General features: G+C 36.3%; 1 protein-coding gene across 1 annotated transcript; it reads right to left on the bottom strand.

The window, feature by feature from the left end:
- Window positions 1-16,209: 16,209 nt before the first annotated feature.
- On the bottom strand, window positions 16,210-29,899 carry CCDC179 (coiled-coil domain containing 179). The gene is made up of 4 exons (XM_023191547.3): window positions 29,804-29,899; window positions 28,861-28,905; window positions 27,338-27,442; window positions 16,210-16,799 (listed from the first exon to the last, which is right to left on the bottom strand). The coding sequence occupies exons 1-4, from the start codon at window positions 29,846-29,848 to the stop codon at window positions 16,788-16,790; spliced, it is 207 nt and encodes a 68-aa protein (XP_023047315.1). The 5' UTR covers window positions 29,849-29,899; the 3' UTR covers window positions 16,210-16,787.
- Between the last annotated feature and the right edge of the window lie 35,927 nt (window positions 29,900-65,826).

Genomic DNA, 65,826 nt, shown 5'->3' with positions numbered 1-65,826 from the left:
CTCAGCCTCCCGAGTAGCTGGGACTACAGGCGCCCGCCACCTCGCCCAGCTAGTTTTTTTTTTTTTTTTGTATTTTTTAGTAGAGACGGGGTTTCACCGTGTTAGCCAGGATAGTCTCGATCTCCTGACCTCGTGATCCGCCCGTCTCGGCCTCCCAAAGTGCTGGGATTACAGGCTTGAGCCACTGCGCCCGGCCTAGTTGTTGTTAATCTCTTACTGAACCTAATTTATAAATTAAACTTTACCATAGATATCATGTATACAAAAAAACAGTGCAGATACAGTCACTGACCAAGATGGCCTAATGTTTCCCACTGCCTGACTAACCTTTAGACAGGGTTCTTCCTGATTGTTGGCCTCTGACTTCCCTATTTTTAGACCATTCACTTTAAAAAGACTTGCAAAGTGTACATTTTCTCTGCTCCTTTAAGATGTAAATCTTCTGGCCTCTTATCAATTCTACAATGCAGAAGGATCGTTCTCAAAAACCTAGGTGCCATCTCTTTGAAATGCAATAATTAAGAAAGGTAGAACCTTTTCTTATCTCCTAATCTCTGTGGAAGAGTAGGAGCCTGACTTCCCTAAGCACCAATCAGCGAACACAGATGGTCTAACCCTATTGACCAACATACACTACTTTTCCACTTAGGGACCTCTGTGCTTAAAATCTCTCCTGCTTTTTTTTTCAGTGGCATTGAGCCCTCTTTCTATGCCCTATTACAATGGTCTTAAATAAAGTCTTTTGTTCCTGTTTAACTCTGTCAGGTGCAAATTGTCTTTGATATTAGAGTTTTTGACAATTATATGTGCTCTTGTAAACACCATAAGAAGGTATACAACATTTCCTTTACTCTTTAAGGTTACCCTGTGCCACTTTCCAAACAACCACCGGTTGACCTCTAGCCCACGACAAATATTGGTTTGTTTTCTGTCTCTATTAATTAACTACACATTTTCTAAAATTTCATAGAAATGGAAATATATCATAAGTGCTGCTTTTATCTGGCTCTGCTCCTTCTACATAAAGTTTCTGAAATTCATCAGTGTTATTGTGTGTCTGTTTCTTAATATTACATTGTTATAAGTATGCTACATTTAAAAAGTTAATTTACCAGGGGGCACAGTGGCTCTTGCCTGTAGTATCAGCTACTCGGGAGGATGAAGAGGTAGGATCACTCGAGCCCAGGAGGTTGAGACCAGCCTGGGCAACGTGGGGAGACCCCATCTCTACAAAAAATACAAAAAATAGCTGAGTACGGTGGTTTGTGCCTGTAGTCCCAGTGACTGGGGAGGCTGAGGTGGGAGAAACACATGAACCCAAGGAAGTCGAGGTTGGAGTGAACCGTGATCACACCACTGCACTCCAGCCTGGGCAACAGAGTGGGACCCCATCTCAAAACAAACAAACAAACAATAACAACAACCCCCCAAAACGCCCCAAAAGTCAATTTACCTATTCATGGAGGTATGGGCTCCTTTGAGCCTTTTCAGGACATTATGAACAAAGCTCCATGAATATTTGTGTGCAGTTATTTGTGTGAAGTTTTTTTTGTCTTGACTACCTAAAAATGGAATAACTGATTTATATTTTACATGTATGGAAATGAGGACTAAACTCTGACTTTTTTATCTTGCCCAAATCCCTATCTAAGGGGTCTGGGGAGTCATGCCCTACAAATCATAAATTCTCATCAGATGGATTTTATTTAACCCTATATATCATGATTTACTTTCCAACATAACTCTGGCATAACATTAGAAGACAAAGAAAAAAATCAAAATATGTTACTCGAAAACATGTTTCTTTGCCATATTTTGAAATGACCCTCCAAAGCTTTTCTTTGTGGGGGAAAATGTGCAGCTGTAAAGAATCTCTATTAACATAGCTAGATATTTTTCTTCCAGACCCTCCCAATCTTAAAGAGATTAACTAAGATCTGAATAGGAAACATTGGCCACCTGTTGTCTCTAAGGGCAGCCACTATAAGGCTTCAAAAGAACTTTGGTCTCCACAGTCTTTATCTTAACCTGAACATTCCCTTTCTATCTATCACAGGTCTTCAGACAAACTCAACCAATTGTCAACCAGAAAATGTTTAAATTTACCTATAGCCCGGAAGCTCTTGCTTTGAGCTGTTCTTCCTTTCTGGACCAAACCAATGTATTTCTTTCTTTCTTTTTTTTTTTTTTTGAGACGGAGTCTCGCTCTGTCGCCCGGGCTGGAGTGCAGTGGCCGGATCTCAGCTCACTGCAAGCTCCGCCTCCCGGGTTTAGGCCATTCTCCTGCCTCAGCCTCCGGAGTAGCTGGGACTACGGGCGCCCGCCACCTCGCCCGGCTAGTTTTTTTGTATTTTTTAGTAGAGAAGGGGTTTCACCGTGTTAGCCAGGATGGTCTGGATCTCCTGATCTCGTGATCCGCCCGTCTCGGCCTCCCAAAGTGCTGGGATCACAGGCTTGAGCCACCGCGCCCGGCCCAAACCAATGTATTTCTTAAATGTATTTGATTGATGTCTCATACCTCTCTAAAATGTATAAAAGCAAGCTGCGCCCGAACAACCTTGGGTTTTCAGGACTTCCCAAAGGCTGTGTCACGGGCCATGGTCACTCATATTTGGCTCAGAATAAATCTCTTCAAATAATTTACAGAGTTCGACTCTTTTTGTCGACAATAATATGGCGCCCAAACACATGGGGCCTCAGAGAAGACTCTGGATCCCGAAGGTGTATCCCAAAAGCAGAGCTAAGGTACCAGCTGGAGCCCACTGAAGCCTCAGCAAGTTTGAGCTTCTCCTCCTGTGGAACTGGTAAGTCCTCCTGAGCCTCGGCCCTCCTGTTTTGGTTGATAGTCCTTGATTTATTCTGAGCTGTTTTATTCTCCTAGGAATTTGTTGCTTTAGGATCCCAATTCGAGTTCAGACATGCATTTCTAAAGGGTCTCCTCAATTGCTTTTCTCTTAGAATTAATCTCAATTTGGCTTGTCTATGCATGTTTGAGTGAGGAACCGAACTGTCGTTTTCATCCACGGCTCATCAGTTCCTCCTTTAAAAAAAAAAAAAAGTAGGAAATAAATTAACTAAAAATATGGAAATAAACAAGGAGAATGACCCCCTTTTGAGCACTCTGTAGGTTTTGTGGCAACTCTACTTTCCAGAGTTTATGTAAAATAGAAGTAATATGGTCTTTGTGCACATTATTCTTTAAGGGAAAAGAGCCCCTAAGGTCGACCTGCAAACTATAGAGTTCTTAAGTTCTCTTTCTCTATTTTCTGCCTGCTTTAAATCTGGTGGACTGAGATAAAAAAAAAAAAAAAAAGAACCCACTGTTTGGATCTATGGATCTAACCGTTTTTTTTGCAAACTGGCGAATTTATATTCATCTCATGGCCAAAGTACTAAAGTAAATCTATAGGATCTTTGTGTGTGTATGTGTATGTATGTATATATGTGTGTATGTATTTGAAGGCCTTTATAAATTCTATAATTTTATGTTTAATTGGCAGATGAATTCATTTTAATTTTCCTTTAGCGTACCAAACCTTTTCTTTCTGTACCTTATTGTGTAAATTTTGCTATCTGATTGTCACCTGAGTTGTTTCCTTTAATATGCAAATTTAGGTCTTTTTAACTGAAAACTACTTAGGTGGTGCAACATGCTATCAAGAATTTGAAAGTCTAAAATTGAGAAAAAATTGAAAAGGAAGTCTTTATGAATCTATAAATGTACCTCTATCGGCATGCCTAGATATGTCCATGTATTTATGTCATGCATACAGTGTTTCACTACTAAAATATAGATAAAATAGGTAAAAGTGCTTAATTCAGAGGGTTAAAAAAAGAGTAGTAAAATGTTTTTTCGAGTTCGCATGACTTAAGTAAAATCTTTAATAAATAAGGTGGCTTTAAAACTATTGGTAAAATAATATCAGCAGTGTTAGCATTTTGTTTGCATTTATTGATCAAGTAGTTTCATGTTTACTCCTGCAGAATACTATCAGATTTGCCATAAGGGTTATAAACTATAAAACCCAGTCCAAGAAAGAATGATCTTTGCTTGTATATGCTTATAAAATATTGTTGGCTGAAAGAAAACAGCTGAATCCTGAGTTTTTGGTATAAATACCCTTAAAATTAGTAAGTTTTATTTAAGTAAATACCTGAAATTAAGTTATAAAAATGGTTAATAGGCAAATAACTTTAAATACTGGCCATCACAGTTTTTATAAATAATCTAGGTAAACTATTAATCAGATAAGTGTAATGGAATAAATACTTATGAACAAACGTGTCATAATTTAGGATCTAAGGTTATTTGATATTAACTATCTGGGTAATTTCCAAATTAAAAAATATAAAAAAAACTTTTTTAATGTTCTTATTAAAGGTAAAATATCTTCATCTAATTCAAAGCTTATTTAAGGGTTATGTATGAAACAAGGTAAAGGAATCAGGAAATAAGAGATATAAAGAAAGTTAAAGATTCATGAGGTATTTTTGGTAAAGGAGGTAAAAAGGAAAGTAATTTTATATAAGAAAGAATCTTGTGTGGTGAACTTTTGCCCTAAAATAATACAACTGGATTGTTCAAGAAAGAGAGATATTTAGGGCAAAACAGAAAGTCTAACTACTGTAAATGGTCTGTGTAAGTCGTAATATGGTTAGTAAAAAGAATTTTTAAGGGGTTGTATAATTCAGTTGGCTATAATTAAAAAGAAGCTATAATAACATTTCTAGAGATGAGTCTTTAATATTTAAAAATGCACTAATACAAAACTAAATGATTGATTAAAACAATATTTTATTACAAATGTTGACTTATTTTTAATGCAGGAAATTTTTAAGTTTTTTAATTCTATAATCTCCTCTTTAATATTCTTCAGATTGATATCTTAAAAGTGCCACTCTTTCTCTTTTGAAAAGGCCTAAAATGATGGCTCTTTCCTTCACCTTTTGTTGGTTCCTGTAACTTTTACTAATTATCTAAAGTAAGGGAAATAATTTTTTTTTGAAAACCGGCAAATAAAGTAACTTTTGAACATGACTTTTATTTTGCATGCCTGTTATATTCCTATATTTATATTTGTCATGTGAAAGTGATATTTCACCACCAAGTTACATAAAAGAGCTCTGATGGAGTAACTTAAAAAATGTAAGTGCTTATCAAATTGGTAGAAGCTAGCTCAGATGCCTTTTAATTCACATAATGTTGATAATCTTTGGTAAAATGACTTCGGTGAGTTTAATCTCAAAACTCTTCAGTAATTTAAAAATCTTAAAGTCGTGTTTAAACCCTCAGTTTTTCCCCACTGGAAATTTGGGTTACTAAAAAGTTAAAGTAGTAGAAGCATAAAGTATGCTTTCGTTAAAATTTTATAAACACAAGGATGTCAGTTTTCAAAAAATCTTAAGTTTTTTTGGTTAAGAAACTAAGAGTTGCTTTATAAAAAAAGGAAAACATACAGATAAAACTAAATAAGTTAAAAAAAAAACAAAACAGAGCAACAAAACTGTGAGCCCTGTGGTTACCAAGAAAATGGTCGATATGGGGAAAGGATAAAACCAAGTAACTGTTTAAAACCAAAGGGTGTAGTGTAAAGCAATTGTTCCATTTTGTAGATTGGTATCATTCAGCTTCTTCAAAAAAATCTTTACTATAGTGGATTGCAAAAATAAACACTCTAAGGACAAAAGTATTAATTTTAAATGCTATAGAATTTAAGAGTTTGTTTGGATTAATGTAAAACCCACAGCTCTTTACTGAACAATCACTGAGTATATGTGTTCCAAATGCACGGGGGGGTTATTCCTAAGAAAGCAGTCAGCCTAGTGGGCCAGATAATGCCATTGTAAGGTTTGTTTGCACCGAGAATGGGATTGCCCCACTCTCCCTATAAAATACCAAATGAAGTACCGCAGATGAAGCAGGTAATATGCTTCATATGCAAGCCATGTTGGACTAGCTTTATGATAACTGGGATATCCTCTTGCCAAATGTGCCTATTACCTAGGTCATGGTAAATTTGGGGGTTAAGGGGACCCCTTTTACACGGGTGCCCCTGTGACAGAATGACAGGACTGTTTAAGAAGGCTTATCAAATCTGCTGTCCCTCGTAGGTCTTATAGATGTAACTCCCTGCTAGGAAACCAAACCCTTTTCACCAGAAAAAGTAAAATGGTCTGAGGGTAAAAAAGGGTTCCTGAGACCTGAACGTAAAACATGCAGTTTAATAGAATTATAAATTTTAAGATGTTTAAACAAGCTTTATATAAGGTAGTTGTAACCCCCTTTTACTGAAAAGTCTGATGAAAATGGGTACCATATCTACCTGGGGGATGCTTTCCCTTTTCTAGTACTGTACAAACTGAAGACATATAGATCAGCTCTTTAGGAAATGTTATTTAAACATTTACTAAATTTATTTATTTAAAAATGTTATTTAAACACACTAAATAGGAACTAGTAAAAGCCCACAAATATAGGGTAACGCTTTCCTCTGCTGCATAGCCCTTTATGTGGAGCTTTTATCGGGGCTGATGGAAAAAACTGTGAGTACCTTTCACTGACGATGACCGAACTAGGGAATTTCTACTTGATAGGGCATTTACTGCCTTGCTATGAAATAATAACTGAAGCTACCCCTATGATAATGGAAATAATGTTTCCCCAAAGAGTTCCATGATAAAATAAAAATGGCTTACACAAAATCTTGCTACCTAATAAGCAGAGAGCGTCTTTTCTAGGACTAATTGTGAGGAGCTGCTACATTCTACATTGCCTAATAGTTCTCAGGAGCTGTTTGTTTTGTAAATGGCATTTCCAAGGCAAACAAACACTTGTTTTAAAAGCTGTGGCTCTGGTTAAAAAAAAGGTCAAAAAATATTTTAAGTTTTTTGGATAAAGTTTTTTTTTTTTTTTTTTTTAAGCAAATTTACCTTTCTGAGTCCTCCAAAATTCAGATTGAATGTTATGACAATGTAGTTGTCTGCATAAGTTCAATTACAGATTTTTTTTTTTTCCAAACAATTGGAGACATTGGTTATTTTACCAAGACTGAAACTAAAGTATCCTATTTTTAGGTAAACTTTCAGCAAAACCAACTCAAAAGGAGTCTATATGGCCAATCAATTCTTGCTGCATATTATGCAGCTATTCAGGCAAGCATAATAAGCTTAAAACTTACCTCGCACGCACATTGGCCTTGCTATAATTTTTTGTTTAATAAAAAGGGCAGCTAAAAAATGTTTCAAGGGTAAGGCATGACACTTAATACTAAAAGTTTTTGAGAACAGATTAGATCATTATTTCTTGGCTACAAGAATCCTCTAGAAAGCACCAAGTTATAATTTTTCTTCATATTTTTAGTTGGTGCCCTAATGTAATAGGTTCCTTTTTCTATTCTGATATATGAATTACTCTTATAATTGTCAAACTATAAATGTTAATTATCTCTCCTTGTTTTACATCCAAGGAAACCAAAATCATGGTATTTTGAAAACCAGAGGTATGAATCTCCCTCGTTTGGTATCCCACTGGGCCTGGACCTGTTTCACTGCTAATATTCTGCTGCCAAAACTATACAAGCTGCCTGGACTATTGGAGAAAAGGTGGGTGCATAAGATTGTAAGGGCCAGCTTTCAGCGAAAAAATTAGGTTAAGGTCAAATCCTCCAAATCAGGAAGGCGGTATAAAAATGCCTAAACAGCTGGTAAAACAAGTTTAGTTGCCTTCTAAGCTATTATGTGTCACTTTTGCATCCACCCCAACCATTTACTATAGAATTAAAGGAAATTCTTTACTAACAGGATAAAAATATCTTGTAACAAAGCCTCCTGGGTATAACACTACCAATCATCTATCTATCTACCTATCTATCTATCTATCTATCTATCTATCTATCTATCTATCTATCTATTGATCGATCGATCGATGTATCTATATTTCTCAGAACAATGCTTATGTTTGGTATATAAGGCTAACTGCTATAAGTCTGTAACAAAAACCAAGCTCACAGTAGCTCAACACATGGAAGTTAAAAATAAGTCTGTCTTGTAACTTTTTTTTGTTTTGTTTTGTTGTTGGCTTTTTTACTTAAAATAATAATTTTAAGAAGTAACAAATGTCTGTCCACATCCATTCCTATGTGGTTTAGAACAATTAATTAACTATTTGTCTTTTGACTGTTAAGGCCCTTGGCCATAGGGAATTCCACCAAGGGACAAGAAAGAAAAAAAAAAAAAACCACACTGTAGAATTATATGACTTCTCTGGTGACAAACCTTTTCTCTCCCAAATACAAGTATACGGTGCAATACAAAAGTGGTAGGAAAAATAGATTTGTCTATGGTTAACAAGTTTATAACAATTTAGACACTGAGGACCAGGCATTCCTTGCATTTGATTTATACCCTTCCCAGGATGTTATACCCATGGAGATATATTGGCCAGAAGAGAGACTATTTATTGGATTATGATTTAATGTTCATAAAATCTTCAAATAAGATTTATCATAAGGTTCAAATGACCCTGGATAAGGAGGGTAAACACATTGTGAGTCTGATCAAAGAATATGATGATGCATGCAGTGACGTTTTTGGCTGCTTAGGTTGTTTACTGTCCTCTGACTCTACCTATAACATTTTTGGATGCCTACTTTCACTATCTTATGATATTTTATGTTATGAAGTCAGCTCCTTTCCTTAAACCTCATGTATCATCATCCTCTACTACCTTTAAACTTTTCTTTCACAGCTACCTCACCTCTCTTAGCTTTCTTAGAATTGATGAGTTAGGACCTTGCTTTGGATAGGCTTTGGTGTAAAGGAATATTGTGGCTTGTTTGACCTTCTATCCAGACCACTAAAACCTTTTCTGTATCAGCAATAAGACTGATTCACTTTCTTATCATTTGCGTCTTCACTGAAGTAGCACTTTTAATTTCCTTTAAAACATTTGCATTCACAACTTGGCTTACTCTTTGGTGTAAGAGGCATAGCGTTTGACCTTTGTAATCTTTCACAATGCCTTCCTCACTAAGATTAATAATTTTTAAAATTTTTGATTTAAAATGAGAGACATGTAGCCTTTTATTTCATGTGAGTACTCAGAAACCATTGTAGGGATATTAACTGGCCTAATTTCAATATTGTTTTGTCTCAGTTAATAGGAAGATTGTGAAAAGTGGGAGTGAGATTGAGGAATGACTGTTCAGTAGGGCAGTCAATACATACATTTATTGATTAAATTCATTATCTCATATGGGTGTGGTTCATGGCACCTGAAAACATTTATAACAGTATTATGAAAGGTCATTGATTGCAGGTCACCATAACTAATATAATAATAATGAAAAAGTTTGAAATATTGTGAGAATTATCAAAATGTGACACAGAGACAAGAGGTGAGCACATGCTCTTGGGAAAATGGTGTTGATAGACTTGCTTGATGCAAGATTCCCACAGACCTTCAATATGTAACAAAAACAATATCTGCCAGGCACAATAAAGTGAAGCACAATAAATGAGGTATACCTGTATGAACAATTATAGGTTAAAAATAAAAGGACGGAATAATACTGTGCAAACATAAATCTTTAAAAATGTGAAATGGCTATATTAACAGAACATATATTAGTCCAGAATGAGTCGTATTATCAGGTATACAGATGAACACTTACAATAAAAAGGTCAATTTATCACAAAGGCATAATAATCATAAATATATACACCCAATAACAAAGCAAAATATATCCAGCAAAATCTTCCAGAACTCAAAGAGCAAATAGACAGATTTACATTATAGTTGGAAAATAAACATTCCTCTCATAAGCTGACATGACGAAAAGAAAATAAAAATACAGAAGACTTAACATTATCATAAAATTTGACCTAATTGACATTTGTAAAATATTTCAGTCAATGTCAACAGAACACATATTCTCTCAAGCGCACCTTGCAACACAAAAACAGACTGTCTACTGAGCCATAAAGTAAGTTCTAGTAAATTTCACAAGATTAAAGTTATACAGAATATGTTCTTTGACCAAAATGAAATTAATTAAATTAATCAATCACACAGATATATCTGGAAAGTTGCTAACATTTGGAAATTAAACAAGGATGTGAATAATACATGGGTCAAAGAAGAACTCGCAATGGACATTAGAAAATACTTTGTAATGAATAAAAAGTCAGTATAAAATGCACTTTATATTTGTGAATACAGCTAAAATGTGCTTAAAAGAACACGTATAGCTCTTCTCTATGAGAAAAAACGATATAAAATTGAACTTGTGTTATGTATTATGAAAATAGGAAAAGAAGAGTAAATTAAGCCAAGTTAAGTAGAAGGAAGGAACTATGAAAATATGACTAGAAATAATGAACTAGAAACAACAGAAGAAATAAATGAAACTCTAAATTTGATATATATGTATTTTGTGTATATATACATATATATTTATATATATATATTGTGTGTGTGTGTGTATGTGTATATATATACATATATATATTTTTTTGAGATGGAGTTTCACTCTGTCACCAGGCTACAGTGCAGTGGCACAATCTCAGTTCACTGCAACCTCTGACTCCCTGGTTCAAGCGATTCTCCTGCCTCAGCCTTCCGAGTAGCTGGGATTACAGGCACGTGCCACCATGCCCAGGTAATTTTTGTATTTTTAGTAGAGACGAAGTTTCACCATGTTGGCCAGGATGGTCTCCATCTCCTGACCTCGTGATCTGCCTGCCTCGACCTCCCAAAGTGCTGGGATTATAGGCGTGAGTCAACATGCCCAGCTTTAAATTATATTTTTAAAGATCAATACAATTAATAAAGTCTAGATGGAGTGATCAAAAAGAAAAGAAAAGACACAAATAACCATTAGCAGAAATGTTGGAACTGATCAAAATTGAAAATCAGAACACATATATATTTGAAATATATATATTTACATATATAATTTGAAATGTATATATTATTTATATATATAGATGAATTTATAATTAAAAATCTTTCTATAAGCAATTCTCCAGTCCCAGATGGGTACACTGGTGTTTTCTACCAAACATTTAAGAAATCAAACCGATCTCATACAAATATTTTCAGGAAACAGAGGCAGAAGGAATATGCCCCAATTCATCTTATGAAGCAGTTTTAAGATGTACCTGGGATTTTGTTTAATCAGGTATGGTAAGACATACAGACATGAAAATGTTTGTCATGAAGGAAAATGTTTTTATTATAGTCACATCACAGTCGCCAAGAACTAGTAGACATGTCATGCTGTTAAGGGCCACTGAGGGAAGCACAGAGACAAAATGAGCAGGCAGAGAGAGGACTGGAGGGTGACTATTGGGGTTCTACTGGGAAAAAAATAATCAGAGAAGAAAAGTAACCAAGTTAAACAAGTTGAGTGTTAAATAGTTTGAATAACTTGTATAATTTCAGTGAGGTCTCAGCTATAGGTTGGCCCCTAGTTGTTAGTCCCTGATCCTGAGGTGACTAGACTGGAGGGACAGTGTCCCAGATTGCAGGAGCTTGATAAAAGGAGGTAGGTGAGAGTGTGGACTCAGGATTGGTTGAATATAAAAGCTTACTCACAAGCAAATTGTTTACTGCCTCTAAGAAGTAACCCTGTAAAAGGTAATCCCTCCCCAACTCTACAAAGTCCTGGGTGACACAGAATCAAGAATATGGAAAATACATATTTTGCACATGTATCAAAATACCACTCCATATTCTATAAATATGTATGATTATGTGTCAACTAGAAATAAAAGGAAAAACCAAAAAATACTGGCCCTACCCGTACTTCAGCTTTCTCACTTCCAATAAGACTCAAGTAGTTGCAGCTGCTGGTATGGTAACTCATGTTCTGTCCACCTGTAAGGCTGAGATCTATGAGACAGTAATGGACAGAGCCACGTCAGTGTCTGCAGGGCACATCATGGAGTCCAGTCCATTTCCATGGACAAGCTCCCCAGTCTGGAAGGACACCTCCTCCGAGGACGTCAGTACAAAAGACATCAGCCATGATTCATGGGCAGCCAGAGAGGAATTCATATCTTACCACTTTCTTTCTTAGCATTTAAGGTGGCCCCTCCCCTGCTGCTTTCTTTTCTCTTTTCAATGTTTTTGAGCAATTTTATGACAAGGTAATTTGAGCAGGTTTGTTCTTTGTTTTGCTTAGTGTTCTCTGCAGCATTTTGGATCTGTGGGTTTCATTTTCATCAAATTTGGAAATGTTTTAGAAATGTTATATGTTTTGGCTATGTCTTCACCCAAATCTCATCTTGAACTGTAGCTCCTATAATTCCCACGTGTCGTGGATGGAATCTGGTGGGAGATAATTGAGTTAAGGGGGCAAGTCTTTCCCATGCTGTTCTCATGGTAGTGAATAAGTCTCAGGAGATCTGACGGTTTTACAAATGGGAGTTCCCCTGCGCAAGCTATCTCTTGCCTGCAACCATGTAAGAAGTCCCTTTGTAGGACCAGGCGTGGTGGCTTATGCTTGTCACCCCAGCACTTTGGGAGGCCGAGGCAGGCAGATTACTTGAGGTCAGGTGTTTGAGACCAGTCTTGCCAATATGGTAAAACCCTGTCTGTACTTAAAAAAAAAAAAAAAAAAATACAAAAATTAGGCAGGTGTGGTGGCACACACCCGTAGTCCCAGCTACTTGGGAGGCTGAGGCACGAGAATTACTTGAACCCAGAAGGCAGATTGCAGTTAGCCGAGATGGTGACATTGTACTCCATCCTGGGCAATGCAGCGAGACTGTCTCAAAAAAGAAAAAAAGAAGTTCCTTTTATTTTCCTTCATCTCTGCCATGATTGTGAGGCCTTTCCAGCCATGTGAAACTGTGAGTCCATTAAACCTCTTTTCCCTATAAATTACCCAATCTCAGGTATGTCTTTATTAGCAATGTGAGAACAGACTAATACAGTAAATTGGTACTGGCTGAGTGGAGTACTGCTGTACAAGTACCTGAAAATGTAAAAGTGACTTTGGATCTAGATAACAGGCAGAAGTTGGAACAGTTTGGAGGGCTCAGAAGAAGACAGGAAGATGTGGGAAGTTTGGAACTTCCTAGAGACTTGTGGAATGGCTTTGACCAAAATGCTGATGTTGATGTGGACAATAAGGTCTAGGCTGAGGTGGTCTCAGATGGAAATGAGGAACTTGTTGAGAACTAGAGTAAAGCTCACTCTTGCTATGCAGAGAGACTTGTGGCATTGTGCCCCTGCCCTAGAGATCTGTGGAAATTTGAATTTGAGAGAGATGATTTAGAATATTGAGTAGAAGAAATTTCTAAGTAACAAAACATTCAAGAAGAAGTGGAGGATAAGAGTTTGGAAAATTTGCAGCCTGACAATGAGATAGAAAAGAAAATACCATTTTCTGAGGGGAAATTCAAGCCAGCTGAATAAATTTATGTAAATAATGAGGAGCCAAATGTTAATTGCCGAAACAGTGGGAAACATGTCTGCAGGATATGTTAGAGGTCTTCACAGCAGCCCTACCTATCACAAGACAGGAGGCCTAGGAGGAAAAAATGGTTTTGTGGGCCAGGTCCAGGGCCTTGCTGCTTCGTGCAGTCTCAGGAGTTGGTGCTTCGTGTTCCAGATATGGCTTAAAGGGGCCAACATAGAGTTCAAGTCATTGCTTCAGGGAGTGCAAGTCCCAAGCCTTGGTGGGTTTACATGTGGTTTTGGGCCTGTGGGTTCACAGAAGTCAAGAATTCAGGTTTGGGAACCTCTGCCTAGATTTCAGAAAATGTTTGGAAATGCCTGGAGGTCCAGGCAGAGGGGTGCTGCAGGGATGGAACCCTCATGGAGAACCTCTGCTAGGGCAGTGAGGAAGGGAAATGTGGGGTGCAAGCACCCACAGAGTCCCCACTGGGGTACTACCTAGTGGAGCTGTTAGAAGAGGGCCACCATCCTGCAGGCCCCAGAATGGTAGATCCATCGACAGCTTTCACCATGTGCCTGAAAAAGCTGCAGACTTTTTCTCATGAATGCCAGCTAATGAAAGCAGCCAATAGGGGGCTGTACCCTGCAAAGCCACAGGGGTGGAGCTGCCTAAGACCATCGGAACCTACTGCTTGCATCAGCATGACCTGGATGTGAGACATGGAGTCAATGAAGATCATTTTGGAGCTTTAAGATTTGACATCTGCTCTGGATTTCAGACTTACATCGAACCTTTAGCCTCTTGTTTTGTCCAATTTCTTCTATTTTTGGCATGGGTGTACTTTCCCAATGCCTATACCCTCATTGTATCTAGAAACAAACTAAATTGCTTTTGATTTTACAGGCTTCTAGGCAGAAGGGATTTTGTCTAAGATGGAACTTTGGACTGTGGACTTTTAAGTTAATAGTGAAATGAGTTAAGACTTTGGGGGACTGTTAGGAAGGTATAGTTGGTTTTGAAATGTGAGGACATAAGATTTGGGAGGGACCGGGGGAGAATGATATAGTTTGTGACCCCACCCAAATCTCATCTTGAATTGTAGCTCCTGTAATTCCCACATGTTATGGGAGGGACCCAGTGAGAGATAATTGAACCTTGGAGGCGGGTCTTTCCTGTGCTGTTCTCAGTGTAGTGAATAAGTCTCATGAGACCTGATGGTTTTATAGATGGGAGTTCCTCTGCACAAGCTCTCCCTTGCCTGCCACCATGTTAGAAGTCCCTTTACTCTTTCTTCATCTTCCACCATGATTGTGAGGCCTCCCCAGCCATGTGGAACTGTGAGTCCATTAAACCTCTTTTCTTTATAAATTACCCATACTTGGCTATATCTTTATTAGCAGTGTGAGAACAGACTAACACAAAATGGTTTTGAAATTCTCATCCCAACTCATTCTGACATACTCAGTTATTTATATGTTAGACCAGTTGATATAGTCTCACAAGTCAGTGAAGAACTAGTCATTTTCCCACTCTTTTTTTATCTTTGCTTCAGTTTGGATTTTTCTTGCTATATTTATTATATCTTCAATTTTTGTGACTTCTTTATTTGTATTTAATATAGTGTTAATTTAATTTAGTGAATTTTTGAATTTTTGGTATTTTTAAAAGTCACATTTACTTCTTTTTTAAATATTTCATTCCTCTCTTTTGGTTCATTTTTTTTTAATTACTGAGCATAGTTAACGTACTTGTAATATTTGTTTAAATTAATTTTTTCTAATTCTATCTTTTTCATTTCTATTTCTGTTTCTATTGATTTTATCTTCCCCCAATCATGTGTTTTGTTTTCCTGCTTTTTGGCATGCCTAGAAATTTATTATTGTATACTAGACATCGTGTATGTTAAATACCTGGATTTTGTAGTGTTTGTGCCGGTGGGCAGTTACTTGCAGATAAGTCTGATGTTTTTCAAACAAGTTTTTAAGCATCCTTAGGCTAGGCCTAGAGTCATCTTTATGTTACAGGTAATTTACCACTACTACTAATACATGACTCTTGTGGTCTCTCTACTAAATGCCCTGTTTGAACAACAAGGACTCTCCATCCTCACTGGCCAAAATTCAAACATCTACCTCTGGAGGTGTGAATGCTGAGGATTGTTTAGCTTATCACTAACCAGTTCTTTACTACCTGGCATTGTGGAGAACAGAAAGAATAAAATGATGTGACCTTTTTCAGTTTCATTCTGTGCACATGCAGCTTACCAATGAGCAAAGACTCAACATGAGCAATATGCACATCTGCAAAGTTCTTCTTACTGTGGAACCCTTCCCTACAACTTCCAGCTTCTTCAGACTCCCTGAATTTTTATTTCTGTTCATCAACTCACCTTCAACTCAGGATTACTACTGTGCTCTACTTATAATCCTTTTCCCTGGACGATGATCTGGAATGCTCCTCCAGGCAGTAAATGGATAATTATAGATTCCTCTCGTTTATTTCTCTTGTCTCAGAAATCACAGTCCTTCTCACTTTTGTTCCATTTCTGGGAAACCATTGTTTTCAGTATTTTGTCCTATTTTCTAGTTGCTTATTTTAGAAGCATAATTACAGTACTTTCATCATTTCCAATAGTAGAATTCTCTGTACCTCACTTTAAATTGCATTTTAGAGATTGCAAGTCGGTTACCAAATATAATGTTCATGTGAATCCAATAGTCCGTAATCTTTTAATTTATAAAATAATTGTGATAATTCAATCTACATATTATAAATTACTTAAGTACTATAATTAAGAAAGAATTTTAGAGAGACAGAGATAATTATCATTTATTTCATAAATAAAAGTAAAATTTTAATTCAATATTCAAATTTTACTGTAAATGGGAATTTTAATTACACTATGGCTTATCTGCAATAGCAACACATAATATAGGAGTTAGTTACAATAAATGTTTAAAGTATTTAAACATTTTGTTTAAACGTACGCCATTATAAATATACATCAGAGGAAATCTGGTGTTCTATTACTAAAACATACTTCTAAACATCTAAATATGTCATAAAACATTTGCAAAAATTTAAACATGATAACAATATTTTTCAAAAGCCTACCTACACATATCATTATCATTTGTTGAAAAGCAGCAAATTTCAAGTTTACCACAGGGAAAAAAAAAACATGTTAGTGAGATATGGTATTTAATACAATTCTAGAGCATGTAGCTTGGATATTATGTACTTGTACTGCGTTTATTTTCCTGAAATGGTGGAGTATTACATTTGTTTTTCAGATGATCAATTCATGACATGTCACTTGATGTTGACAATCCACACATTTTGATCTGGAGCATGGTTTCCTTCAAATAGACTCCTGCTTTCTCAAGATGACCACTAGACAAGATTTAAAATACACAAAGAATAAGGAATGTAATTAAAATTTATATAAGGAAAGATTATATATATTATAAATGATTTGGAAATGGTCTCAGGAAAAAAGTATTTCATACAAGAAGTATTGTAAAAAATTATCCTTAATAGCTAGGAATTAAGCTTCTATCACATTCAGATAGAAGCCAGATACAAAAAACATTAACATCAAATAAATCATATCTGAAGATGGATATGATATAGAACAATCCTCTGTAATTCATACAACAAATACTGCAAGCAGAAAGAATTTGTAGAAACCGAGGATATCAGTTATGAGAAAGGTCAAAGTCATTTCTATACATGATAGATGTGATAGAGATGTTAATATAAAGCTTTTATTTTCCAAATCTTATGTTCTGTGAGTCACTAATGCAGCATATCTTAGGCATCTGTTGAGTGTGTTTATGTTTTAAAATGACCCAGAATAAAGTCAGCAACAGGGACAAATAAAAGACAAGAAAAATGAAAAAATTGTCTACATCAGTATTGGCAGAAGTTTAACCTTAAAATAATATTTAAGGATAATTTTAACATTCATAAGTACTTAACAATATAATTTTTAAAAGGTTTTATTATGTAAACATTGTCCGGGCGTGGTGGCTTACACCTGTAATCCCCACACTTTGGGAGGCTGAGACAGGTAGATTACTTGAGGTCAGGAGTTTGAGACCAGCCCGGCCAACATGGTGAAATCCCATCTCCACTAAAAATACAAAAATTAGCTGGGCATGATGGCACACGCCTGTAATCCCAGCTACTCGGGAGGCTGAGGCAGGAGAATTGCTTGAGCCCGGGAGGTGGAAGTTGTAGTGAGCAGAGGTTGTACCACTGCATTCCAGCCTGGCCAACAGAGCAAGACTTTGTCTCAAAAGAAAAAAAAAAAAAAAAAAAAGAAGTTTAGCAGATAAAAATAAAAACAAAAATATTTTTTCAAACTTCTTTTAACAACTGTGTTCTAACTTCATCACAAATCCTCTGTTCTACTGGGAGGCACAACTTATTTGCCAAATAAAGTACTTATTTTTAGGAATTCAGGCCTTTATTTTGTCCCAAAACATTTAAATTGTACAAAAACTATTATCACATTTTTTCTTAAAGATTGATTTAAGCAGAAAAAAAATGAGAAGAGGGCAATAGTAGGGATACTGCTTATAACAAAGCAAACTGAAAAATGTATAAGATGAAAAGATAAAATGAGAAGAATCAACAAAGATTAAAGCAGTGTTACTCTGCAGTATGGTTTCTGGTGTGTCATATTCATAATCACTTTGAGGCAAGATAAATCGAGAAATTGAGAGTAAACATTTATATTCATTTGTAACAATTTGATACTATGATGACATTATGAGTGATTGTATATGTTAAAAATTATCAATCCACAATGATTTGAAAATTAAAATGAAATGAAGCAAAGCAAAATTAAACTGTTTTTGACCACATTTGAGAAGCACTGAATGCCTGAGCTTAAATAGGAGATACTATACATCTTGGTCAATATATAGAAGAAAAACTAGAATAGGGTTTTCACAGTAACTTCTTGTTATTACCATTCTGTGAAAAGTGAAGAGAAGCCTTTTAGCATAGTGTGTATTTTGGACCTTTGAGCTCCTCAGTGTTCTTTCTTGGAAGGAAGGTGTACTTTCTCTTTTATGAGTTGTCAGAGCTTTTATAAATGCCCAATACCATCAGTAAAAAGTATCTGGATGTTCTGAAGACAATTCCAGAATTTTTGTATTAATAGAGATGAAAACATAAGTACCAGAGTGAACTTAGGATTTTCATATTTAATATATCTTATTTCGTATATTCTTATTTGTTTGTGAAACATTTCAGTTGTCTCTGAAATCTCACATGAGTTGGTGGGATGGATGGTATAGAACAGTTTTGTGGATATTTCTTTAAAAAGCATCTGGCACTTCAAGAAAAAAAGAGAGAGCTTTCTTTCAGTTTATAGCAACTTATTTCAATTTTTGGGGGGGAACAGGTGGTTTTGGTTATATTCATAAGTTTTTTAGTGGTGATTTCTGAGATTTTGCTGTACTCATCCACAGACCCATATACACGATATTGATTTATATAAAGACTATACATTGGGTATAGTCTTTTAGCCCTCACTTTCCTCCCTTCCTTCCCCATGTGTCCCTAAAGTCCATTATATCATTCTTATGCCTTCATGACCTCATGGCTTAGCTCCCACTTGCAGGTGAGAAAGAGGCAGCTACGTTGTCTGGGGTAAATACCCAGGGTTCACTGTCTCGTGCCAAGAAAATTTAGGACACGGACACACATGAGGAATTTAGGAGTGGAGGTTTAATAAGAGGAAGAAAGAGACCGGAAAATAGCTCTCTCTCTCTAGTGAGAGAAAGGAGATTCCTGAGAGGAAAGACTGGCCGGTGGTAGAAGCCACAGATTTTATAGTCAGGTTTGAGGAGGCATCTGATTTACATAGGGCTCACAGATTGGTTCAATCAGGTATGATGTTTACACAGCATACAGGGAAGGCTGGCTACCTCACCCTAATCTTATTATGTAGATGAATTTTCCCCTTGGCCATTGACATCTTCTCTGCTTCTTACTATACATGTAGCTGGCAGAGAAGGGAAGATGGAGCTATCATTTTGAATATGATTGGCACAATGGCCAGCATCTATGTCTGCAGCTCGATTTTATAGCCTGCCCTTTGTTAGAAGGAAAATGATTTGGGGCTGCTTTTCATTAAAAGGAAAACCTTAACAAGGACTTCCATACCCTCACTATCTGCCTAAGTAATTTCTTCTTAACTACTATATCAAGAATACATAATATTTTATTTTCCATTCCTGAATTTCTTCACTTAGAATAATGGTCTGCAACTTCATCCAGGTTGCTGCAAATGCCATTATTTTGTTCCATTTTATGGCTGTTCCATTTTATCTATATACCAGATTTTCTTTATCCACTGGTTGTTTGATGTGCATTTAGGCTTGTTCCACAGTTTTGCAATTGCAAACTGCACTTCTATAAACATGCCTGTGTAAGTGCCTTTTTGATATAAAGACTTATTTTCCTCTGGGTAGATACCCAGTAGTGGGATTTCCGGATCAAATGGTAGTTCTAATTTTAGTTAAAAACGAGAGCTTTTGAAATTAAAAACCTTAGATGGTTTGTTAAGGGCCAAGTCATGGAAGAAAAAAAGATTGATGATACTAGATATTGAAATGACAAAGGGATAGAAAGAGTGACCAATAACTGTGTGTAAATGAATCAAGAGGTACTTGGTTCAGAAATGGTGGCAATTGTCTTGCACTATAGAAAGGTAGATTCAGGAATAATTCTCTTTTCTTTCCCATATCTCAAATTATTATACTTTATACTAAGAGATAACTTGGAAGATGAAAATATACATTGCATAGGCATATTTTAATGCTTAAAAGAGAGACACAGATTATGGGGTTGGGATTATAAACACTGGTATATCAGCAAGGAAAGAGATTTGTTGATATTTAAGGCAAAACACTAACTGTGTATAGTTGATGGTCCTGGGTTTCTGTATGGCAATGTGTAAGTTCCATTCATTATGCAAAAACAAATGGAAAACAAAGCCAATGGGTTGAACTTTTACTCATAGTATGCATTTTCTCCAAAATCTCAGAGAGGAGGAAATTACAGAAAGAGAATCCTCACAGTCTAAAAAAGGAAGGAAAGTACTTTCTTCCATGCTAATGGTACCTCTATTCTTTTCAGGGGAGCAAGGAAGTCAGTTTAATTTTTCACGTCTCTAAATTTATTTGCAGCTAGGGGTGGCCAGTAAACCAATTTTGATCAAAGAGATTTAAGTGGAGCTTTCATAAAGAGCTTGTTCCTTCCATCCTTACAATAAGAAAAAGGCAGAACAAACTGAAAAGCAATCAATCTTGTTATATTCAGCAGAGAAGTGAGGCCACAGGGCAAACTACTGCCCTGAAAACCAGAGAGACAGACAAGTGGATGTGGAGAATCAGAGCTTGCCAGGAACAGAAGCCTTCTGCTAAGGCCAATACCAGTGGGAACATGTCAACTTTATTTGATGAATGGCTGGAGGTTCAGTATGCATGAGCTTAAATTCAAAGCTCTGGATGTAGAGAGGACAGTCTTAAGGAAGCTTCCATAGTTTCCTAAATTTTACCTCCAGGAGCCTCACTAGATCTCACTGTAAAGATCAGAGAACAATCTTTTTTTGCTTCTAGTAGTGAAAGGGGAAAAGTAATCATTTAAAAATACCTCAGAGCTCTCCGTTCTCTTTACCAGAGCATGCTCTCAAGAGAAAATGTTTTAGCAGATCCTAAATAAATTGGGTTTTACCAAATTCTAAGTGACTTAGGGGAAAGGAAATACACAACTCCTGTTCCCTATAGCTTTCCTATCTCACCTAATGGAGAGAATAGCAAAGAAGAAGTTGTGAAATTTACATCCGAGGGATAGGAAACTGCTCTTGCAGTGAAAAATTATGACAGTAAAGACTTCTGATCTAACCAACTCCATCTTGCCTTTCACCTCCCAACTGCCCTTGGTTATTCCAGGGCATGGACAAAGCTAACTATAGGAGAAATTTAGTTTACAGTTTTTTTTTTTTTTTTTTTTTTTGAGGCGGAGTCTCGCTCTGTCGCCCGGACTGGAGTGCAGTGGCCGGATCTCAGCTCACTGCAAGCTCCGCCTCCCGGGTTTATGCCATTCTCCTGCCTCAGCCTCCGGAGTAGCTGGGACTACAGGCGCCCGCCACCTCGCCCGGCTAGTTTTTGTATTTTTAGTAGAGACGGGGTTTCACCGTGTTAGCCAGGATGGTCTCGATCTCCTGACCTCGTGATCCGCCCGTCTCGGCCTCCCAAAGTGCTGGGATTACAGGCTTGAGCCACCGCGCCCGGCCTACAGTTTCATAATAGCCCTTCCCCAAAACTAAACCACCTTTGTAAAACTAATGAAAGGCCACAAGGTTAGGAGGATGAGAGTGGCCTGAATTCTGCTAAGATGCAGGCATAGTCAAATGATTACCAGCCAGTATTCTGGAAGTCACAAGATTTGCAACTTCCCCTATTCACTATTGTAGAAACTAGGATTGACCTTTTGACATGTCTTTTTAGGCTTTTGCATTTCTGATGACTAGGCAGCCTGATATGGACCCAAGCCTCTTAGCTCAACTAGTCTTGTGGTCCCCACCCAGAAGTGGACTCATCTCATGAGGGGGCATTTTCTGTATCCCTGTGATTTCATTCCCAACCAGCCAACCAACAGCCCGTTCCCATAGGCCCCTGCCCATAAAACTATCCTTGAAAAAGCTTAGCCTCCAAATTTTCAGAGAGGCTGATTTGAGTAATAGTAAAGCTCTAGTTTCCTGTTTAGCTGGTTCCATGTGTATTAAACTCTTTCTCTATTGCAATTGCCCTGTCTTGATAATTGACTCTATCTGGGTAGTTTGCAAAATGAGCCCATTGGGCAGTTATAGATACAGACTCACTTAAAGACTGAATCCTAATCATAAGCTATGGAACTCTTCTTCACCTACAACTTACCAACACATCAATTAGTCTTCTATATATATCAGAGGATTCCAGCTTAAAAAAATTACAAGCTTCAGATATTATTTAAGAAAGAGTCCCTAGCAAGACCAAAAATAAGGAGGAAGACAAAACTGAATCAGGGGAAATTTTACCCTCTGATATCACAGCTGCAAGTAAACAGAAAATGCAGCCTAAATATTAGTCAGATAAGCATAAAACCTGCACTACAGGCTTATCTTTCTTAGTTTCTGTTACCCAATACATCATGTCCAACTTTCAATAAAAAATGATGGGACACACTAAAGGGCAGAAACAATCTGAAGTGAAAAAGTAAGCATCAGTCAGATCCAGACTCAGATAATAGCAGATATTTTAGAATTATCAGACTAGGAACTTACAATAATTATGACAAAAATGCTAAGTTCTAATAGAAAAGTGGACATGATGCAAGAAAAGATGGGCAATATAAGGCAAAGTGGAAAATCCAAGAAGAAATCAAACTAACACTAAAAGTCTAAAATATTTTAATGGAGATGAAGCATGACATTGATAGGCTCATTAATAGGCTGAACTCAGAGGAAAAAAAATAATTAGCTTAAAGATATGTAAATAGAAACTTTCCAAACTAACAGTAAAGAGAAAAAAGTATAAAAAAAGGAATACATTATTAAAAAACTGAGCAAAAATTACAAAAAGTATAAATATACATAATTGGAGAAAAAGAAGGAAGAAGGAGAGGAAGAGGAAGAAGAAGAAACAAGAAGGAAGAAGAAAGGAAGGAAGAGAAGGAGGAGAAACAATAAATATTGACATAAAAATAGATGAGCATCTTCTAAAGTTCATGATAGACAACAAACCACAGATCCAGAACATTCATAAGACACAAAGCGGGATAAACACCAGATAAATGTCTACATCTAGAGACATATGATATTTAAACTGCAAAAATGTCAGACAAAAATGAAATCTTGAAAGAAGCTGGGGAAAAGTGGTAGGATAACTTACATAAATAGGAACATGAATAACAATTACATAGGATTTCTTTACAGAAATCATGCAAGTAATAAGACAATGGAGTAAGATATTTAAAGTGTTCAAAGAAAAAGAGCAGAAACCCAGGATTCCGTATCATGTGCAAGTATCCTTCCAAAGTGAAAAAGAACTAAAGACTTCCTCTGACAAACAAAAATGGAAGGAATATTTGTTACTAGTAGACTTGCCCACACAGAGATAGTTAAGAAATTTTCAGAGAAAAGGAAAATGTTGTAAGTCAGAAACTTGGACGTACATAAAGAAAGGAAGAGCATTAGAAATGAAATTTAAAAAAGAAGGTAAAATAAAATATTTTATCTGTCTTATTCTAACTGATCTAAGCAATAATTTGTTCAAAATAATAATTGCAACAATGTATGTGTTTTTTATATTTTATGGAGAAGTAAATGACAATAATGTTATGAAGAATAAGAAAAGGGGAATGGGAATACTGTGTCATAAGGTAGCTGCATTACCCATAAAGTAGTATAGTGTTATCTGAAAGTGAACTTGAATAAATTATAAATGTATAGTTCAAATACAAAGGAAGCTACAGAAAAAGTTAAAAAATAAAATAAAACAAGTATAATTGATATGCTAAGACAGGAGAGAATATTGAATAATATAAATTGCTCAAAACTAGAGAATGCAGAAGAAGAATGGAAAAATAAAAGACATAAATGAAAGAAAAAACATCCACAACTAAAAGACAGTAACAGATAAGGCACATACTAACTCAACTATATCAATAATCACTTCAGATGTCAATGATCTTAAAGACAAACACTCAGGGTAAATAAAAATACAATACACAACTGTATGTTGTTTACAAGAAACTCACTTTAAGTATAAGGGCAGATAGAGTCAAAGGGATGGAGAAAGATATACCTTGCTAACAATAATCAAAAGAAAGCTGAAGTAGCATTATTAATTTCGGACAAACCAGACTTCAGAGCAAGAAAATTATCGATAAAGAGGGGCATTACATAGTAATAACGAGGTAAAATTACATAGTAATCCTTAATGTGTTTGTGCCTAACAACAGAACGTCAAAATATGTGAGGCAAAAACTGATAAAAGTGCATGAATAAATAAACAAATCTGCTATTATAGCTGGAAATGTCAATTCCTTCTAACAGTAATTGACAGATCTAGCAGGCAGAAAATCTGTAAGAATATATTTGAACCAAACAGCATCATCAGTCAGTTGGATTTAATTGACATTAATAGTTACTTTATTTAATAACGGTAGAATACACATTTTTCTCAAGACACATGGAACATTCACCAAGACAGATCACATTCAATGTTACTAAAATATACATTAACAAATTTAAAAGGATAGAAATCATACAAAGCGTGTTCTCAGACCACAATAGAGTTAAACTAGAAACCAATAGCAAGAAAGATAACCGGAAAATCCTCAAATATTTGGAAATAAAGAATATACTTATAACTAACACATGGATCAACGAAGAGGTTTCAAAAGAAATTTAGAATATTCTGAACAAAATGAAAATGAAAATATGATTTATTAAAATTTATGGGATATAGTGAAAGTGATGCTTAGAGAAATTTTATAGCATTAATATATTAGAAAAGAAGTAGATCTATATTCAATAGTCTAAGATTTCACCTTAGGAAACCAGAAGAAGAAGAACAAATTAAACCCAAAGTAAGCAGTAGAAAAGACATAAAAACTAGAGCAGAAATCTATGAAATTGAAAACAGAATACAATAGAGAAAATTAATGAAACCAAAATATAATTCTTTGAAAATATTAGTAAAATTGATAAACTTTTGCCAGACTAACCAAAAAAGACACAAATTACTAACATTATAAATAAAAGAGAGCCCATAACTGCCAATCCCATGAACATTAAAAGAATAATAAAAGAATATAACCAACAGCTCTATGCTCATAAACTTGAAAACTTAGGTAAAACTGACTAAATCTAAAAAGGATTCAGTCTACTAAAATTCACACGAGACACAGATAATCTAGATAGGATTATGATATATTTAAAAAATTAATTAATAATTACCAATCTTTCAAAATAGAAAATACTAGACCCAGATGGTTTCACTGATTAATTCTACCAAATATTTAAAACAGACACTTTACTAATTCTTTGCAATATCTTGCAGAAAATAGAAGCAGAGGTAATACATCTTGACTCATTCTGTGAGGCTAGCATTATCCTAATACCAAAACCAGAAAAATATATTAAAAGAAAGGAAAATGACAGACAAATATCTCTCATGAACATAGATATAAAAATTCTCAACAGAATGTTAGCAAATTGATCCAAACATGTGTAAAAATAATTATACACAATCTGAGACTTATCCCAAGAATGTAAGGCTGTTTCAGCATCTAAAAATTATGTAATGAAAATCATCATATCAAAAATCTAAAGGAGAAAAGTCATATGATCATATCAACAATGCATAATGAGAATTTGACAAAATCCAATACTAATTTATGATAAAAGTTCTCAGTAGTAGGTGTAGAGAGGGATGTCTTCCACTTAATAAGGAACATCTCTAAAATACCTACACCTAACATTATAGTTACTGGCAAGAAACCAGATATTTTTTCAGTTAACATTAGGAAAAAGGCAAAAATGTACCTTCTCACTTCTGTTCAACATCATAATGGAAGACATAGCTAATACAGTAAGACAAGAAAAGGAAATAAATGTTATACCATTTGAGAAGAAAGAAATAAATTGTTCCATGTCTTCCTTCACAGATGACCTGACTGTGTAAGTAGAAAATCCCAAAGAATCAACAATAGCAATAAAAAACAACCAAAAAAACTCTTGGAAGTAATAAACAATTATAGTAAGGTTACAGGATGTAAGTTTAATACAGAAAATTCAATTGATTTCCTTTATGCCAACAATGAACAGTTTGAATGCAAAGTGTAAAACAGCCTGCCATTTAAATTAGCAACAAAAAATAAAATACTTAGGCATAAATCCAAGAAAATATGTATAAAATCTGGATCAGGAAAATTATAAAACTCAGGTAAAAAAATGATCTAAATAAATAGGAGAAATTCTATGTTAATTTATAGGAAGACTGAATATTGTTTAAGATATCAGTTATTTCCAAACTGATTTTTTGGATCCAGCACAATCCCAATAAAAATTCTAGCAAGTTACTTTGTAGATTTCACCAAACTGATTCTAAATTTTATATTGAAAGGGAAAAGTTCCAGAATAGCCAACACAACATTGAGGGAGAAGAACAGAAGAGGACTGACACTACCTGATTTCTAGACTTACTGTAAATCTATAGTTTTCAAGGCAGTATGGTATTGGTGAAAAGCAGGATTCAATGAAACAGAATAGGGGACTCAGAAATAAACCCACACAAATATATAGTCAATAAACCTTTGATATGGAAGCAAAGGCAATACAATAGAGAAAAGATAGTCTTTTCAACAAATGGTACTAGAATTTGATATCTACATGAAAATGATAATGATAATAATCCGGGCACTGACACCTTTCATTAACATTAACTCGCTATGGATCATAGACCTAAATTTAACATATAGAACTGCAAAACTTCTAGGAGATAATACATAAGAGAACTAATGTGACCTTAAATTTGGCAATAAATTTTCAGATATATAGCCAAAGGATTTAAGTGATTAACTTTATGTAGTCATCTAACATATGGCAAAACAAGAACTGGAGTCCAAAACAACCTGGTTTCAAAGATAATCCTCTTTTCATTAAACCATATCACCTCCAGGAGATGACTGCAAAGGATATTTAAATAATAGATGAGAATTTGATTATAAGACTTTTAAGACTGAAATTACAAATTTCTCAAAGAGAAAGGGAAAAACAAAATTTATAGTGAATATTACATGAATTAAAATGAGGATGTCAGTTGCATTTAATGATCTGTTAATTTTAGTGAAACCTCTATACTTACTAGGAGTCCTGGTTCTGGAACAGGAGAAGGCCTTGCAAACCTTTTATTCAATCTCCTCTTCTCTTTCTTTAGGTTTTGCATATTCTGAATACGTTTATTTGCAAGCTTTAAAAAAATTAAAATGAAAGAAAAATCATACTTTTTTGTAACATATAAAGATAACATGCTGATTATGTTTTTGGTTTGTGTCAATAAAAAAGGTAAATACCACCACTGCAAACGGTTTACGTAACTACATAGAAATAGGGGGAAAAATCCCTTTTGTTCAAATGTGTGGTTCATAGGTGAAGAAAACCACATTGGAGCATCAGTAGAGTTTTCAAATAGACTATTCTTGATTCTCATCTTACCACTGTGTACATTTAAATAGATCCAGACACATAGATTAGTGTGTTTACTTTTACTTTAAACATAATGTTACTAAAGACACCTAGGGAATTTTCTCTATGGAAGCAAGAAAACAATTATTCACTCCTTTGAAATGTTGCCTGACACACATAGATTTTTATGCCACCATTGTATGGTATCTACAAGTAGCAGAGACCTAGGAGATCAAACTAGAATTCTTTGAAGATAATGAAATACAGTAATAGAATAAAAAGGATATGAATAACAATAACTTTTTTATCCACTTCCAATGAAGTATAAATTGGTACAATTGCTTTGAAAACAAACTTTTTAAAAAATCCACTGCTAATGGAGTATAAACTTGAACAATTGCTTTGAAAACAATGTGGCACTACTTTCTAACAATAGAAAATTTGCTTTCCCTATGATTTAACCATTGCATTCCTGCCTAAATAATCAAATGGCATACTTGTGCATGGGGAAAGAAGCCGTGTACTAGAATGTTTGCAGTAGTACTATTCATTTTAGGAAAATGTAAAAATAACACAATGTCCATAAACAAGAGAAAGGATTAATGAACTGTGATATGTTCCGTGACAAAATATTGAACAGCAGTGAAAATAAACTATATACAGCAATATAGATAAACCTTAGGAAATAATATTGAGAAGAAAGAGTAAATCATACACTAAATTTTGTGTGATCTTATGTTTATAAAGTTCAAAACCAAGCAAAAGCAAATAATGCACTCATAGAGGCACGTATGTAACAAACTATTAAAGAAAAGGAAGAGATTGATGTAACTAAAATTCCAGATGGTGGTTACCTCTGGGAGAGGTCTTAGGAGATGGAATAGAAAAGCATTCCCTAGCTGGATTCAGAAATACTGAATATCTTAATCCTTAAATGGGAGACATATTATAGTTTATAAATTGTATCTGCCACATATGTTTTTGTATATGTATCAAATGTTACATTAAAAAATAACATAAGTCATTTACTTTACTCTAGTTAAGACCCATTCCAATAGTAGTCATGAGATCCCAGAGTCCCAAGAAATATACCGGAGCGTCTACTTAATACAAGTTCTATTATGTTAGGGACAACTACATAAAGAACAAGTTACATGCACAATGTTTAAACAACCAGAACCTAGTTCTTTATTTAAACATTACCTGCTGCTCAGTGACTTCTGAAGGATGATGTTGTCTTGGTCCTTCCTATATAATATGCCAAATTAAAACACATTGACACACAAAAAAGTCATTAAAAAATAGTAAATTAGTTATTATAATAGTAAGCCTATGCTACTTTTACATTTATGTATTATATGAATCATTTCGACTATAAGAAGCAAGTTAAAAAAAAACAAAAAGAAAAAAGAAAAAAAGGCAGGTTCAGAATTAAAACATCTAAGATAAAAATTGTGGTGGAAGATGGAGACAGTATTATGATAAAAAGAACCAACTGTGAGCCATCTTACAGATAAAAGGCAGAATATGAGAAATAAGAAAACAATTATTTAGGAGGGAAAGAATGTACGAGAAATAGAAAAATGCATGTTTCTGCTTGTACAGGGCTTCAGCGGTGCCATTGAACAATCTAGTCTTCAATCTGGTTTCAAAGCCTAGGAATAATTGGTGATGTATTGAGATCGTGTGGTTTTCTGAAGCACAGGGAGCTTGGCTGTTAGTGAGATTCTCATCACTTCCTCTATTTCTTGATTGTACCTTAAATACCTCTTCCTTCACTCATTTTCATCCAATCTTTTAACCAGAAGACCCAAGAGAAATCTGTTCCACATCTGACAATTGAGAACTTTATCCTGCTCCCTACTTCTGTAATTTCCACTCCACCTCCTAGGGCAGGTCAATGGGTCAGTCAACATACAGTTGATGCACCTGACCTCTAAGCACACAGTAGCTGGAGCTTTTTCTTGTTTCAGGGGGTTCCAGCAGTCAGGACATAGTCTGTCTACATCACCTGGAATTTCCCAACCCCAACCAGCAAACCACATTTGCAAGAGCTAGAAGTACCATGGCCAAGGCCACAGTGGCATGGAGCTCAAGGCACAGGACAGAGTAGCAGAGGTGAGGTTATAGACCCCAGCAGACTCACAGGGCTGACTTGGGAAGGCTCGATGTCCCAGCAGTACAGGCACATGCCGTGGAGCCTTAGGGCGCCCCCTGACGCCTACTGCCTGTCCTGGACCAAGTGATTATGGGGTCCAACACTCACAGCCTTCAAACCCTGCCCCCACCCAGTTCCATCACAATTCTCTTTATTGTCCTCCCTGCTATGGGCCCCGCCCTTTCCCCAGTTGTATTCCAGTCCAGTGCAGGGAAGGCAAGGCCTCAAGTTGTCTGCAGTGTCTTTGAATTATGGAAGTCAGTTTACCATAATTCCCTCTATTCTATCCATCTTCCTCAGAAAATTGAAGAATACCAATTTCCCACCTTTTCTACCCTTCATTTCTCTAGTCTCTCTCTTTATAAAGCCCCTTTTATTTGTTAACATACCTAACTTAGTCTCCATGTTCTGTTACTTCAGACTATCTATTGTTAGGGTTCTGTCAATTCCACCACCTCATTGTTGTTCCTTCACAACTTCTAGTTGGGTTGACGCAACTGTCTGCCTTCTTCCCATCCATCTATACCAGGTGAAGGGAGGAGAAGCTTGAAGATGGTTGGAATACATATTTGTGACCCTTAATTTATTTATTGTTTATTTAATTTTTCTCTCTCTTTTTTTTTTTTTTTTTTTTTGCCGAGTCTCTCTCTGTCGCCCAGGCTGGAGTGCAGTACCAGGATCTTAGCTCACTGCTACTTCTGCCTCTAGGGTTCAAGCAACTCTCCCATTTCAGCCTCCCGAGTAGCCGGGACTACAGGCGCACGCCACAATGCCTGGCTAATTTTTTTTTTTTTTTGTATTTTTAGTAGAGACAGGGTTTTACCATATTGGTCAGGCTGTTCTCAAACTCCTGACCTCAGGTGATCTGCCCGTCTCAGCCTCCCAAAGTGCTGAAATTACAGGCGTGAGCTACCACGCCCGGCCATGACCCCCAATTTAAACTGGGTCCTCGATGCTGCTTAACACTTTTATGTTGCACCAGGTCTTTTTGTGCTCTGCGTTATTCCCTTCAAATAGTCTTCTATTAAAATCTCTGAATCTGCCGTCACTCAGGCACTTCCAGCGGAAGTGGGACAATCCGTGCTTCACACTCTGATGCTGGTGAACACATATAGAGCTTACTATGCACAGCACTGTTATATGAATTTATATGTGTTAACTGATCAATTCTTTAGACCACTCAAGGAGGGTAAGTGCATGATTATAATCACTGGGAAACAAGGCACTAGGATGTTAAATTGCTTTCATCATTCTTAGCAAACTATCACAAGAAGAGAAAACCAAACACCGCATGTTCTCACTCATAGGTGGGAACTGAACAATGAGCTCACTTGGACTCGGGAAGGGGAACATCACACAGTGGGGCCTATCATGGGGAGGGGGGAGGGAGGAGGGATTGCATTGGGGAGTTATACCTGATATAAATGATGAATTGATGGGTGCGGACGAGTTGATGGGTGCAGCACACCAACATGGCACATATATACATATGTAACAAACCTGCACGTTATGCACATGTACCCTAGAACTTAAAGTATAATTAAAAAAAAAAAATTGCTTTCTCAAGGTTATGCTGTTAGTTAAGAGGGTGAACTGCAATGTAAATCCAGGGTTGGCCCTTAGACCATGTGCTCCTAATTGTGTGCTGTGCTACCATTGCTTTTGAAGCCCTCACTGGGGTTACATCAATACTACCTAAAAGCGTATAACCTTGTCAATATCCACATTATCCTTTTCCATGTAACCCTGTTGAAATGGGGGAAAAAAATGGCATCCCTTCTCTTGTCTCAAATAAATCCATCCATTTGCATTTCCATGCAAATGGTTTCCCTCCTAGGAGCCTCCTCAGATCTAGCTCTGCAGATTGTTTCTTTCCTTGTTAACATCTCTATATTGCCTCTTTCCTTTAAACATTTCATTATTATATGTTCAAATCTCCCCCTCTCCAAACTAATAAAGGAAACTCCTTAGAACAACAACCAATTGTATCTATTGGCCATCCCCTCTATATAAAGTAAATATTCATGAGAGTGGTCTGTACCTCTGCCTCTTCTTTATGTTCAGTGTAATGATTGGCTCACTGTTTCAACTCCCACTGCTCCACTGGTTTCAAGTCCCTGTTTCAACTCCCACTGTTCCACTGGGGCTTGTCTCAAAATGGTTAATCAAATGATCTTTCTCCTGAATTCAATGGACACTTTCTGCCATATGACTTTTGTATCATGTTAGATACTGCTGAAAAGTCTCTCTGATGAGCTAGGCTTAGAAAAATTAAACAGTTTTGCACAACTGTAATGTTCAAAACCATTACCCATGCCCTTCTTGAAACACTCCCCACTAGGAGCAATAAGTTGTAGAAAAATTCTATAAACTTCCCCATTATCACAAACCAGGAATCGACTTGACACACTATTTAAAATGTTTTGAATGCTACTATTATTTATTTTGTCAGGTCCTATGCATACAAAATGAATAAATTATTGCCCTCAAAGGCAGTCAGATAGATTAGCAAAAATAAAAAGGTAGAACAATGTACAGTGAACTTCAATAATAACACATGTTGTGTTGCACGAACATTTGGGAGCCCCTAATGCTCTCTGACGATGGGCCCAAATAGCCTTCTCAGTGGAGTAGAGTAGCCAGAGTTTGCCAGGTAGCTAAAGAAAGAGCATTTTTGACAGCGGTGCAGCATGTCCAAATGGCAGTGGGTACAGATAAGTAACATGAGTTTGATGAATATGTAACTATTGTCATCAAGTTTTACTCATGATGTCTCACTGCTTTTCCTCCTAACATATTTTGTACGGAAAAAAATCAAAAGGGTTAGCAGGAATCAGGAACTGTAAGACCGAATGAAGAATATTCCAGAGTCACATGTCTGAGACTTATTAGGAAGTTGGTAGTGGAACCCATAAGAGCCCAAATTCTATTGTAACTACTTGAAAACTCTTGTGACCCTGGCCAATTCATTATCATGCATGATCCTCAATTACTTTCTCTATATCTATAAAATGAGAGCGGTCATATCCAACAATATAGAGTTGTTATAATCATTATAAATAATATAAATAAGGAATTGGATCCAATACTTGTTAGGTAGTGGTTATTGATCATATTAGTTATGATTATATTTTACTATGGATTACATTGTAATATCCAAATGAAAAGAACCTTAGATATCATTCAGCCCAGTCTCCCACTGAATTGCCATTAAATGATGATATTGTCAAGGGAGTTGCCACTAAATGAAGATACTGCCTTCGCTTGGCAATATCTGCATTTGGTGGCAATTCAGCTTGTTTTGATTAAATCAATGATCAAAAATTCAATCCAACCCATTCAATTTTTTGACACCTCTAATTACTGAAACCTTCTCACCTACATTGATTTGAAATATGTTACTCTATTATCCTAGTTATATTCTCAAAGTCCTCACTCAATAAATTCATTTTTTTCTACGTGATGACAGGGCTGGGGAAGAGGCTGGGATGGTCAGAGTTCGAAAGTTTGGAGGAGCAGCCCGGTAAACTAGGAACCAGACCTCTGAGGAGGGGAACACTGCCAATCTGAGTGAGTATCACAAGAAGTTGGACAGAGGGTAGTGGTGGAGGGAGGTAGGGGGAAGTCCTTCAGAGCTGGGGATTGGAGAGTTTTTAGAAGGGGGCAGTATCTGGCAGGTGTTGGTATGATTAAGGAAGAATGATAAAACCAATTCTGGGAATGTGGAAAGATCTTGGAAACTGGAAAGAACTACTGCTAGAAACATTTGCTACTGCAAAGTCTAGTGTTATTGCTAGGATGACACTGCGAGCCAAATAAATAAATAAACAAACAAACAATATCCTACCCCTCCACCTACCTTCCAGTCTCCTTCCAGTGTCACTTATTGCATACACCTTCCAGGATTCCAGCTGGTTAAATTTTCAGCTCTTTATTTCCAAAGAGAAATAAAATATGAACAGTTCCAACCCTGCCTTCACAAAGTAGATTATGAAAGAGTGGATTTACATTTGAAAGACAACAGCTTAATAACTGGCATCAACCATCAGGTCCTAAACCACAAGCATTCCTTCAATGATATTACTTCAATGATATTACCACAAGCATTCCTTCAATGATACCTCTGTGATATAGTTTGAATATTTATCCACTCCAAATCTAGTGTTGAAATGTGACCTTCATTTTGAGCCATGGGAGTGAATTCTTCAGGAATGGTTTGGTGCCCTCCTTGTGGTAATGAATGAGGTCTCATTCTGTTAGTTACCGCAAGATCTGATTGTTAAAAAGAGCCTGGCATATCCTACTCCTCTTCTTCCTCTCTTGCCATGTGACACACCTACTCCTGCCCCCCACTTATTTATTTATTTATTTGTTTGTTTATTTATTTATTTTTTTGAGACAGAGCTCGCTCTGTTGCCCAGGCTGGAATGCAGTGGCCCATCTTGGCTAACTGCAACCTCTGCCTCCTGGGTTCAAGTGATTCTCCTGCCTCAGCCTTCCGAGTAGCTGGGACACAGGCGCCCTCCACCATACCCAGCTAATTATTTATATTTTTAGTAGAGATGGGGTTTCATCATGTTGGCCAGGATGGTCTCAATCTCTTGACTTCGTGATCTGCCCACCTCGGCCTCCCAAAGTGCTGGGATTACAGAAGTGAGCCACCGCGCCTGGCCCCTTTTGTTTTATGCCATGATTGTAAGCTGAGGCCCTTGCCAGCAGCAGATACTGGCACAATGCTTCTTGAATATCCTGTAGATATTCAGAACTGTAACCTAAATAAACCTTTTTTCTTTATATATTACTCAGCCTCAGGTATTCCTCTATATCTTTATAAAATGGACTAAGACATTCTTAGAATGGTTTCTATTTTCCCCACCATTGGTTGATAACCTTTATTATACTATAGTCAGCCAGTGTCCCGCACAGGACAGAAATCTCAAAATTTTGATCAGGCCAAGTATGATCATTAACTTTATGAGTCAGCTTGGCTGGGCCACAGAGTGCCCAGATACTTGGTCAAACATTATTTGGAGTGTGACTGTGAGGATGTTTTAAAATGTGGTTGATATTTGAATTGGTAGGTTAAAGCAGATTGTCCTCCATATTATGGGGGAGTTTTATCCAATCAGCTGAAGTCCTGAATAGAAAGAAAGGACGACTATCTTCCAATTAAGAGAGAATTCTCCTGCTTGATGACTTCTGAACTGGGACACCAGCTCTTTCTGATTGTAAAGCAGCCTGCCTGCTTTCAGATTCAAACTGGAGCATAGGCTCTTTTGGACTTACCTCTGTCTATGATTAGAGACATAAACAAATCTCTTAGGTAATAAATCCCTTTATATATAAAACAGGATACATATATATCTTTTAGTAGAATATATCCTATTGGTTCTATTTCTGTAGACAACTCTGACTAATACACAAAGTAAAAACTGTAAGGGGAAAGAGTATTAATTCCCTGATTCCATACAGTATATTTGCATAAACATTACATTTTCAAAAAATGAGTACAGTTAAACTGTAAAATGAATTGTGAAAAGTTGTGACTATTAAATGTAAGCATAGGCAGTATTCTTGTTTGTACATGTTTGATATAGAATTGTGATTCAAAGTGAACTCCAGAAAAAACCCCGTCTCAAAATGCCTATAATTTTATGTAAAAGTAAACAGGTAAACAAGCCACGTATTTCCCTACCTTAATTAGGTATCGAATTTAAATAAGTTTGGGAAATTCTAGGTCAAACAAAGTTAAACAAATATTTTTGTGTAGAACTTTTCAGAACTTATAGTATGTTAAAGTGGTTATGAATTTTCAGAAGGTTATATATTGTACAATGTTTCCTCAATGTACTTGCCTGTGGGACTCCCTGGCAGTGTGCCTTATATAATCGCTAACTTCTTTGTGGAGGATTCTGTATTAAAGATAGCAGTTATGATAGTGACCAGAGGCAGCCAAACGCCTAGGCAGATAGTGGTGGGTACCTGGTGAAGCCCCACCTCCAAGCTAAAGACAGTTTAAAGCCCAAAAGCTAAGCTACAAGTTAAGTTCTTGGACCAGATTGAGAACTTGTCTGCAAGTTTGGAGTGTTTTCCTCTGATTGATCCCTACCCTTCACCTATTTTACATATACCTACCCTTTCGTAATTGGTTTTCTTCACTGTCATGCTCACCTTTGAGTGGTGTCTTTGCTTTAACCCTCTTGCATACTCACAAACCAATCAGCAGGCACTCCCCATCTTGTGCCTATAAAGACTTCAGACTCAGTCAAGAGAAGGAGACAGCCTGACTTTAGGGAAGAGATGGCCTGACTTTGGGGAAAAGAGATGGCATGACTTAGGGGAAGAGACAACCTGACTTTGGGGAAGATGACCTGCCCTTCCTATTCCCTCTCCAGCTCCCCTCACTGCTGAGAGCTATTTTCATCTGTCAATCAAATTCTCTACCTTCACCATCCTTCAGCCATACATGTGACTTCATTCTTCTTGGATACTGGGCAAGGCCTGAGGCCCACTGAGTGTGGGAAACCAGAAAGGGCTGTCACACTGGCCCTCTGCCCTCACCAGTGGAGGGCAACCACCCCATGCAACAAGGCAAGCAGCCAACTGAGTTGCTAACACACAACCATCTGCGGACAGCAAAACTAAAGGAGTGCTGTACCACCCTCTCTGGAACTTCAGGGTCACAGGCACCCTCACCTGGGCACCACTGCATTCCCCTCATGGCAACATTCTTGGTCTGGCCATGGGCCTCACACAGAGCTTGCTCCTGTGTTGGTGCCTTGAGCCAATCAGATCCCACTCACTTGCTCGTGAGCTCCCTCCTGCAAGGGGTTGAGCATGGCAGGCAGAGTAGACAAGGTGCCCCTTCTGCGAGTCTGGCAAAGGGACAGAGAAAAATCCTGCATCAGTTATGTCTGAAAATTTAATTTAATTTTATATTACTTTAAATATTATCTTTTTATGTCATTAACTACACCAACAATTTGGAATATTAATATTTAAATCAGATTTTCTCACATCTGATTATTTTTCTCATTTTCTGTCTAAGCAATATTTGCTAATTTTTATTTTATATGTGATGTGCTATTTCATAATTCAAGTAAGATTAACTTATTAAGATGTTGCTGTACTTCAGCTGCCGTTTTTATTATTTTTCTCTGGGTGCTTGATGCATATATACTGATGAAATTAGTTAAAGTCCCATTGCACTAATAAATGCTGTATCTATGTCCCATAAAACAAGAATTTTCCAAGCTGCCACACAATTTTTGTTAAATATTAATATTAAATATTGTTTTTTAATTTTTTGTAGATAAAATAATTTGAAGTGTGTGTCTCTTCATTTTTCTTTTCTTTCACTCCCAGTGTTTTAAAACTTGGTCATTGGGCAACCAAATTTATAGAAACATCAAATATTCTATATACATTTTAAGAAAAAAATGTTTGTCATGTTTGTTTGATTCTTCCATAATTAGATTGTACATTTGTAAATTTATACAAACACAGTGTAAGTTCTTAAAAAGTAATTTGTAAGGTTTTTCACATAAATGAAACAACTTGAGCAGAACTACAAACGGAATATCAACACTGATCTATCTTGTACCATTCACTGATTTTCTGTTTTATTAGTTTGTTTTCTGGGTTTCCAGTGGGCCATGGAATCCATTTAGGAATATTAATAGACTTTCACTTATTTAGTTTGATTTCAATATAACTGTTTATCATACAATCTGAAGCTATTTTTCAAGGTAAATGAGAGAATTGTGAGTAATTCAGATCTGTAGTATTATCCTGTAACTTTCTTCTTGAAAACAAAGTTTGAGGGAGGTAAACTGTGTTTATGGTCCTATGATTCTCTAAACACTGGAATTTTTTCTTATAATTAAAGTCTATTATCTTTCCATACAAAATGTTATTTGTCCTCTTAGTAAATGGGATGTTGAGAGATTCATGACTCTTTCTTTTTGGCCATCCTTTCATTCTGTAATATCTACTGAGAATCCAATGATTCCAAGCTCTATATTTTGTGCTACAGTTTTAGTACTCAACAAGGCAGATATGATGGCTTATGATTTCTATATAAATGGATCTAATGTAAAATAATACCAGTATGGGGCTGGCTTCATGGTATATGGCCTGTGCAGCCACACAAGGCTTTATACAGAGAAGAGTTAATATTATTTTCCTGCAGCCTTTTGATAAAATTCTTAATTTTTGAACAAGTGGTTCTGCATTTTTATTTGGTGCTAGAACCTGCAAATTATGTAGGTGGTCTTAAATCTACACCACAAAGTTTGTGAGAAATCTATCATCTATCTCTCTGTCTGTCTATCTACTTTCTATCTTCTAGCTGCATATCTATCTATCTTCTATCTACCTATCTATCTCTATCATCTCTTTATCATCTGGCTCATTGTAACATTTAATGTTCTTTTTTACTATCATTGTCATGTAAGGAATATATGGTGGATTTTTCCTTTTCCATGCCTATACAGTTAACTTGTGAAATCTTGGTTATAGGATTTTTAATTTGTCTATATTAAGTTGCATCTTTTTAGATTTGACTTATCACTCTGTTGTCGAGAGTCATTTTTATTCATCTCTGCAACATAATGCCTCCATATCATATCATATGCTGTCATCCAGATTTGTGATAATACAAACCTTACATAGAACAACACTGAGAAGTATGCTCTGTAGCACAGCACAGAAAGCTTCCTTTCATGGTGATCATTACTGATTTGCCAATACCTTTTGATAGAATTATTTACTTAGTTCCCATTCACCAAAGTTTGCAATTAACTAGTTCTTTGTCCATTTCATCTGAGTCTGTATCATAAAATCCTTTTTCAAATATATTGCTAAAATATAGACATGTCCATGTTGAAGATTTTTCAGTAATTTCTCCCTAACTCTAGAAACAATTTAGGTGAAATTCTACAGACTTAGTATTGAACAAAGAAATCAATGAAGGAGGTCAGGTGCGGTGGCTCATGCCTGTAATCCCAGCACTTTGAGAGGCTGAGGCGGGCAGATCACTTGAGGTCAGGAGTTCAAGACCAGCCTGGCAAACATGGTGAAACCCTGTTTTTCAAAAAAAAAAAAAAAAGTAATACAAAAATTAACCAGGCATGGTGACATGCACCTTAAGTCCCAGCTACTTGGGAGGCTGAGGCAGGAAAATTGCTTGAACCCAGGAGGTGGAGGTAGCAGTGAGCGGATCACGCCACTGCATTCCAGCAGTGGGTGAGAGTCAGACTCTGTCTCAAAAGAAAAAAAAAAAAGAGAGCAAGAAATCAATGAAAACCAATGAAGGAGTCACACCAGGGTGGAGGGGTAGCATTTTTGTTGGACTCCCCTAAATTTATGTTATGGATTAGTGTATTCGTTTCCTATTGCCACTGTAACAAGTCACCACACATGGTTACTAAAAGCAACAGAAATGTATTACTCACAGTTCTGGAGGTTGAAAGTCTAAGACTAATATACCAGCATGGCTTTGCTCCCTACTGACTCCAGGGTAGAAACGATTTTGTGACTCGTCCAGTTTCTGGTGGCTGCCTTGGCTTGAGGCCATGTCACTCCAGTTTCTGTTTCTATCTTCACATGTCCCCTTCCTCTGTGTGTATCTAATCTCCCTCTTTGCTTCCTTCTTATAGAGACAGTTGTGATAGCATTTAGGGCCCACCCAGATAATCCAGGATAGTCTCCTCATCTCAAAACTCTTATTCACATCTGCAAATACTCGTTTTCCAAATTGGGTAACTTTCATAGGTTCCAGGGATTAGAGATAGGATGTGTACATACATTTGGGAGCCATTATCAGCAGATCAGATTTAGTATTACATTTTAGTTTTGAATTATATGCAGAAAGCACGTCACATTTTCCATCTTGAGGGCTATGATTTGTCTTAACTTGTTCCAGGATAGGGGCTAATTTCACCTGCTTCCCTTTTGCCCCATAAAGATCTGCTTAGTCTTTCTACTGCCTGGAGGTATAGCTTCTCACAGCTTTGGCACAAAGTTAGCGCCATGCTTAATGTGTCACTAGGTCATTGGGCCATTGCAAGGAAAGCAATTAACCAGGAGCTGCAATTTGAATGTAAAAAATAACAATTGTTGTCCAGGCTGATCTCAAATCGCTGAATCACTTGAGCCCAGGAGTTCGAGATCAGCTTGGCCAACAAAGTAAGACCCTCCCATCTCAACAAAAAATTAGCCAGGCATGGTGGTGCAGGCCTGTATTCCACTACTTGGAGACAGAACTGGAAGATCACTGGACCCCCAGGAAGGCTGAGGTTGCAGTGAGCTGTGATCATGCCATTGCACTCCAGCCTGGGTAACAGAGAGACCCTGTGTCCAAAAAAAAAAAAAAAAAAAAAAAGTAACAAATGGCCCCCTTTTGCTATTATTACATATGGGAATTTTTCTTTGACAATTTTTTATGTACTTTAATCACATATCCTTTTTGGTTTGACTGTCATATGTCACCATTTCTGGTCTCTGATTTCCTTTTGGACTAGTGGATAAGTAGAGGCTGGGGATAGGCACAAGCTGGCAGAGGTGAGCTGCTGGCTGATGATGGTGCCTCATAAATTATGGGTCTTGGTAGATGAACAGAAACTAAGGTCAAAAGTCCTCAGTCAGCTGCCAGAAAGGATAAGGCAGAGCAAGTATGTTCAGTAGAGACAGTAAGAGGCCTGGATTAGAGGGATTCCACAAGGTTCAGGAAATTAGAAGTGGGCATTGCCCTTTTCTTAAATTAACTTTATATTAATGCATCGGTTATGAATGTATCAGAGGAGGGATAAAAGGAAAATCAGAATTCACAAGAAATGGTTTTATAGGCCAGGAGGGACCATTTAAGGGCCATCTTTTCATTTGCCTGTAGTCATGAGAGACTGATGGGTGAAATCTAGCAGTTGAAGAAGATAAGGTTAAATGGTTAGAAATGGAGCTAAGAGTTGAGAATAGAAAAGAGAAATAAATCAGCTGAGAGATCCCAAACCCTTGGTGATTGCTGTTTTTCCCACTGCCTCTCTCCTTTCCTTCCTCTACCCATCTCTCCAACTTCGTAAGTTTAAGGAACTATTATGCCCACTCATTTAGATTTTCTCCTGTTATTTTGAACTTGATCTACATTTTCAGCTTCCTTATCTTTGCTGACTCCATATACACATCGTGCCTGATCCAAGATGAGGTCATGTTATTCCGCTAAGTTATTTCACAGAAGAGAGTTGCTTCATCTCAGGTCCCTTATGAAGTCTATTTCAGGGCTCTTGCTCAATTATTTTATTTTGGAAAATAAAGTTTTTTTTTTTGGAAAACACATTAGTTGGAAATGGAAGTAATGCATGCTAGCTTTTAATATTTATTAGTGTCACCTAGCTGAATCAATAAAAACACAAGTCAAAAAAAGTTACTAATTATCTCTTGGGGTAAAACTTCACCTTTTAGAGTTCTGAAAGTAATTATAAGCAAGTCTTTTAAAGATCACTTTCAAAGCTAATAGAATAAATAAATGGCTACACTTTGGCGATCCTAAATACACACCTAAAGGAGAGATAAAAATGAACAACTATTCTGATGTAATATGAGAGTGTCGAGGCGTTGGATAAATTCCCTGTAACATGAAACGGCATAAAACTAGAACTTAAAAAGTGCTGTGTTTGAAGACACTGAGATGGGAGTGAAATAATAAGACTTTGAAAATCACTATATGATGCAAAAACTTGTTGTAGTGATGATGATTATTATTATTTGAGACAGAGTTTCACTCTGTGGCCCAGGCTGGAGTGTGTGGCACCATGTCAGCTCACAGCAACCTCTGCCTCCTGGGTTCAAGGGATGCTTGTAATTGGGATTATAGGTGTGTGCCACCAGGCCTAGCTAATTTTTGTATTTTTAGTAGAGATGGGGTTTTGCCATTTTGACCAGACTGGTCACTCCTGGCCTCAAGTGATCTGCCTGCCTCAACCTCCCAAAGTGCTGGGATTACAGGTGTGAGCCACTTTGACCAGCCTCCAGTGACAATTATGACAGTAATGTTGAACACACATATGAAGAAGTTGAATACAACTGTTTAAAGAAATGTGGGCATGAAAATAAGTAATATCTCTAAACTTATGTAGGACATTTGTAAATATTATTTATAAAACATGAGTTTAAATATAGATGTGTAATAAATTAATAAATTATTACAAGTAGAAACTTAGCTATTTTAGCTACATCTCTGAAAGTTTAAAGAGTCAAATTGACAACAAAATTTTGTGATATTTGCACCCCAAATAGTTTATTTTTCTCATAGTTGGAATGTTTTAACTTTCTATCAATCCTGTATCAAAGTAAATAAAAATTTTTGGGAAAGACTGAAAACACAACTTCTTTCTAGAAAGGACCCAAGTGTACCATTAGCTCATCAAACACATACAAGAATCCAAAGGCTAATATAAAACATTTTCTCATGCTATCCAGTCTCTACCCTGACTCACCGTCTCCTGCATGCAATCAGTCTAGAGAAACATATTGGAGCCTGCACTTCCTGGTTTCTCATTTGTGTTCTGATTTATGGAAGTCAAGGTTACAGAATCCTTTGGTCCTGCTTCATAGTGAAAGGAAGATCCTCACACATAAAAGTATCAACACAAAAGTACCTTTTTTTTTTTTTTTTGTGCTAATGGTGATTAACTTTCATAGCAAAACAAATGACTCCCTCCTCATGAAGGGTTATCTTCACAGTGATAGAAAAATTTATTCTTGCCTAATTTCGATCTGAAGAAATCTTTCAAAAGCGATGATAATGTCATATTTGCTCCTGGAAATGTTATAAATCTAAAGAGGAAATACTGGTTGACTATTTAGCTGGAGTGACAATTAACTCCCTACTGAAAAAAATAATCCTGAATTTCAGGACCTAATACTAATTTTTGGACAACCATCAGAGCAAAGCTGAAATGAATGATTAATAGTCACACTTTACAATTGTTGAGTACTTAACTTTTAATCTAGATAAGGTGTGGCTAAAAGGATCAATATTGGATGTATCTTTATTAGATAGTATGCCTTTTTAGGAATTGTATATTGAAAGTACCTTGATGTTAGGATCAGTAATACTCAAGACTTAGAGTCTGTATGGCAAGTCATAGCTTCCTGTTACTCTCCATTTTCCTCTAGGTTTATACTATATGTGTGTGAGCTTACAGGAGAATAAAGGGACTCATTTGAAATCTCTTGTTATTTTGCAGTCTTCAGCTTATTTAACTATTTAGCTTACATTTATTAGAAAAACACAATGCAATATATTTTTAGAACAAAAATTAATTTTCAGCTAAGTTTTAGTAATGAAGAGAGCTCCTCTTGCAGTACTTATAATTCTTAAAATCTCAAATCAAGGGAAAGCTGGGATGTTAACAGGGTAAGTGTACTAAAACTGTCATTGTGTATAATAGCAAATAATTGTATTTAAGTTCACAGAGATAACAAATCTCTTCCTGTGTGCATTCTCTACAGTACAATTGTCGTACAATTTTCTACAGTAAGTTGCTATTTTGAGAACTAAAGTGAAAATAGATGATATAGAATGGAAGATTGGAAATTTATCCAAAGAGAATACAGAATTATTTATTAAGCAAAAAAAGTAACCTTATTAAGATATGCTCATTTTTACTGAAGACATTTTTAGAGACATTTGATTTTATCTTATCCTAGGTATTTAATTAAGTAGTCTTTGAAAACTGCATTATGTATTTAATATCACAGAAATAAATACAAGTTGCTCTTCTGATACTTACACAATCACAGGAACACTAACAGTTGGATTAGCATCCTAAATAAGATATTTTTTCAGATAGCAAGAACTGAAAAACTTGTGTGAGAAATTATTTCCTCTTATATTGACAGAATTACTTTTTTACAGAGAAAAAATGTGAATACACTATTATTTCATACAAAGGATTTTCTTTCAAGCACCTATTATATGACAAATATAGATGTTAGTAATCATTATACTGATACTTTAACTTAACTTGCTTTGTCATAACAGTGAGTTACAGTTCTGCATGAAATTATAAAACCCTTGGAAAACTCTCCCTTCCTGTCTTTATGTATTAGAACTGACACATGGAAACAGATTACTCTGGCAAACACATTTACCTTTATTGAACATATACCATATTTAAGGAACACTTTCCGGGTGCATGGATTCATTTGTTGAACAATATGGCAGGTTAAATGTCATGATCTTTGATATTTGTATAGCACATTTATAAACCATATTAAATATGAGAAAAGGTAAAGTGTACATGATTACCTTAACTTTCATAATTCAGTAAAGAAATACAAGAGAATTTAGGAGAATAAGATCATTCCATTCAAAATATATTAAGTCAATAAATATTTTTGGAGTACTGTATTAGTCAATAAGTACTAATTCATCAGTAAGTATTTTTGGAGTACTGTATTAGCACTCTTTTAGTTGCAAGAGCAGAAACACTTATGAAAGCAGCACACTGGAGGCTTCATCCCTGGGATGCAAGGCTGGTTCAACATACGCAAATCAATAAACGTAATCCAGCATATAAACAGAACCAAAGACAAGAACCACATGATTATCTCAATAGATGCAGAAAAGGCTTTTGACAAAATTCAACAGCCCTTCATGCTAAAAACGCTCAATAAATTCGGTATTGATGGAACTTATCTCAAAATAATAAGAGCTATTTATGACAAACCCACAGCTAATATCATACTGAATGGGCAAAAACTGGAAAAATTCCCTTTGAAAACTGGCACAAGACAGGGATGCCCTCTCTCACCACTCCTATTCAACATAGTGTTGGAAGTTCTGGCTAGGGCAATCAGGCAAGAGAAAGAAATAAAGGGTATCCAGTTAGGAAAAGAAGAAGTCAAATTGTCTCTGTTTGCAGATGACATGATTGTGTATTTAGAAAACCCCATTGTCTCAGCCCAAAATCTCCTTAAGCTGATAAGCAACTTCAGCAAAGTCTCAGGATACAAAATTAACGTGCAAAAATCACAAGCATTCTTATACACCAGTAACAGAGAAGCAGAGAGCCAAATCATGAATGAACTTCCATTCACAATTGCTTCAAAGAGAATAAAATACCTAGGAATCCAACTTACAAGGGATGTAAAGGACCTCTTCAAGGAGAACTACAAACCACTGCTCAGTGAAATCAAAGAGGACACAAACAAATGGAAGGACATACCATGCTCATGGATAGGAAGAATCAATATCGTGAAAATGGCCATACTGCCCAAGGTAATTTATAGATTCAATACCATCCCCATCAAGCTACCAATAAGTTTCTTCACAGAATTGGAAAAAAACTGCTTTAAAGTTCAAATGGAACCAAAAAAGAGCCCGCATTTCCAAGACAATCCTAAGTTAAAAGAACAAAGCTGGAGGCATCACGCTACCTGACTTCAAACTACTACAAGGCTACAGTAACCAAAGCAGCATGGTACTGGTACCAAAACAGAGATATAGACCAATGGAACAGAACAGAGTCCTCAGAAATAATACCACACATCTACAGCCATCTGATCTTTGATAAACCTGAGAAAAACAAGAAATGGGGAAAGGATTCCCTATTTAATAAATGGTGCTGGGAAAATTGGCTAGCCATAAGTAGAAAGCTGAAACTGGATCCTTTCCTTACTCGTTATACGAAAATTAATTCAAGATGGATTAGAGATTTAAATGTTAGACCTAATACCATAAAAACCCTAGAAGAAAACCTAGGCAATACCATTCAGGACGTAGGCTTGGGCAAGGACTTCATGTCTAAAACACCAAAAGCAACGGCAACAAAAGCCAACATTGACAAATGGGATCTCATTAAACTAAAGAGCTTCTGCACAGCAAAAGAAACTACCATCAGAGTGAACAGGCAACCTACAGAATGGGAGAAAATTTTTGCAATCTACTCATCAGACAAATGGCTAATATCCAGAACCTACAAAGAACTCAAACAAATTTACAAGAAAAAAACAAACAACCCCATCAAAAAGTGGGCAAAGGATATGAACAGACATTTCTCAAAAAGAAGACATTCATACAGCCAACAGACACATGAGAAAATGCTCATCATCACTCGCCATCAGAGAAATGCAAATCAAAACCACAATGAGATACCATCTCACACCAGTTAGAATGGCAATCATTAAAAAGTCAGGAAACAACAGGTGCTGGAGAGGATGTGGAGAAATAGGAACACTTTTACACTGTTGGTGGGGTTGTAAACTAGTTCAACCATTATGGACAACAGTATGGCGATTCCTCAAGGACCTAGAACTAGAAGTACCATATGACCCAGCCATCCCATTACTGGGTATATACCCAAAGGATTATAAATCATGCTGCTATAAAGACACATGCACACGTATGTTTATTGCAGCACTATTCACAATAGCAAAGACTTGGAATCAACCCAAATGTCCATCAGTGACAGACTGGATCAAGAAAATGTGGCACATATACACCATGAAATACTATGCAGCCATAAAACGGATGAGTTTGTGTCCTTTGTAGGGACATGGATGCAGCTGGAAACCATCATTCTCGGCAAACTATTGCAAGCACAGAAAACTAAACACTGCATGTTCTCACTCATAGGTGGGAACTGAACAATGAGCTCACTTGGACTCGGGAAGGGGAACATCACACACCGGGGCCTATCACGGGGAGGGGGGAGAGGGGAGGGATTGCATTGGGAGTTATACCTGATGTAAATGACGAGTTGATGGGTGCTGACGAGTTGATGGGTGCAGCACACCAACATGGCACAAGTATACATATGTAACAAACCTGCACGTTATGCATATGTACCCTAGAACTTAAAGTATAATAATAATAAAAAGCAGCACACTGGAAAGAATATTATTTTGTTTTGATAAGGAAATTTTGTTCAAATAATGACTATTTGTCTTAGTATTAGCTTTATTCCCTCTGTATGCTGACCTTATTCTGTCCTACTACTAATAGGTTTCTCTGCAGATAAGGGAGGCTTCTCACATCCACCTTCATTCTGCTAGGCTGCCATCCTTCTTCATAACTTAACCTAAAAGAGAGTCCTCCTTGCCAGCTGCAATGGAGGATCCTGACTGGCATTTATTAGTAGCTAAAACGCTATTCAAAATGCATTGAAAAGCTCATATTAAGTTCTAGCATTCAATAGTACTGTAAGTAAATTACAATTAACAATTATTTATTGTATAATTCAAAATATTTAGAAGAGAGGAATTGTGATGTTGCCAACACAAAGAAAAGATAAATGTTTGAGGTGATAGATATCCCAGTTACCCTGACTTGATAATTACACATCGTGCAACTATATCAAAATATCACAGGTACCTCCAAATTATGCACAGCTATAATATACCAATGAAAACACAAAAAGGAAATCCTTTAAAAAGCTTAGATCAAATAAGATTAGTATTAGTAAATTCATTAGTAAATTCATGAAGCATCTGTTTTTAATTTGATAGAACTTTTAGCATCCTAATAATTAACAAGTTATTGTTCCTTCTTTTGTACCTTTCTGCCCAAATGTCAATATTCAAATGTGATTTGAATATTGAATATCATGATTGGTTTTAGAGATAGCTAAGCAGAAAAAAGACCCAGGCAACAAATAGAAAGTGTGGCATGCAGCCTGTGGAAAACTAATAAAGGAAATAGGGTGATCTTGGCTAAGAGTAGTTGTTTACTTCTGACAAAGATCTACTTTTAACAGAGATTTGCAAATGTTTTCACAGGCTTAAAAAATCATATTTAATTAGAATCCACATTTTCTCAACCCCCCTTAATTAGCAATGAAAACAGGTAGAGTAGAAAAAGCAAAAAACTCAGTGTAAAAATACCTTAATTCAAATTTTACTGTATTTTATTTTGGTATAAGATACTTTAGATGCAGCTAAACTAAATAAATCTCAGTTTTCTAGTGGGTAAATGGGGGACGAATACTATCTACTTCTTACAATTATACAATTTAAGGAATAATCTATTTCAGTGTCCTCAAATATTAATTTTCCTCAAACTATTTTGGGATAGTTTCTTTTGTGGCTAAAGTTTGCTTTGGGACAGCAAAAGAGGAAATAGAAAATGAATTAATAAAGGGATATATAACTTTTTTCATAAGAATAAATATAATTCATAATAATCTTTAGAATAATCTAGCTATTTTTCAAATATTATATTTTTTTTTTCCAGAGAAATTAGAAGTCATATTTCTGCAGTATAGCAGCTATCTAATTTCCCATTTCTAGGGTATGTGTTTGTTTTTAGAAAAATATTCCAGCAGATGGCGCCAACATCATAATATTTAACCTTCATGAAACTATGCCAAGAGTGGGTAGGGAAACAAAAGTTACTGTTTAGCCAGAAGGTGGAGCTAGGTGACCAATGTTTAAAATCAGTGTCTGCATTTGAAATAGATAACTTCAATTTTACTGAATCACAGGATTTATAATCTGAGTATTGTGAAGAACATTGTCTGAATCCCCTCCCTTCCATACCTTTAAATTTCAACTTTAAGTGTATTGTTTTTACAATTAAAGAATTCTGGCCCAGCTCATGAAAGCAAGAAATACTTTTATACTCTAATTTTTATGATTCATAGTCTTTGCAAAAAAGAGAGCATATTTAAATATTGTTATTGTACTGTTTCTGTATATGTTTGAAGATCATACATTTTTATAAAGTATGTACTTATCAGACACCACTTAATCCTCTGCTCTTTTCTTTCTATTTCTCCACTATGATTTTCTTAGGAAGATGAAACACTGAATTAGGAAATCTGGGAAACTGCAGACACACTTTCTAACATGTTCAAATCAGGAAAAAAAAGGTTTGAAATATTTCTTCTATAATACTTCATGAATTTTTCTAAAATACTGTTTAATTTTAATTTATTTGTTTATTCTGTTGCCAATGTTTAAGTCTTTAATCACTTTAAACAATAGGAAGTAAAAATTAAACAGCTTCATAACTTTGTTTAAGCTTTCATATTAGCAGAAACTCTATTTTCTAAAAATTGTTGTCAGATCATTGAATTCTAAATACTTGCCTATTAAATATCTGTGAAACGAATCCATTTCTCACATACCACATTACTTCCTTCTATCTCCTACCTTCAGCTAGTGGGGCAATCCAATAGTCTACTAGGAATTGACTTACCTTCCTCTTGCCCCCTCTAATCTGTTTTCTTTCAAGAGATCAAGAGTAATGTTTTATAAATGCAAATTTGATCATTTTATTTCTATTTTTATAAAAGCTTTCAATGACTTTTTACTTCTCTAAGCAGTCAAACCTCAACGTGCCCAAAAGGCACCTCTCCAGGTCTGTCTCTTACCATCCTTTCCAATCGTTTTCTATAGCAATTTCTTTCTATACAAACTTTATCACACTGTGCTAACTCCATCTAAATCTGGCCTTACCCCTAGTGTAAGTTCATGAGGACAGAAACATGTTCATCACCTTTCTCACTACTGGATTTGCAGTGAATGAGCGTACCATATCGTATCTTGACAGATTGAATGAACAAATAAAAAATCAGAGGCCTCTGGGAAATAAAATTAAATTGAAGGTTTCAGAATATTTTTCAATGGCAAGCAATTCACCCTTAAGAGAAGGTTCAGGATGCAGATGATAACTTTGGTATCTGCAAGGCTGCTCTAAGAGCAAAAGCTTGCAGGAAGAATTAAACCCAAAATAAACAAACAAACAAACAAAACTAAAAGTAAAAACAAACCAAAACACCTGAGTATCTAAAAATAGAACAAATGTCTGTGATTGGTAGAGTTGCCTGTAACTAGAGATATTCAAAAATAAGTTACTGTTTCATTTGTATAAACTAGTAGTCTGGTAGAATAATTAGATGAACTTCAAGCTCCCTTTGAGCTTTGAGATCCTATGGAGGTATGCTTTGTTAAAAAGATTATCTCTGTATTTGCCATGCTGAATGCATTATAAGGCCAATGATGAGTGCATGGAGGTTCCGCCTTAGAGTTCTTGGAATTAAGTTTTATTGAGTTTAGGACTTTAAAGGATATGTGATTTCCTAACACCATCTATAACTAATTTCAGCTTTAGCTCACATTGCCAGCCTCTTCTTGGGAAACACTTGAAATAAAATATAGATAGATTCTTTTTTTCAGATGAGTTATTTTCTCTGTTAACTGAAATTATCTACTTTATTTTTTTTCTGGTATAAGTTTTACTGAATCACTGATAACACTGATATATTTTTGATAATACATTTGTATTTTAGAACAATGAAACATGTTTAATTTGCTTTTGATGGTAGACTAAATTCTCTATTTCAAATATATAAATCTTCTCAAATGTATCCATATACCAAAGTGACTAATAACCTCTTTGTTTCATGAATCTATTTTTGGTCTGCTGCAGGAGAAAGGGTGAAGAGGTTTACACTCAATATACTAATAGCTCCTGACTTTTGCACCTCAACCCAGATTTTATAACTATAATAAAAATATTAATTCATTCTCAGGCTTCATACTATATGAACTACGTAGTTCTTTTTTGTTTTTGAGACATGGTCCCACTGTTTCGCAGGCTGAAGTGTAGTGACATAATTGTGTGGCTCACTGCACGCTCCAACTCCTGGGCTCAAGCAATCCTGCCTTGGCCTACCAAATTGCTAGGATTACAGGTGTGAACCACTGCACTTGGCCAGTTCTTAACATTGTTTGCTAGGTGGCAAAAGAAACCTGCACTTGAAGAGTTTTTTCAAATCAAGTTAATTCACATGTAAACAAAGCTATAGATTGCCTCACTGTTTTTAAGAGCCCAAATCAGATCGCTAAGTTGACCAACAGAATATATGTTAAGTAAGCTACATACATAAAGTGGACCACAGTGCAGCCGTTAAAAAAAAAGATAGATTCTACTGTATATTGTCATGGAAATATTTTCATGATATATTGCTGAGAGGAAGTATTGAGTAGTAAACAGTATGTACAGTGTGTTTCCATTTTAAAAAGAAAGTAAGGTAATGCAAATGCATCAAAAAAATGTCAGAAAGTCTTTATCCAAACTGGTGTCACCAGTTATCTCTGAGCAATGGAATTCCTTACTTGATGGCTACAGGGATGAAGATTGGAAACTCTCTTCTGATACATTTGACAGAGTCTAATATGGATCAATTCCCATATGCATTTCCTTAAAAAAATAAAAAAATAAAAAAGACAGAAAATAATACAATCTAATGTCAACCTTATTCTATTGGAGTAAAGAAGAGGAAATTAATCATAGTCAAGCAAACAGGTAGATGATTTTAAAGTCCAATGGACACTGTCAAAATTTAGAGTTCTTGTGGGCAAAAAATGATAATGAAAGCATGTATAAAGATTAGATGATATAAATGTACAATTTTAAATCATTCTTGCTCTTGTTCTTAGTGTGCCAAAGAGAAATTCTGGACTTCTGCAAAACCTCTTTTTACCCCTGATTTTCCATAGGTTTAGAAGATTCCTCATATCTCCACTTCACTATCTTTTTGTCCTGCCATATTGGACCCAACAGTTTTCCTGTGGAAACTGCTGTTGCTTTTTTGAGCACAGTGCACATGGTGGGGACAGCCGGAACTCTCTGCTACTGCACTATGTGCTGTGGTTTCTCCCAGTTAAGTCTGAGTAGACAGGAAGGAGACACAGACAGGAGGAGACACAGATGTATGTGATACATACATTATGACCAGCTAATTTAAATAAGGAATTTGGGTTGGAGGGGAATAAAATGACTTTTTAAGTATGTTTTATTACACTATATATATATATGTATGTACAATCACAATATAATAAAATATAGGCAAATCAGTAATGTTGAATGCAGAAAACAGAAATTGCTGCAATTAGAAAGGAATTTAATATGAGATATTAGTTGCTTACGACTTAGCAACTATTATTGCTTATTGTTGGAAGGGCTGAAAGAACAGGTTCTGTTCCAGACTTTCTGGACTGATTTCCAAAAGAATACCAAGCTGATCCACAGAGGAGCTACTACTATCCCTGAGGCAGCTGCTAGTACTGCTGCCACAGCTGCCTCTCACAGTGACTGATTTTAGGAAGCCAGAGTAGTATGTCATTCTGCAGTTTCCTACCCGGAGAAATGGTTCACAGACCTGAATGCAGCTACCGGAAAGTCTCACATTTCTAAAATGCCAGCAGCAAGAGCCAAAAGTTGCAGGAACATGCTATCATTTTTTCTTCATTCTACCTTGCAGACTTTCTCGATTTTCTCAATTTCTCTCAAGTACTAGAAGTAGATAATTTACATCCAGAATGTTAGCTGCAAGAATACTAGGGGGAATTTAGATTGTAGCTTTCCAAACTCTCCAAATCAAAGAGTGGAAAAGAGATTGAGAGTCAGAGTATATCTCAAAAACAGAGAAGCTCCAGGTAGGAAAAAATAATCCCTCATAACATGACCATCCAGATAAAATAGCTGTTAACATGGTCACACATCTACTATATTTTTCTTTCCATGTCTGTCTACCTATCTTCCATCTATCTATCTATCTATCTATCTATCTATCTATCTATCTATCTACCTACCTACCTAATCCATTCAATGTGAAATAATTGTTTTTCTAGTTTGTTTAGTAGCCCTTCCCACCATTCTTTGGGTAAAAACAGGATCCCTTTTTCGTTTGGAAACTACCTCAATTCACATCTATATTTTCCTGACCAACAAACCTTATCCCCTTCAACCCCATTACCCTCAAATCCTAATAATACATTATATGAGCCAAGAATTTCCCTTTTTTTGGCCCTAATCATGTTTGACTACAGTTTCTGACAGTGTCATCTGACAAGTCCTAATGTATATATGTATATACTAAATGTGACTTATAGACCAGGAAATGCTTTTCAGCCTGCTTTTTTCATGGATAAATATGTCAATTTTTTTTTCAGGTAATAAATATCTGTCATAATTATTAATGGCTACAAAACATTACAATGTTTGGATTCACCATAACTTGTTCAATTCATAATTTGTTTCTAACTTTTTTACTTGCATCACATTGAAGTTTAAATGGGTGTGTAAATTAGGACGACTTTTGGTTGCAAGTGGCAGAAGCCAAACTTGAAATGCTTAAACAAAAAATGGTTTTGGAAAGATACTAGGGTTTCTCACAAAATATGAAGAAAAAATACAGAATTTAGACCCCCATCAAGAACTACCAAGATTAGAACATGAAACTTGATGTCATTTGAATTTTCTGTATTGTCCACATGGAGAAGCTGGAGTGACCAACTCGTCCTGATCTGCCTGGGACTATCCAAGTTTTAAGCCTGAAAGTCCCAGATCCTGGGAACTCCCCTTATCCCAAGAAAACTGGAACTTTGGTCATCCCAGCTCTGGAGTCTTATTTTGTCAGGCAATAGAAAGAAACATGCACTGCATTCCAGCATTACTCTTCGGAAAAGTTTTGTAAATATTTTTATTTGGCTAGGAAATTATCTGTGAAGGGACATATTTGTTCTGCTACAAATAGCAATGTTTAGTACAAATTCTTTTTTGATATATATGTAGCTCCTCTTTATCATTGACCATAGAAACAATAAATACTAAACAAAGGAGTAATAAATTTAATATTCCCTAGCCTGACATTAGAGCTAACAGTATAAAGGAAGCTATAATCATTTTTTTTATTTATACATTGTCTCCTCTCTCTAAATATGAGACTTTATTACATGTATTTCTTTATATAGCCATTCTTTCCCTGCTCCACTCATTAAACTGTAAGACATTTCAGAACAGGGACTAAATATTTTTGTCTTCATAAGTTCAGGCTTAGCAAATTGCGTGGCATGGGTTACGTAGTAATAAGTATTTAAGTGAATAAATTACTATTTTTTGTGATAATTGGACTGAAAAAAAAAACTATTCTACACAATGATGAGAATTGCTTTATGATTGTTGCCAATGTGAAGATTTAGCATAAAAAGAAATTAGGTGCTATTTAAATTCTCTTACTTTTTCTGCTACTTAAAACAACATTTCTCAACTGTTAGGTGCCGTGTTATAAAGATAACTTTTTATCAGTCTTTTGGTCAGTCCTTTGTGTGCTCTTCATAGTACAGGATGGGATTCATGTCTTTTTTTCTATTTATTTATTTATTTATTTTCAATAGGGTTTTGGGGAACAGGTAGTGTTTGGTTACGTGAATAAGTTTGTTATTGGTGATTTCTGAGGTTTTTGGTGCACCTATCACCTGAGCAGTGTAGACTGTACCCAGTGGAATTCGTCTCTTTCTGTAGTCCTTTTTTTCTTTTCTTATACCTGACGTTAGGCATTCTCAGATGACCAGAAGTATAATTGGTTTTACAGCATACACTAGTATATAGCAAACGGCATATACAAAGTATCAAATACAGTCTTTAGAATCAGATAAACCTGCATTTGAAGACCAACTCTATCTCTGTCCAGTCCTGATAAATTACTTTGAGCCACAGTTTAGTTATTCATAAGATAGAATTTTCATAACCATTAGAGATAATTAATAGAAAGTAAGGTGTTTGGCATAGAAGACATTAACATTCAAAGGACAAATAGTAAAAATTATCATTTTACTCAATCTGATGAATAATACATTAATAACTGTTTTTCCTGAACATTATTTCTACCTCTGTTATTGTCTATCTTTAGAAATCAATTGCTACTAATAGTGATGTGGTCATTCTTTACATAGGGATTTATCAAATGTACTTATTTGAGATGAAATAAGCCTAGTGACTCAGGTTAAAGATTATTTTCTGGAAGAAGTAATGCCAAGAAACTAAAAGTTCCCAAAGAAGTTTCTATCCTGTGGGGATTATTTCAGTCCAACCTATTCCATTTGCAGAGGCAATTGCAGAATGTGTTATTTAGGCATGGCTATTGATTGAAGACTTTCTGCACTGTGAAAAATTTGGTTTTAAATGTCTATCCTAAAACCTTCTATTTGAGCAGATATGCCAGCAAGTCAGCAGCATTTTCTGTGGTGCAGTCAGAATAGTTTTCAGCTGAATCTCTCTTTTTTCTTCTTTAGCATTTATCATCATGGGCTACATCTCCATAAGGCATCTCAGGGTTACACAACCCATAGGAAAAAACGGTTTACATCTGCCTTTGGCTCATTTTTCTCACATGCATGATTTACCGCATAAAGTGCTGTGCTGTGCTCTGGGATCCTTCAGAAGAAAGCACTGATGTGACTCATCTCCATCATGTGGATGTCCTAGCTCTGCTGCTGCTGCCGCCACTCCTGCCTTATTGCAGCACAAATATGATGAAGGGAAACAGGAACAGAGTTGTTGATGGTAGTGTCTAAGATGATTTCTCATGGGACAGCTACCAACGGGTCCTTCTGCAAACAGGAGATTCCAATTTTAGGCTGCATACTAGTATTAAATGGGTAGTATTAATAACAGTAAATACATCGTTTTGAATAAAATTTAGATTGTTTCCAAGCTTCTGACTTTGGAGGCTTGGTTATTTTTGGAGAGAAAGGTAGACAGAACAAGGATAGCACATACACTGCCATGTTTTTCTTTATTCCCGCTCAGTACAGATTGGTGAGCATTTCTGGTTGCACATCCAAAACCATCTCTTCTTTTCTGGATAACAGAATTCCAAATTGTTCGGGAGATATGGTGCACAACCCCAGGATATTCACTAGTGATCGTTCTGAGAGTGAGGGGAGATTAGATATATGGAGAGTCTGATGGGAGTATCTGGAAAAGGTTTCCCTTCCTTGTCAGAGAGCCGTGTAAGAAGAAACCCATTTGCCCAGGCCCTTTCTTTATGACTTGTGTGGCAGCCATCTTGCAGCCACACTGGGATTATTGCCAGCAATCTGAGGATAGCTGAGAGAAAAGATAGGAGAAGTCTGGATCTTTGATAAAAATGCTTAACGGCTGTACCAACACCAGCACTTCTTACCTCTAGACTTCTGATTAGGTGAGATAGTAATTACTAGTGTTGCTTAAACTGGTTTTAATTAGAGGATTTCATTCTTCCAGTGGCAGGCCTTCTCATTGATAGATGTGGTGTTTGGTACCATCTTTGGTTTTTGGAGAAGGCTGAGATTTCATTTCAGTAGACTTGTGTTGAAATGTAGCAAGATAGAACTGAGTCAGGAGGGTGTGAGTATTCTGAAGCATTCAGATGGGGAAAAGGTCTGCAGGTGAGTGCAAGATAATTTCCAGGAAGCTCAGAGATTCAAAGCCAAAGGAAAGCTTACAATCCAAGTATACCTAAGGCTGAGTCTGAAGGGTAAAACACAAAGATCAGAAGTCCCCAGATGGGAGAGCAGAGCAAGTGTATGAGGCAAGTGTGATAATTAAGTGTATTTTCATGAAAAGGATAGGGTGCCCAAGGCTGGTAGCATTGGATGCTTTCCTACCCCTGAATGAATGTTTGATCTTGACTTGAAAGCACAACTTCAGAGAAATAAATAAGTCCATTTTTTTTATTTTTCCCTAACATTTCAGCATCTTTTAAATTCTTCTTTCCGTGAGCTCTGCACTGCAGAAGGCCTCTTGTATTAAGAAGTGGATTTGGGCTGGGCGTGGTGGCTCATGCCTGTACCCAATACTTTGAGAGGCCAAGCAGGTGGATCACAAGATCAGGAGTTCAAGACTAGCCTGGCAAACATAGTGAAACTCTGTCTCTACTAAAAATCCAAAATTAGCTGGGCATGGTGGCACGTACCTGTAATCCCAGTTACTCAGGAGGCTGAAGCAGGAGAATTGCTTGAACTCAGGAGGTGGAGGTTGTGGTGAGCTGAGATTGCACCACTGCACTCCAGCCTGGGCAACAGAGTGAGACTCTGTCTCAAAAAAAAAAAAAAAAAAAAAAAGCCAATATGGCCAATATGTAGGTATGTGAATGAAAAGTTCTGCTATGTGATTTTCTAAGAGTAGCTCCTATTCTGAAATCACCAGCCAAATCAACATTCTGTTTAGAAAATGGAAAAATATGTGTAGGAAATGTTTATATGCTGTGCTGCAAGTAGTCAAGTTAAGAAGCCTTCCCTGAGACCCTTTTATGAACTTGGTACTGGTCCAGTTACCATTGTTCAGAAATAACAGTGCATATTGTACAGGAACCTTATAATAATTTACACAGAAAATCACAAAGATACACTTTCTTTTTCTATCAAGCTAGTTTTTCTCTCTAGAAGCAATTTTTATTTATCAGATTTGGCACCTGTTCCTCTAATATATCTATCTATCTATCTATCTATCTATCTATCTATCTATCTATCTATCTATCTAGTTTATCTTACAATGAGTAGATATCAAAAAGGGGCTGGCCAGTCTTTCTAAAGACAAAGACAAGAAGATTGACTTAGAAAAAAAATTAAAAATATCTATCCAAGTCATTTGCTAAAGCCTCCTGGAAGATCTGATTTTATGCATTAGCTACTGTATCAGGCAGGGTTTTTAAGTACATGCAACAGTAATCACTTTACCTAATTTGAGCAGAAAATTTATTGAAAGATTGAGTAGCTCTTAGAATCTCTGAGAAGGGTATAAATGTTAGAAACTAGGTAGCCCATAATAATACCCCAAATCACACTGAAGGACTGGTCTATTCTAGACACCACTGTACTCGCTTGGTCATAGTCACCACAGCATACTCTGCAGATATCATCAGCACTGGTCCATAACACTGCTTTTGAAATTGTGGTGTAGCTTATCCCTTGTGTAGCCTTACTATAAATGAACTTTTTACAGAACAGACTCATTCCTTCTCTAGTTTTTGCTTTACTAACATATGACTCAAAATCTCAAATGGATGTATGCAATTGGAGGAGAATGGATAATGTCCCTGAGCCTCAATTGCAAGAAAGGCCAGAAAAGTGGGAATCTGGAATTTTCCTTTCTTTAGTAGGAAACGAGGTATCTCATTGTATAGAGATTTTTCAAACTGGTGACTTAGGGAAACATTTGGCATTCTCTATAGACATATCTTTTTTTAAAATTGCTATGCCTTGGCAGGCGATGGGGGGTCATGGGGTTTGCTACTGACATCTAGTGGGTAGAGGCCAAGGGTGCTGCTAAACATCCTATAATATACATGACAGTTTATGACAACAAAGGATTATCTGGTCTGAAATGTCATTAGTGCCTCTGCTGGGAAACTCTGCTCTTAAAAGGATAAATAGAGCCTCAGATACATGTGGCCAATCACAAGTATTGAAACAGTGGCCAATTGTTTTTCTTCTTTATTTGGTTTGTTGTTTCAGTTTCCATCCTTTGCTGTGATTCTCTTTATCTTTTGTGAGAAAAGACATACAAAAAGAAGATGTAATAGATCCACTTTGCATTTCTATAAAGGAATATGTGAGGCTGGGTAATTTTTAAAGAAAAGAGGTTTATTATGGATCACGGTTCTGCAGGCTGTACATGCATAGCAGCAGCAGTTGCTCAGCTTCTGGTGAGGCTTCAGGAAGCTTCCAGTCATGGTGGAAGGCAAACAGGGGCAGGTATATCACATCGTGAGAAAGAGGGAGCAAGATAGAGTGGTAGGGGAGGTCCTGGACTCTTTTTAACAACCACATTTTATGTAAATTCAAGTGAGAACTCACTCATTACCACCAGGATGACCCAAAGCCATTCATGAGGAATCTGCCCCCATCACCCAAACACCTTCCTTCAGGCCCAGCCTCTAACAATGGAAACCATATTTCAAGATGAGATTTGGAGGAAACATGTATCCAAACCATATCAACTATCAGCAAGGAAATTTATTCACCGAAGTCAATAGTTTGCTAAAGATAACAAAAATAATAAATAACAGAATCATTACTAAAACCCACAACCTACCTCAAGGCTCATAATGTTTCCACTCTGCCATGTTGTTCTTCTGTAGCTCTCTGGAACCACAGGAAATATGTTTACAAAATTGTTGTTAGGATCTTTTTAGAAAGTCTAGATGTAGCACACAAGAAATGAGGAATGAGTCCATAATTATATTTTCATTGATCATCCTGAAAGCAGCTGAATACATAGTGTAGTCAACCTGCATGTCACTCCTCCAGATGAATTAGGAATCTCTTAACCCCCTTCCAGGAGAACTGAAGCCAGTCTCTTACATGGAACCAAGAGTAAAATATGTTGAATTAACTGAATAGCACTTTACTGTCTCTTCAGTCTTGGTATGTAAAAGAGGAGGATGCTAAGGGTGCAGTAGCATTCCTTAATGATGCTGTAGGGCTACTGTTTCCTCTGTTCTCCTTTCACTCACTATTGTGCTGTATCCACTATCTACTGGGTCCCAAGGCAGCACTATTTTCTGCTTGACACATCACTGGGGGTAGAGAGGTAAAGAATGTTCTTTCTCCTGCCTGAAACATTCTCTACAACTTGGAGAAAACTCCTATATGTCAACAGTTGCAATGTCCAGAACAGGGAATTCATTTATAATGACACATTTTAGACCTGCCCACAGCAGCAAGCCTAGGATCCTTTTGAAATGTGTCAGTGTCATGGGGTCAATCAGCCTTGGACTTTGACACTAGCTATGATGTATACATAGTATAGGGTATTGCTCTGTAGCAACCAAGTTTGGGAGGCAGAAGCAATTTTAAAATCTCCCAGCCTCCAGGGGGCATATCTGAGCACTGACTTCAGAGACAAGGAGAGAGAAAACATACATTTTAGACAAGAGTAAGCACTTCATATATGGGAAAGGCTGCAGTGGATTAGAAACACTGGATCCTTTGATAAGCTGATAATGTATGAATGCAAAGGTTGTGTTTCAGGAAATGTATTGCAGACTATTATTTATATCCTAAATTATATAGCAGGTTATTTCAGTTCTCATGGGTTGATGCATTTAATTATCTAAAAATCTAATGAGAAGATACTACACTATTTCCATCTCTATTATCCAGAAGACAAGGGTAAGGACTGGATATGTTAAGTAATTATTACAAACCAAGTAGTAGATTTATACTTAGAACCATGTAAACTCAAGTCCTGGGCTCTTAAACATAACATTTTATGTTACTAGTCAGTCTATGTTTTTCTTATTCTGGTTGAGAGTATCATCAAGTTGCTCATTGTCTTTCTACCCTTAGTCATTCCGTGTGTGCATTTCAGAAGGGATTCATAGCACTGGCTTCACAATTTCTCCCTTGGACAACCGCAAGAGGCATCCTTAAAACTATGAGAGAAAACCTAATACAATTGATACAAATAAAGAAAACCCAGCTCCTCACCCCTTGACCTTCCTCACTGTCACCAAAATGAATGTTTTGTTGTTTCTGGGTTTTTTTTTTTTGGAATAAAAATAATGTATTGTTTCTTATTATCCTGTGGGTTCAGTGGGCTCAACTGGACCCTTTTGCTGGACACCATGAAGGCCAGTTCATGCATAGGGCTGCACTCAGCTGACTCTTCCATCCAAGATGTCCCCTCATGTTCCAGGGTCTTAGTATTTTAAAGTGGTAATCATGACCTTTTAATGGATCTTGAAATCAATTTAATCGACCAATTGTATTAGTCTGTTCTCAGACTGCTAATAAAGACATACCCAAGACTGGGTAATTTATAAAGGAAAGAGGTTTAATTGACTCACAGTTTCACATGACTGGGGAGGCTTCACAATCATGGTAGAAGGAGAATGAGGAGCAAAGTCACATCTTATATGGCAGCAGACAAGAGAGCTTGTGCAGGGAACTCCCATGTATATAACCATCAGATTTGTGAGACTTACTCACTACCATGAGAACAGCATGGAGGAAACTGCCCCCATGATTCAGTTATCTCCACCTGGCCCTGCTCTGGACATGTGGGATTATTACAATTCAAGGTGAGATTTGGGTGGGGACACAGCCAAACTATTTCAATCATGACCTGCCTTAACTACAATTTAAAAAGGATTGACTAAACATAGATGTGAGATTATGTCACATCCAGTAATGGTAGTATGATGTGAAAGTTTTTCCATTTCAGCGCTATATAATGTGGATGGATGTAAATGTAAAATAGCCACTGGTAAACTACTGTAAGATCCACTGCAGAACACCACAATTCACCATAATCTTGCCAGAGCTGAGGAGGGCAAGGATAGAAGAATTATCATCTTAGAAAAATAGGATACAGAGGCTGGATGCAGTGGCTCATGCCTGTAATTCCAGCACTTTGGGAGGCCAAGGTGGGTGGATCACAAGGTCAGGAGATCGAGACCATCCTGGCTAACAGCTAACACGATGAAACCCTTTCTCTACTAAAAAATACAAAAAAAATTAGCCAGGCGTGGTGGTGGGTGCCTGTAGTCCCAGCTACTTGGGAGGCTGAGGCAGGAGAATGGCATGAACCCAGGAGGCAGAGCTTGTAGTGAGCCGAGATTGTGCCACTGCACGTGCCACTCCAGTCTGGGCGACAGAGCGAGACTCTATCTAAAAAAAAAAAAAAAAAAATACAGAGAAGGAACTTTGTCATGGAGTCTAATACTGCAAAATACATTAGTTAAGAAAAGTAAAAGACCACACACACACACACGCACACACACACACACACACACATTCATTCTTTGGTTCAGAGCCATCAGTAGCTTATTAGTGATCTCTGACTCGAGGCAAATATTCCCTCACATTCATTCTAATTCTGCACATTTCGTATAACCTGCTGAGAAAAGATCTGCCTTCCTGGGTAACTTTCTACTCAGAAGAAGCACCTTGGATCACAGATTCAGACCTTATCATTAAGAATACTTCCCGTAACAAATGGGAAAGTGTGGAATCCAGGTTTATCTGTGTCTCTCATTTGAGTTTTGTTTGTGAAAATTGGCTATCAGAAGAAAATGTTATTTGGGGGAGGAGAAGAACATTATAGCCTCTAAGTGAAAGCGGATCTCTTTTAGCACTGATTTTGCAGTGATCAGCAGAGATTTGCTCCAGAAGCAGGCTTTACCTTCTTCCTCAGCCTCATTAGCTAGCTGCGCTGGGTTGTAAGGCTGCTGAGCTAAATGCTGCAAGACATGGTACGTGACAGAAGTTTAGGAGCATTTCCTAGGAAGCAGCTAACAGAGCGGGAGAAAAATGCTTCCATAAAAATGTGTATTTCTCTATGAAATACAGAATAATAAATGTGAGGGGTAGCAATAGCACAACAAGCAATTTGTAGTACTTGGATATCTACCAACCCCAAGTCAGGGCAGAGTAAACCCACCTGATCCTGACATATGCTGTCAGATCAATACCTGCAGATGATGTTAAAAAATGAAGTTGCCAAAATTATATACTGCTTCCTGTAAACATTTCTGTAAGTGACTATATAACATTCAGAAAAAGTTACATTGTGAACAGTAAAATACTGATGATTCTGACACTGTTAGGGTAAGTAACTGGGAAATATTACTTGACCTCTAACTTTCATTTACCTCATGTCTTTAACTCTTATTTTCTCTATCTAAAAAAGCAATCGTAGGAGAGAAGGGAAAAGTAAAGAAATATTACAAATGCAGAAAATATTGGAAGAATTAAATGAGGTGGTACATGCAAAGTATTTAGACATTATGTCTTTATTAGTAACTTATTAATGAAGGATACATGTAATTACTTTGATTATGATTATGTATACCTTATAAACAATGCAATAAAAACATAACCACAGACATAAACTCCACACCCTCTCAACTAATTAATTCAATAATTTTATTTGACACGTACCTTATGAAAATTCTGAATTCTAAAAGTGCAGAGATGAATACAACATGCTTTCTGCATTTGAAGAGCTTGCATTTCATCAGAGGAGAAAGGCATGTAAATTAATAACTGTAATTAGAATGATGGAAACTATAATAGAGCAATTACAAAATGTTACTTTTTAGGAGGCATACAGTAAAGCTCCAGAAAGAAGAGACAACTTTTTCTATTTCTACTTTCAACATGGATTACATAATATTTAGGACATGAGTCAAGAGAGGCACAGAGCAAGAGAGGCACAGAGCAAGAAAGGCAAGCTCATTTCCCCTACAAAACACACACAGGCACATGTGTGTGCATGAACACATACATACACCGTTTTATCCCGTCTTCCTGTTCTTTGTCTCAGCAGCTTCCCAAAACTTGAAGGGCTGTAGAATTTGAAGAGCCTCACAGTTGTTTAGCATCTGTCGTGTGCCAGTTGTTTTACATACATTACTTAACTTACCATTATTATAAGCCAGTGGGGAATGGAATTACCTCACTTTTCAGATAACGGCTTGAGTTTCTGTGGCAACTATGGTTTTGTTACTTGGTGACATTCTCATTATCATCATTCTTCTGATGACAGACCTCATATGTCTGGAAACAGGAGATGGTCCAGCTGGGGCAATTGGAGTCACTGGCTTGGATTCTGTGCTGGAGCTGGCAGTGAAAACTTTATTTTGACCACCAGTGCTATGTATGTAATCCCAGAGTTGAGGGTAGTCTTATTGATGCTGCAGGAGGAGGTGAGAGAATGCAAGGAAATAATGTAAGGAGGAGATAAAAAATAAGTTCTCTTGGTACTGAGTCCTCTGCTCTCATTCTTGAGGTCCCTTGTCTTGACCCTTAGGTTTTCTGAAGCATCCAGTATCTTTTCAATCAATCCTGTAATCCTTATGTCAGTATAAAGTTAAGTTTTTGTCAATTGCCACCTTAAAAGTCCTAATATAGAATATGCAGCTACTGTGAACAGACCTTGAATTTGAACTAGGTCTGTGTGACTTAACAGTTTATGACTTTTCACTGAACTAATTCATAGTATTTTAGTATATGTAGGCCCTGGAATTATTTTTAGCCACCATTGTTTGTTCATGTATAGCTATCTTTTCAGTCCATATCCTGTTTTAGATAATATGGAAGTGAATGATGTAATTGTTTCATTCAAAATATTAGGGAAAAAGTGGCATTTGAAATCTAAAGGATTTTTAAAAAATATTCCACGAGTCAGTAGAGAGGCTAAATGTATGGGCTCAGGCACTAGTATTCCTGGGTTCAAATCCTAGCCCTTCATCTTATTAGCTGGGTAAACCACATAAAATTAAACAGCTTCTTTGTGCCTCATTTCATTTCTACAAAGTGTACATAATTGTACCTACCACAGGATTTGCTGTGAAAACTAAATTAATGCACAGGAAGCACTTAGAAAAGTGTCTGAAATATAATGAATATTCAGAGACTGTTAGCTATTTTTATTTTTTAAGTTGTGGTTGTGATATATATATCACATATATATTTTATATATATATCACATATATATTTCATGTATATTATATATCACATATATGTTTCATATATATTATATATCACATATATATTCTCACACACACACACACACACACATATATATATATTGAAAATCTTCTTTAAGTAAAATCTTACCTGAAAACTCAAAATGGAAACTAGAAAATGGTAAAGCTGCTTTGGAAGACAGAATGAGGTTCCTGGATCTCACTCAGTTAGTGCCAATTTCCCTTTAAGGCATCTCTAATAGATAATAGGACAATTTATTGAACTTTCACACTGTACTACCTCCACTGTGCTCAGTTTACCTGTATTTTTAAAAAAATGTTATCAGTGCAATGGTCTTGCAGGGTAGGTATTATTATATTCATATGCAGGTTTATTTATTTTACAGATCAAGAAACTGAGGCTTTTTGAAGGTCAGTAAGTTGCCTAGAATCACACAGCCAGTAACTGGAAAAGTTAAGCCTCAAGTTCAGATTTGTCTGATGGTCCTAACTCAAAGCCGTATTCTTAACCATCTTATTACACTGCCTGCCCTCAGGTATCTTAAATACCTCATTTAAAAATTACTATTTTAGATGAATTGGGTTATTTTTGTATCTTGAAATGATGAAGAACTGGCTTTGCTTCTGGATTTTTTCCCAGGAATCAATTTACAGAACACTTTTTTTTATGTGAGTTTGGGAATCCCTACAGTATAAAACTGTGTAAAATGTGAATCCGAAGAAGCTGGGCCCATTGGGATGAGTATAAATAGTAGGCTACAGAAACCAATCAAACAAAATGCATGAATATAAGAGATTTAATCAACAAAGAAGCAATAAAGTGCTTAGATTACTTTAAAAGAGTAAAATTTTACTGAATGCTTATTTTCTGTGGGTTAATATTAACAATATTTCTACCTTCCCAAGAGTCAGACCATCCATGGTATTTGATGCTTGGCAACCAGTAGAGTAGATAGTTTGCTTTCAGTTCTCTTGATAATCATTTATCTTCTTCTATAATGAATCCTTCAGCAGGAAGAAACTCTTCTGTTCTGCTGACCTCTGGTAATCTTTTTCACATTGATATTTGGAAACGTCTCAGAAAATAGGCACTGTCTTCTTTTGTATTCTTCCTTTTCACTGCTACTTAGTCTGAAAGAAACTTTCAGACTTTGAGTGCACCTTAAAGATCACAACCTCTACGACTGTCTCCCATATCCCTGAACCAGGCCTAGAAGCATAATTGGAGGAAATTTTACAGGACCATGGGCAGAATCAACTAAGATGCTAATCTTGATAAAAGAAAAGATCTCTGATCAAGAGACCAAATTACTTAAAATGAGACATCTAATGGAATAAATACCATTATTTTACTCTCCTGCTTCTTTTGAGCAACCTGAGGCTGCTTATTGGGTAAATCTAAATGGAAGCCAGAGAGTGTTAAAGCTGGTTGATGTAGTCTATACAAGTCAGCCTCTGAAAGCAGAGAGTAAGAAGGAGAGAGGTGGATAGTAGAGTGGATGAAGAAATGAAGGCTACCTAGTGTAGACAGTGGGTGTGCGCGCATATACTTAACTAAAGTATATGTATACAGAGACACACATATACTTAATTAAAATCCACTCCTTGCCAGTCATTAGAGCAAACTTCACTCCTTGACTGCAATAAAGGAGTTTTCTTTTTTTTATTTATTTCCTTAAGTCTTTTCTTTTTTTTTTTTTTTATTATACTTTAAGTTCTAGGGTACATGTGCATAACGTGCAGGTT

The sequence above is a fragment of the Piliocolobus tephrosceles genome, chromosome 13 (assembly GCF_002776525.5).
Source record: "Piliocolobus tephrosceles isolate RC106 chromosome 13, ASM277652v3, whole genome shotgun sequence".
Classification (NCBI taxonomy): Eukaryota; Metazoa; Chordata; class Mammalia; order Primates; family Cercopithecidae; genus Piliocolobus; species Piliocolobus tephrosceles.
This window is presented reverse-complemented; position numbering and strand designations above follow the sequence as displayed.

Excerpts from the sequence above, each read along its gene's own strand:
- CCDC179 (XM_023191547.3), bottom strand. The coding sequence starts at position 29,848 with ATGTGCCTGTACTGCTGGGACATCGAGCCTTCCCAAGTCAGCCCT. Across the intron at positions 28,906-29,803 it reads AGCCTTCCCAAGTCAGCCCT|GAAGGACCAAGACAACATCA; the intron begins GTGAGTCTGCTG and ends CATATTATATAG. Across the intron at positions 27,443-28,860 it reads CAGAAGTCACTGAGCAGCAG|CTTGCAAATAAACGTATTCA; the intron begins GTAATGTTTAAA and ends ATTTTTTTAAAG.